Raw genomic sequence first — 72,089 nt, forward strand, 5'->3', positions numbered from 1 at the left:
TAGCAACTTCTTACTAGATATGTCTTCTGAGGCAAGGGAAACAAACAAAAATAAACTATTGGGACTTCATCAAAATAAAAAAGCTTCTGCACAGTGAAGAAAACAATCAACAAAAGTAAAAGGCAACCTACAGAATGGGAGAAGATATTTGCAAATGATGTATCTGACAAAGGGTCAGCATCCAAAATATATGAAGAACTTTTAAACTCAACACCCAAAAAACAAATAATCCAGTTAAAAAAATGTGTAGAAGACACAAATATACATTTTTCCCTACAGATGGCCAACAGACACATGAAAAGATGCTCAACATCACTCATCATCAGGGAAATACAAATAAAAACTACAATGAGATATCATCTCACACCAGTCAGGATGGCTAAAATTAACAATACAGAGAACAAAAGGTGTTGACAAGGATGCAGAGAAAGGGAAACAAGCTTACACTGTTGGTGGGAATGCAAACTGGTACAGCCACTCAAAAACAGTATGGAGGTTCCTCAAAAAGTTGAAAATAGAACTATCATATGACCAGCAACTAGGTATTTACTACTAAATATTTACTCAAAGGATAAAAAAAATACTGATTTGAAGGGATACATGCACCCCAATGTTTATAGCAACATTATCAGCAATAGCCAAATTATAAAAAGAGCCCGAAAATCCATTGAATGATGAATGGAGGCACCTGGGTGGCTCAGTTGGTTAAGCATCTGCCTTTGGCTCAGGTCATGATCCCAGGGTCCTGGGATTGAGTCTCACATCAGGGCATCCTGCTCCATGGGAAGTCTGCTTTTCCCTCTACCCTTCCTCTCTGCTTGTGAACTTCCTCTCTCTTAAATAAATGAATAAATAAATAAATAAATAAATAAATAAATAAATAAACAAATAAAATCTTTAGAAAAAATAGTGAATGGATAAAGAAGTTGTGGGGTGTGTGTATGTATACATGGGAATATTACTCAGCCATAAAAAAGAATGAAATCTTACTGTTTGCAATGATGTGGATGGAGCTAGAGAATATTATGCTAAGCAAAATAAGTCAGTCAAAGACAAATACCATATGATTTCACTCATATGTGGAGTTTTAGAAACAAATGAACATAGGGGGGAAAAAGGAGGCAAACCAAGAAACAGACTCTTAACTCTGAAAAACAAACTGATGTTTACCAGAAGGGAGGTCAGTGGAGGGGAATGGGTTAAACAGGTGATGAGTATTAAGGGGTGCACTTGTGATGAGCCCTGTATGTGAGTGATGAATTACTAAATCTACACCTAAAACTAATATTATACTGTATGTTCATTAAAAGAAATTTAAATAAAAACTTGGAGCCAAAAAAAAAAAAAAAAAACAAAAACCCAAAACAACTGGAAGGACTTGTTTCTGGCCATCAAGGATTTACTCATCTATCTTAAATAGACCAAACGTTCCTGTTTTCCTTCTTCTTGGCATTTCTAATAGTTTCTTATTGTATGCTGGATACTCGAATTTTAGATTGTCAAGTGACTGGATTTCACTGTCTTTCTTTAAAAAGTGTTTGGCTTTGCTCAGGTCATGATTTCAGGGTTATAGGATTGAGCCCTACCTTGGGCTCTCTGATCAGTGTGGAGTCCGCTGGAGGTTCTCTCCTTCTCTTTCTCCCTCCTCCACTGCTCCTCTTCCCACTGGCACTTATGCTCTCTCAAATAAATAAATAAATAAATAAATAAATAAATAAATAAATAAATAAATAAATAAAATCTTTTTAAAAAAGAGGTATACTGCAATAAGAGAAAGATGCATATCCTCAACTTTAGAGCAAACCCTAAAAAATATAAACAAAAAAGTATAAGATATAAGCCTTTAGTTTAGATAAAATAAAATCTTCAAAAAAGACTCAATTAATCCCAAGGAAGGCAAAAAAAAAGGAATAAAGAATGGATTAGGTAAATAGAAAACAAATAGCAAGATAGTAGTTATAAATCCAATCTATTGATAACTACACATTAATGCAAATGATCTAAATACTCCAATAAAAGGAAATAATTATCAAGCATGATAAAAGAGCCACATCCAAATATATGCTTTCTGCAGGTAGCAGACATTAAATATGAAAACATAGGTTAAAAGTGAAATGATACACCATGAAAAAAACGATTGCTAAGAAAGCTTGAGCAATATCAGGCAAAGCAGACTTCAGAACAAAGGTATGGTGTTATAAAAGCATAGCAAACTGCATAACTAATGGTATTTAGGTACAAATAGGGTCACTTGCTTTTGCTCTGGTGGGTACTAATAAGATTACTTATTTCTGCCTCTCAACTACTTTTGTGATTCCCTCTCTTTTCTAGAAGCTTGGAAAATTACAAGGTGTCTCATTGCATTCACAGGGATCCTCTCTCACTGGATCACAGTATTACCCAGTTCATACAGCCTGTGCATAGTGCCTGTGTCATGCACACTTAGGCTGTGGGTCATTCCCCTGATTTTACCGGCACCAGGCCTGCTTTATGCTTCCTAGGGCTGCTGCCTGTGCTGCCTGCTTCCTGCTGCTCTGCTCTGGGAAGTCTGTCAGCTATCCCAGCTGGTCACAACAGAACCTTGCCACCAATGCTCAGGGCATACACTCACCATTTTACTCAAAGATGAATGGACTGAGAAATGACTTCAACTTGAAGTTAGGTTCTATTAGAGGGGTGTTATAGCAGGGTAGGTTGGTGCCACAGCTCTTTCAGGGTTATACACTTCCTTCAGGGTAGGGTGCTGAGTAGAGAGGTAGGTTCAAGTAACAACTGTCCTGCTATACCTGAAAACCATTTCTTCTCTCTCAGCTCAAATCCTGTTGCCAAGTCCAACATACAAAGCCAGTCTTTTTTCTTATGGTGGATTTTCTCCTGGGGGCTCCACAATTCTCTTCCCCTTCTGTGATTTGGCTCTGTGGGTCCCTCACATTCATCATCCTACTTACCATCCATGCCCACATATGCCTAAATTCTATTAATTGACATTGATGGACTTTGTTTCCTGGGAGCCCCATTTAATTCAGTTGATGCAAGTTACACACTCAGTTTTCATTTAGGTTCCCCCAGAATCTCTGGTTATAGAAATATGAACTAACGAAGCACATGCCCATGTGCTGTGGCATGAGACCATCTAGACATGAATTCTGAATGGCTCAAAAGATTGGTCTCTATTTTAAAATTCCCTGAAGTAATTCACGAATGTTAAAGGTGAACAATTGGTTAACATGCTTCTTATTGGTTATATACCCCAAATAGATGGTCAGAAGGTAAAATGCAGGCTATTAGCTTGAGTCTCTTCCAAAATATGGTTATGAAAACCATTAATGACCAATTTTATTCTTGGATGATACCAAACAAGACTTTGGCTGGTCTGCCTATCTGATCTTTTTTTTTTTTTTTTTAAGATTTTATTTATTTATTCATAGAGACAGAGAGAGGCAGAGACACAGGCAGAGGGAGAAGCAGGCTCCATGCAGACAGCCTGACATGGGACTCAATCCAGGGTCTCCAGGATCACACCCTGGGCTGCAGGCAGTGCTAAACCGCTGCACCACCGGGGCTGCCCTGCCTATCTGATCTTTTAGGTGAAGTGCAACAGGCCACTGGATGGTAATACCCCTTGATCATTTAATCTGGACAACCTTAGAATAGGGACATGGGGGCACTATCTGGTATTGTGAAGTAAGATGTGTGTCCTAAGGAAAATTACTCAAGGCCTATGGTTTCCTTTTCCCATACATCAACCCCATTGACAGTTGAATTATGTAAGCCATGATCTTTTACCTAATCTGAATCTCAAACATATGGTCAAGAACTTATTTTTTATAAAATAATTCTGCTCTTCAATTTGGGATTTGGTATGTTTTCAAGTCATCATGATAAATCCTTGGCATGAGGATGAATGTGAGCTTTACCTGCAAAATGGAGTTATGGTAATTCCTGCTCATAGAGTTGTTATAAGGATTAAATGAGTAATATAGACATGAGTTAATATATATATGCTCCTTGCTCAAAGCCTTCAAAGGCATGTTATTGCCCACAGTAGAAAGTTCAAGCTTCTTAATGCAGCTTTCAAAGATACTTTGTGATCTGATTTTACTCCTGCTTTCTTCTCTCACCTTAACTGAACTACTTAATACAAACACATACATTTCTCCACCTCTGTGCCTTTATTCCCTTTGGTCCCTCTGCCTGAAATATTCTTATTCCCATCTTTGACAAGTCCTATCCTTTCTTCATGACCTGATTCATACACTTCAGAAAGGCTCTTCCCATCATGTTAGCTGACGGGAGCTATTTCTCTCCATACACTCAGATCATTCTACCTGGATCAGTTTTACAGCAACCTCCACTTTACACTTTTTAGTTTAACCATTTTATGTACATATCTCATCTCCATGAGATTCTAAAGGGAAGGATCTGAACGTATTTCATTTTGAATATCCAGTCATACCTGGCCCTTGATCCTGCCCAGAACAGGGATTAAATAAATATTTTATGAATGGATGGGTTAAAGAGCATTTGTACTTACTGTGGTGGTGCCTGAAGTTTGAGTGTTCATGGGAATCAGCATATGTGTTTATTTCCAATGTTCAGGATTGTTTTTCTTTGTGTAATCGACTAAGGAATGGGAGATTACTCTCCTTATCAAAGATATTTGATCTGAAATTGGATCAGAATACCTCATAGGTCCCATCTAACTTTAGGAAACTATGAGTCTATTGTCTGGAGAGATGCCTAGATGACAGCCTTGACTCATCCTTGTAGGTATTCAAGGATAGGAGTCTACATGAATGTGGGTGGAACTAAATCATTGCACCTGATAGATTAATTTGTACCACTCCAGAATTAACAATCTAGTGGACAGAATCCTTAGATCTTTCTTTACCCAACTTTTCAATATGTATTTGAGTTTCTGGATAATAGAATAACAGAATCTGCATTGGAACGAAACTCCCTTAGCACTGTGGCCATCCTCCCACATAAAGCATGCTGCCTTTAGCATCTCTGACACATTTTCCAGGCTTTGCCTGAGCATGTTCTATGAGCAAACTCTCACTAGTTTTCCAGTCCATTGCTGAATAACCTAGCTGTTAGGGCAGCCTGGGCGGCTCAGCTGTTTAGTGCTGCCTTTGGCCCAGGGTGTGATCCTGGGGACCCGGGTCCAAGTCCCATGTCGGGCTCCCTGCATGGAACCTGCTTCTCCCTTTGCCTGTGTCTCTGCCTCTCTCTCTCTCTCTCTCTCTCTGTGTCTCTTGTGACTAAATAAATAAAATCTTAAAAAAAACAAACAAACACCTAGCTATTAGAAAGGTTTCTCTTATACTAAACCAAAATTTGTTCTATTTCAGCTTTGGAGCTACAGAAAAGTCTATTCTTTCTTCCATATGTAAACTTAATATATTTTTTAAAAATGTATCTTGTGCATTCTCTGTCTTCCCAGGCCAAACTCCTTTAGCTCTTTAGGCAGCATGTGGAACAATCTTCTTGTCCTCTCTTAAATTTCCTATTTGGCAATGACCCTACTAAAATGTAGTGAGTGGAATATACTACTTTCACACTTAATTATATCTATGATTTACCAGTCAGTCACCTTACTATAGGTGCTTTACTTCTGTGTTTCATCTCATTTAACTGCCCTTTCAGTGGTCCCATGTAGACAGTTTTTATGACAGTTATTTTATAGATAAAGGGTCTGTGGCTCCAATAAGTCATTAGTGGACTCAGAATTAAGAGCAGTAGACAGCAGAGCTGAATGTGATGTCTTCTAAATTCTTGTCCTCCAACACTATGATTATTTTTACTACCCAACAAGCTGGTTATAATAAGCAGAAATCTAATTCCTTTCTTTCTACTATGGAGTGTACATAGCCCCTGCTTTTTTTTTTTTTTTTAAAGATTTTATTTATTTACTCATGAAGGACACACACACACACAGAGAAAGAGAGAGAGAGAGGCAGAGAGAGACACAGGCGGAGGGAGAAGCAGGCTCCATGCAGGGAGCCCGACGTGGGACTCGACCCCAGGCATCCAGGATCAGGCCCTGGGCTGAAGGTGGCGCTAAACCGCTGAGCCACTTGGGCTGCCCCATAGTCCCTGTTTTTTAAGTTAAATGTGATCCAGCAAGTCTGATGGCTGATAGGTAACTGGCAGTATCCTGGTTGGAGGGCCTAGCAGTGTGTTCTGGACAAATGAATACTCGGTCATTCCCCAGCACTGCCGGAGTTCCTTGTTGGTATGCTGTAAGTATTCTGCTACTCATGTGTTAAATATTTTTATAAGTGCTTACTTGGAGCAAGGAACTATCAGGAATGGGGGAACTATGGGCAGGTGCTTTGGGGGAATCGACAGTGAACCAGATCCAGATTGCCCTAGTAGTTTATTATTTAAAAAAAGATGACACATGTTAAACAGAAATAAATGAAGCAGAGGGTGGTGATGTTATTATGGTGCCTCAAATTATAGAGAAGGGAGGGATGACTTTCAAGAGTGTGGGGAATCTGGCAAACTTTTGTGTGGAAGGTTGTATTTGAGCAAATTTCTTACTTCCTCTGCTTTAGTTTCATACTCTAAAGATGATATTAAAATTGGTTCCTAACTCATATGGCTGTTATGAGGATCAAATAAAATAATTCAAGGGAGTGCTCAGCATACCTCATGTCATTCAGTAAGTCATCAATAAAGTTAACTATTTTTATTTGAGAAACATTTTTAGATTGGAATCAAAGGCATGGGTTTTGAGGTCATCCAGGTCTGGGTCAAGTCCAACATGGTGTGACTTTGGGCACTTAATTTCGGCTGAGCCTCAGACTCCTTATCTATAAAATGGGGTGAATGATAGCCCTACTTCATAGGTAGGTGGATTACATGAGCTAATGCTTGGTAACAGGACCTGAAAAGGAGTAAGTTCTCAGAGACTATTAGCTCTAACTACTTATTATCTTTTGAGCTGGGCCTTGGAGGATGGGTAGGACATGGGTGACAGCAAGATCATTCCTGAAAGAGTCTACCAGGTGCAAGGTACATTATGATTGGTAAGGAGGTCACTTCATCTGGGCCATAGGGAAAGTACATGAAGAGAAGAAAGGGGTTCAGTGACCAGGGCTGGGTGGTCTTGGAAGCCAGAATAAGGAGTCTGGGGTCTACTGTCTAGTCAATGAGGCCATGTAGGCCACATACACTATTTTTAACCACCAGTTAAAAATCTTTCTGGACTTTCATTGTTTCTTAGTTCCTCCTACTTTTGTGCCATAATCTCTGTAGCCAATATCAATTTATTCCATCATGGCCCATCATTTGCCATCTTCATGACTGCAATTGCAGTCTCCTAACAAGCCTCCTTGCTTCTACTCTTGCACTTCTTCCCATCCGTTCTCTACACAGCAATGGTTAGAGTGATTTTTTTTTTTTTAATGCAAACTTGATCACCTACCTCATCTGCTTAAATCCTCTCAATGACTTCCCATGGCACTTAGGGTAAAACCTAAAGCCCTTATCATAATTAAAAACCTTTTGTGTGATCGAGCCTCTCATTTGCCCTTTCTACCAATCAGCATTCTGGAAGGAAGATAGCATAAATCAAAATGGGTAATTTGAAGAGTGTCTAATTTACATTGATGTGTGGAGGCCGGGGGAGGGATTTGAAGAAACTAAGAGTGAAGTCTTGGGGACAATAACTCTGGGAATTGTTCCCCACCTGTAGGTCCGAAGGACAAGGAAATGCAGACACTATAGAGCCAAAGGAATAGATTCATGGAGAGCATCACCTGACAGAAATCATGGCTGTAGGTAGAGAGTTAAAGCCAACCAACCATAGCCACCTGTCAGGGTAGAAGCTGGGGGAATAAATACTTTGATTCATTCTCCTCCCACCCTCTACTTTCCTGCTAGTGCCTCTTGTTGACCAAACCCAACCAAAAGTCAAAGGACAGAAGCCTGCTGGTGTAGTCCATGTAGGTGAGCTTTCCCAGGCAAAATGTAGGTTGCAAGAATGTGGCCAAGTGCATCTGAAAGGCCCTTGTATTTTTTTTAAGGTACCCTGTACCTTATATGCTATTTCTTTCTGTCTTTTTATGCCTGCCTTTCACCTAGCCAATGCCTGCTCTTCCCTTTGCTCTCAGCCTGAGTATCAGTACCCAGGCAAGAATCTTCCCTTGACTTATCCCAGGTTAGGTCATTTCCCTTTATCACATACTTTCATAGTACCCTCCAATTATCTTCTGATATGCATATTAAATTGCATAATAATCATACAAGTATATAATTAATAAGAGTCTTTCTGTTAGACTGAGAATATAGGACCTAGGTGGTCTTTTTTTCTTATACTTCAGTCCTGAGTGCAGTGAGCTCTATAGAAGCCCAATAAATATTTGTTGAATATATTTTTTATAGATTTATTTATTTATTCATGAGAGACACAGAGAGAGAGAGACAGAGACACAGGCAGAGGGAGAAGCAGGCTCTTCGCAGGAGCCCGATGTGGGACTCGATCCCGGATCCCAGGATCACAACCTAAGCGAAAGGCAGCTGCCCACCCGCTGAGCCATCCAGGCGTCCCTATTGAATAATTGATAGCCACATTGTTTGGTCTTCGAATTTTTCTTTGCATGTGACCCAACTTTGACTAAAATAGATTTTGTTGACTTTAGGTGAACCTGACACCTTAATGAGCCAATAAAACTACAGGATATTTCAACAGTATCTTTGGAGTGTCCACATGTTTCAGGCATTGATAAGTGCAAGGTATACAGGGATGGGTTACATTTGGTACCTGCCCTCAGGAGTTCATAGTCTACCAGGAGAACCAGTAATGTAAACAAATAAATAATAGTGTTACAAAAGCTATTCTCACTGTCTAAACAAATTTGTCTCTGGAATACAGAGAAGAGAACAAGGAATTCTGTTTTTGTCTCTAGGGTTAGGGAAGGCTTAACGCTGGACATTTTACCTGAACCTTGAAGGATGGATAAAGTTTGGTCAGGTAAACGGCTTCTGGGCAGAGGAAACAGCAAAAACAAACATAGAATGTAGCACATTAAGGGAGAGACTTATGTGACCTGTGTACTTTCCACAGTTAGGGGAGTACAAGAGTCAGCAGAATTTTTCCAGGAGGTTTTAAAATCAATGGTAATTTTATATAAGTGATATAGTGAGGGACAAATCCAGGACACACTAGGAGGCAAAGGAGGAAAGAGACGTTTGAAACTCCATGAAGAACAAGGTAGGCTGGACAACAGCCAGAAATAGCAAGAGAATCAAAGGATGATAAATGGTTCTAAAGATATTAAAATAATTCCTGATGAGTTACTGCCTTAAGAAACTCAAGTGTAGATCTGTCCTGGTCCTGGTACCTGACTTGTGATCTGAAAACAAATCTGCCCTGACCCAGGACAATGGGTGCTTTTGCTGAGGCTCCTGAGTCTGGGACATTGATTGGGTGGTTTGGTTGGCACTGCTCTGTGGTACTTTTGAAATAACTTTTCCCTCTGAGTGCCAACTTAATGGCACACCATCTCCATTTAGTAATTTTGACAGCACTCCTTTCTAGACTGTGAAAGCATCTTCTGAAAGAAAATTCACATTCTTGACAGCTGCTAATTCACCAAATTCACATTGTTTCAATGTTATCTTATTTTTTCTGTTTGTGGAGGATTTTGAAGCCAGCAACAATTTTTCTTAATTAACAAATCCAATTTACTCAATGGGCATGTGTTGTTAGTGCCAGGTGCCAAGAGCTGGAGATACACAAATGAGTAAGAAGACGTTGTCCTTGCCCTCTAGAGGCTTACAGTCTAGCAGAGGAGATAAATGCAAAACAGATTTTTATATTACCAAGACACTAGATTTTAGTTGTTTTGACCACAAGAATAAAATGACAATTATGTAATGTGAGGTGATGTGGTAGCTAATGTTATTGTGGTAGTCACATTGCAATATACAAATTTATCAAATTAAAACACTGTATACCTCTGATATCAGAGAGGGTGACAAAACATGAGAAACTCCTAACTCTGGGAAACGAACAAGGGGTAATGGAAAGGGAGGTGGGCAGGGGGATGGGGTGACTGGGTGACAGGCACTGAGGGGGGCACTGGATGGGATGAGCTCTGGGTGTTATAGTATATGTTGGCAAATCGAACTCCAATAAAAAATATACAAAAAAACACTATACCTTAAACTTACACAATTGACACTTATATGTCAATTATATCTCAATACAAATAAATATAGAAAGAAGGAAATTAATTACAAGCAAAATAAAAAAGAAAAGAAAAACAGCTGTTTCAAATATTTTGCTATAGGGTTCGAAATTTCTTATCTTTTAAAATCTCTTCTAAGCAAATATTCCTCTTTTTTTAAACAAATAATTGTGAGATCTGGAACTTTTTTCCTTCTCAAAATAGCCATCAGAGTGCCCATTAGATAATTCTTCCTTAGTCTTAGTCTTCTATAGACTTATTTGTGATAGGCAACATTTATCATCCTTAGATGAATAAAACAAAATGAGAAATGTTACTCCACTACATTTTTTAAAAGAATGAAATCTATTTTCTCTCTTCAATTTTTACATAATAGGCAACTCTTAATATTCTAAGGATAAAAATCATTCCTTAAAAATTAAAACATTGTCAAATAATGAAGACAATTTATAGATCTCTTTCCATAGAATGTTGCAGAACAAAAACAAAAACAACTATACAAATAGATTTTTATAAAAGAAGATAGTATGTGAAATGATGAAGATAATTCCAGGGCCCTAAAAAAACACAGAGGAAGTTCTATGAAGCAGGCTGGAGAGAAGGTTATGGAAGGTACTTTTGGGAAATGACATCTGAGCTGAACCTCAAAAGAGGAATAGACATTTGTCAAGTAAAGGTGAATAGAAGGAGAGCTCTCCACACAAAGGGACAGTGTTAGAGTACATACAGGGTTAGGGAATGACAAATGGGGTCTGTGAATGTTAGTAGTTTATTTATTTTGGTAGATTTAAATTATAGGCAGCCATTGCAGGATTTTGTGATTAGAGGTACATTTGATACATTTCTCACATTTGGATGTGAGCAAGATGCATCTAAGTGACACAGTATAGGGTGCTAAAGGCAGGTTAGAAGGCTAATTTTGACAATCCAGGTGAGAGATTGGTGAGTGGAGAAAGAGTAGAGAAGATATGGATTTTGAGACATACTGAGATGGTAAAAGCAGGCAGGACTTGGTGAATGATAAAATATGAGAGGAAGAGAGGAGTATCCAACAGAGTACTCAAATTTGGATCCTAACTGAATGAACAAACCAGCTAATTACTCAGATGAGGTGTTGGCATGTGAGGTTAAATCTTGGCATCAAAGCCTAAATCCATCACTTAATAGTTTCAAACCCTGATATAGTCATTCAGCCTCAGTGAGTCTCAGTTTCCATCTGTAAGATGGAATAATGAGAGAGGCTTCACAGAGTTTTAATGAGAATTAAATGAAAAGATAAGAGGCATTTGTAAAGTTAAAGGACTAATCACAGGGGCAGCACTTGAGCAATAAGGTTTACATTATTTATCCAGTCCAGTTTATTGCTCAAGTGCTGCCCCTGTGATCTTTTCCAATCAAATCCTGCATTTCTGTTTGTGGTTTGCAAAATAAGAACCTCTTTCAATATCAACCACGGAAAAGCATAATTCCATAAATAGCATCAAAACTTTGGTTTTTGAGGTGAGTCAGGATAGAAGACAAGAGAAAATGATAATCATTGTTTGTCTTATATTAAGCAGTAGCCCTCTGTTCTTTTTAACTTAATAGCACTTGATTTAAAAGAAGCATTATAACAATTTTGTGGCCAGTGATTGTCATAAAATATGGGAAACAACTTAATAGTGCCAGATACATGGTTTGTTCTCATAATATTATTTCTTCAATCCTTCCTTTGGAAAGAAAAAAACCTCTTCTAATCACCAATGGAGCTTCAAAACTCTAAAACAATGAAAACTCAACCTATACAGGAAATCAAGGCCTAATGCTTTTTTATTCGATGTTATCATTTTCCAATGTTTTCCTTTTTCCAAAACATGAGGGTTTTTTTGATAGGAAAAGTGAAGGAATTTTGAACTATTTTCTCTTCCCATTGACAATCTCAAATAACTGCCAACTTTACCATGTATGATGACTTAAAAGTTGTTCATCTAAAACAATTTATTTATTTTTTTAAATTTTATTTATTTATTTATGATAGAGAGAGAGAGGCAGAGACATAGGCAGAGGGAGAAGCAGGCTCCATGTACCGGGAGCCCGACGTGGGATTCGATCCCGGGTCTCCAGGATCGCGCCCTGGGCCAAAGGCAGGCGCCAAACCCCTGTGCCACCCAGGGATCCCCATCTAAAACAATTTAATACTTTACTAAGAGAGTAAACAAGGTTTGGAGAAAGTAGGCTTTGAAATGTGGTTTTAAGCACTGTGGCTGACATTCTAGAGGATTTACTATATTTCAGACAAAATATTAAAGCCCTAGTGAGAACAACTGACTCAGTAGGATGTGGGAAATTGCTCACTCTCTCCAATTCCTCCTTCTTCCCCAGTTAGAACTTTTCACTACTTCCTAGGCATATAGCAGCTAAACAAAAATAATTCCCTGATTTATTCCCTGACACAAAGCCATAGCTTGGGCCAGATCTACTTTGACTCCACATGGGTAATGGAGATGCTACAATTTTCAAAAGGGTATAAAGAGTTTTGAACACCTATTGGAGCCAGTAGTTACTAAGAGTCATGTCCAGAGGGGAGGGGGTGGAGTGGGGTGCGGTGCTGTGATGTGTTTGTGTTGGGAAGTGGATGGCAAGAGGAGCTATTTTATTTTGTTACATTAAGAAAGGAAGTATTGTGCTATCTTTTAAATCGGGGATCTGTCTTCAGGTTGGATTCCTTCCATCAAAGGCACTCTAAAACTTCAATGACCACAGTTCATAGCTAAATCCAGACACTAGATGACAGAGCAGGAAAATATCTGTCCCTAGACAAAATGAGCCTGGGAGTAAAGTGGTTAGATAGCTCCTGTATCTCATAGGTTTTCTGAATTTGCAAGCAAAGAATTAGAATGCAAAGTCACGATGATTCAGAATGCTAAGATTTTGCAAAATATGGGTCTGAAACGAGGTTGCACACCCAGCCAGAGAAGGCAATGAGAACATGCTGAGAGCATCAGACTCACCCAGCACAGATGAAGTAAGCTGGGCCCATGCAGGGACTCCTTCAGCTTTTTAGAGAGGAAGGACTGGAGAGAGGGAAGACTAGGAGTATACATTGTATCAATTTCCTCTTACTCAGTGGATTCAGCCCTCACCCCAGTGCTTTCCTGTATGCCCCCCAAGCTAAAAAGAAAATTCTCCAAGTCCCAAAAATGACAGTGCCCAGAGTAGGCTGAACCAGGCCAGTAGTCTGCTTGCAGAATTCCCTTTGGAGCTGCCTTAGTTGTGCATGTTGCTGTGTTGTCAAAGCACTTCAGTCCTCCTCCATAGAGGTATGAAATAAAAACAATTTCTTGTATACATCCATCTAACTGGTGCCCCAAATGGGCAGCCAGCTGCCCATTTATTGAATAATCAATTCCTCTCCCTTTATTAGATATGCCCACCTGTATCAAATATTAAATCCTCATATGTAAGTAGGACTACTTATGGACTCTTTAATCTCACTAATCTGATTCTTTTCTTTCCATGTACCAAATGATCATTTATTTTTAGTTTTTTTATTTAAGTATAATTGACATATAACATTATTGTTTCAAGTATATGACATAATGATTTGATATTTGTATATATTGTAAAGTGATCACAGTAAGTCTAGTTAACATCCATCACCATGCATAGATACAAGTATTTTTTTCTTCTGATGAGAACTTTTAAGATTCATTCTCTGATATACTTTCAAATATACAATACAGTATTACTAACTATAGTTACCATGTGTACATTACATGCCCATGACTTAATTTTTATAACTGGAAGTTTGTACCTTTTGACCACCTTCACCTATTTCTCTCATCCCCCACTCCTCATCTTTCGTAACCACAAATTTGTTCTTTGTATCTATGAGCTCCACTTTTTTCCCCTTTTTTGATTCCACATAAAAGCAAGATCATCCTGTATTTGTCTTACTCTAACTTACTTATTTCACTTAACATTAACATCCTCAGAGTCCATCCATGTTGTCACAAAGGACAGGATTTCATTCTTTTTTTATGGCTGAATAATACTGTAGTATGTGTGTGTGTGTGCATGTGTGTATGTGTACAACAACTTACATATCTTTATTCATTTGCATTTGGGTTGTTCCCTTATCCGGGCTATTATAAATAGTGCTGCAAAGAACATGGGGGTGCAGATATCTTTTCAAGTTAGTGTTTTCATTTTCCTCAGATAAATACTCTGAAACAGAATTGCCGGATTATATGGTAGTTCTACTTTTAATTTTTTGAGGAACTTCCACACTGTTTTCTACCAATTTATATTCCCATCAACAATGCACAAACGTTCCCTTTTCTTCCTATCCTCACCAGCATGTATGAGCTGGTATCTCAATGTGCTTTGGATTTGCACTTCCCTGATGATTAGTGATAGGGAGCACCTTTCCATGCACCTTTTGGCCATTTTGTATAATGTATATGTATATATGTGTATATATATATATACACACACATATATATGTATAATAATGTATACATATACACATTTGCAAAATATATATGCAAAATATACAAATTTGCATAATTTGTCCTCTTTGCAAAATGTCTATTCAGATCCTCAGGCCATTTTTTAGAGTGTTTTTTTTTTTGTCGTTGTTTTAGTTTTTACTATTGAGTTGTATGAGTTCTATAGGTATTTTGGATATTAATCCCTTCTATAGATCATATTTGCAAATATTTTCTCTCATTTAGTAGGTTGTCTTTTCATTGTGTTCATTTCCTCTGCTGTGCAGAAGCTTTTTAGTTTGGTGTAATCTCATTTGTTCATTTTTCCTTTTGTTGTCTTTGCTTTCAGTATCAAATCCAGTCTCATTTCTTTTTTTTTTTTTTTTAATTTTTTTTTATTTATTTATGATAGTCACAGAGAGAGAGAGAGAGAGGCAGAGACATAGGCAGAGGGAGAAGCAGGCTCCATGCACCGGCAGCCCGACGTGGGATTCGATCCCGGGTCTCCAGGATCGCGCCCTGGGCCAAAGGCAGGCGCCAAACCACTGCGCCACCCAGGGATCCCTCCAGTCTCATTTCTAAGACTGGTTTAGGAGCCTTACAATGATTTCTTTTAGTTTTATAGTTTCAGGTCTTACATTCAAGGCTTTAATCTATTTTGTGTTAATTTTTGTACATGGTGTCAGGTAATGATCCAATTCTTTTACATGGAGCTGTCCAGTTTTCCCAAAACCATTTATTGTAGACACTGTCCTTTTCCCATTGTGTATTCTTGCTTCTTTGTCATAAATTAATTGACCATATATATCTGCATTTATTTTTTGTCCCTCTGTTCTGTTCTGTTGACCATGTGTCTGTTTTTATGCTAGTACCATACTGTTTTGATGACTATATTGTAATTTAGTTTGAAATCAGTGACTGTGATGCCTCCAGCTTCGTTCTTTCTCCAGATTACTTTGGCTGTTTGCTTTTTTTTTTTTTTTTCTGTGATTCAATACTAATTTAGGATTATCCTATTTCTGTGAGAAATGCCATTGGAATTTTGATAGCGGTTGTATTGAATCTGTAGGTTGTTTTGGGTAGTATGAACATTTTAACAAAATTAATTCTTCCAAGCCATGAGCACAGAATATCTTTCCATTTTTTTGGTGTCTTCTTCAATTTCTTTCATCAATGTCTTAAGAGTTTTCACTGAACAGGTCTTTTCATTCCTCTAATTAAAGTTATTCTCAGATATTTTATTCTTTTTGATATAATTATAAATAGGATTGCTTTCTTAATTTCTCTTTCTGATAGTCTGTTATTAATGTATAGAAATTCAGTAGATTTTTCCATATTGATTTTGTGCCCTATAACTTTACTGAACTCATTTATTAGTTCTAGCAGTGTTTTGATGGGGTGTTTAAGGCTTTCTACATATAATATCATGTTACTGCAAATAGTGACAATTTATCTCTTCCTTTTTGATTTGGATACTCTTTATTTTGATTTGATTCTTTATTCATGCATAAATACCAATTTTAAAAACACCGTAAATTAGTAATAAATTTTTAGCTGATAGTATGTCATTATTATTTTTTTCAGAATATTACTACTTTTCATGTTGATGTTTCCTACTTAGTACGTTTTGGCTAGTTCCTATCCATCCCCTGTACAACTTATCCCCTCTCCCATCTTCCATAATATTCATATTAAAGCCTTTTAAAATGCTCTTCAGTGGTGGCTTAGAGTTTTTTCCTCCATAGGTCCTTTCTAACATGTTTTCCTTCACCCTAATCCTTCAATGACTACGCAGAACCTGAAGCAACCTGGAGATGTAACTACACAAGAGAATGATCTCTCCTTTACAGTCAGATTGCTATTTCACTCTTCACTCATTTCCTTGTTTTGCACTCAGATCTCTATTTTTTTTCAAGACAGTTCAGGGGATTTTCTTTTTCTTTTAACAGTTAAAGTTCTCCTTTAACCCTTCTCCCAATACCCTTCTCCTTCCCTTTCTGCAGCTAGAATCCTCACTTCTAGCCACATTAATCTCCCTGCAGTCACCCTACATGTTCTAGTCCTCTTTGGCTAGCCAGAGGCCTCTCCTTTTTCTCAAGTCCTGATGGACATATAGCAAACGGGTATAATGTTCATATGACCTATTTTCCACTTAGCCATACCTGGTATGGGTACTGGTTTTCTTACCTCTACATTTTTGTTCCCAATAGATTATTAGAGAGGCCAAGTATTTTATCTTTTATTTGTTCCCCTCTTCTCTGTCACCCCACCTGAGATACCACACAGGTCTGAGGTGGTATTCTACACTTTCCTTAACAATTTTAACCACTGTTTCTTTAATCTCTGGTACTGTTGGCAACAACAATTGCACCTTCACACCTGCACCCAAATTGTTCTCTTACAGGGATGTTTTAAAAGTGGGGTGTGAGTGGACCCAGTTTAGAGGGTTATTGAGTGTTGACTCCTCTTTGGAGAGAGCCTGTTTTCCTGATTTCAAGGCACCAGTCAGCACCAGGGGGCAGGAGAGAAAGCAGCATGAATGGAAACAAGTACAAACTCGAAAGAACTGTGAGTAAGCAGCATAGAACTATGTGAAAGCCTCCCACACAGTTCTTGGTACCTAGTAGGTAGGCTGCATGTAGTTGAATCTGAAAGTTTTAAAACCCTTTAAAAATGATTTCTTAGTAGTTCCTGTTCATTGTAGAAAAATGAAAATATACAAAGAAGTGAAATGAAAAATTTTTAATTACTCATAATCTCGCCATCCAAAAATAAGCACTGTTAACACTTTGATAGAACATATTCTACTTTCTATGCATGCACATTCTTCCTCTATTTTTAAAAAAAGATTTTTATTTATTTATTCATGAGAGACAGAGAGAGAGAGAGAGAGAGAGAGAGAGGCAAAACATAGGCAGAGGGAGGAGAAGCAGGTTCCGTGTAAGGAGTCCGATATGGGACTCGATCCCAGGAGTCCAGGATCACACACTGAGCCGAAGGCAGACACTCCACTGCTGAGCCACCCAGGAGTCTCCACATTCTTCCTCCAAAACGAGATCACAATACAGTCTTATTACTTTATGTTTCTCTATAACTTTAATTGGTAATATCCCCTTTTTTAGTTTAACATGTGATCATGAGTAGAATAAAATCTCTACGTACTGTTCCAATTTTGGCTCTGACCTAACCAGTCCCTGGTAAACAGCTCAGTCTGAGTTTTAGATTTATCATCTGTGGGAAAAAAAAAAAAAAAAGACTTAGAACCAGTGATAATGTCAGGCACCTTCCACCATCTATCATGCTAATTGTCAATGGGTAATTAAAGGAAGACCATGTGGGCAGCCCCGGTGGCGGCGTGGCGCAGCGGTTTAGGTTTAGCGCCGCCTTCAGCCCAGGGCGTGATCCTGGAGACCCTTGATTGAGTCCCCTCAGGCTCTCTGCATGGAGCCTGCTTCTCCCTCTGCCTGTGTCTCTGCCTCTCATTCTCTCTCTCTGTCTCTATGAATAAATAAATAAAATCTTTAAAAAAAAATAAAGGAAGACAATATGGTACAATGGCTCTTGTTCTGACATCAGCCAGCTTCTAATCCCCAGATCCACTTTGGGTAGATTTTTTGACCTCGCAGTGCCCTCGTTTCCTTATCTCTAAAAGTGGAATTAATAATAGTATACACCGTCTAGAGTTGTTCTGAGATAAAAATAGGTAAGACACATACTGTGGGACCCAGGAAATTTAACAAAAATCCCCTACCCCTGGACAAGCAGAGCAGGACTAACTCCATTTTGTGCTACACCCGCCACCTCCTGTATGACCGCCACATGACCTGCTTATTGCTTAAGGCACTGCCCCACCCTAGTCAAGCCGCTGGGCACACCCTAATCGGAAATCGGCTCATAACAATGTAACCCTGCCTTGTGCCCGCCAAAACTGCTCCCGATTCTGACCAAAGTAATAGGCCAGCTCAAGTGGATACTATACGGGAAGATGTAATTCAATCGGCCACCTGCGTGTGGACCGACACGACTGTGCAACTTGCTGCGTATCCCATTGGCCACTGGCCCCTATAAAGCTGCTACGCCTCTTAGTCTCGGGGTCCAAGTCCCTGCTCCGCTGTGTTGGGTGCACTTGGACCCAAGCTCGAGCTTGTAAATAAACCCTCGTGTGATTGCATCGGTGTTGGCTCCTTGGCGGTTTCTCGGGGGTTTCTCGGATTCGGGATCTTGGGCACAATAATACAACACTTAAAACAGTATTTGGACATAGTAAAGGCCCAATAAACAGTAGCTATCTATCAATATAATAGCTCAGGCACTGGCCATCTGTAGTAATGGAATAATAACTAAAACTGAGGAGTACTGATATGAGAACTACCAGGAGTTGAACACATGCACTGGACACTGTTTTCTCAGCAGCAGAGTTTTATGTAATCTTTGGAGCAATTTCACTATCTCCACTTTGTGAGGAAGTTGAGGCTAAAACTTGCTTAGATTCATGTAGCTTGTATGTCAAACCCAGGGACTGTGTCACCTACAGCTAGTTTTGGTTGGGCTGGGGGGCTAGAAGATCTGCTACTAGTTGGATGTTTCCTTCCAAAAACGAAACTCAAGCATTAAGTACCATCCCTGGTGATACTCAGCATGGGTGTCTTTCTTTTTATTTTAGAAACTCTATTTTAAAAATTCCAGAGATGCCTGGGTAGCTCAGCCGTTGAGGGTCTGCCTTCGGCTCAGGCCGAGCTTCTGGAGTCCAGTGATAGAGTTCCGCATCAGACTCCCTGTGGGGAGCCTGCTTCTCCCTCTGCCTGTGTCTCTGCCTCTCTCTGTGGCTCTCATGAATAAATAAATGAAATGTTAAAAAAAATTCCAGTGTTTGACAGTAATGTAAAAGACACAGGGATTTTTAAAAACATTTTACATTTTGCACACTTTATTACTTTTTTAAGATTTTATTTATTTATTCATGAGAGGCGCACACACACATACACAGAGGCAGAGACACAGGCAGAGGGAGAAGCAGGCTCCATGCAGGGAGTCCCATGTGGGACTCGATCCCAATACCCAAGGATCACGCCCTGAGCAGAAGGCAGACGCTTAACCGCTGAGCCACCCAGGCGTCCCTGCACACTTTAATTGGCTCATGGATATGGAAGTTAATAGAGGAAAGCTAGGACATGGGTTTTTAGAAAAACAATTTATACTCGACTTAGATATTTAATTTTATGGTTGTAATTGATGGTCTAAAACTCCCCAAACTAAACAAAGTAACGAAACCTCAGCAAAAGTAACTGGCTTGGGAGAGTCCTGATACTTACAGGGAGATATTTTGACATTTTGGTTTCCACCTCACTGCCAAAGGACATCAGAACGGAGTTGAGAGACTTGGATTGACCACTGTGAGCAAAAAAGGCCATTTCATTCTGGCTTCAGTTTTCTCTTCCAAGGAGAAAAACTGAAGAACAGATTGGAATACAAAGTGCCTTTTAATTAAATGCCACGTCCTTGTTCTACGGGTCTAGCATGCTTTATTAGCAACACTTGTAGAGAGGTTGATAATAATTCTTAGCAGCCTTGGTCCACTCTGTGGTGGATTTTTGGATTTCACCCTAATTTAAAAATGCACCCAACCTCTGAATGCTTAGGCTAAGGTGAGGGAGAAGACGAGAAGATGTACCAACCAGTGAAAAAGATAAACATTTCGAATATGACAGACATTTGCTAGAAGCCACAACTCTCCCTGCTTAGGTTTAACTGTGCACAAACGCTCCAGGACGCAGAAGGCGTCCGCTGCCCCCAGGGCCGCACTGAGCCGGCGCCCAGGGGGCGAGGTTTGCTGCTCCCCGGCCCGCGGCCCGCCCGCTACGTGCTGCTCGCCGCCGCCTCCACGCCCCCCTCGCCCAGGGTTCGCGTTACCGAGCGCGCTGCAGCTGCGGGCCGGGCCGGGTCCCCCGCGCTCCCCCGCGGACCACGGCGATCACGTTCCCGGCGCGAGGGCTCGCGCCCTAGCCGGGCGCTGATAGGTCGTGCCGCGGGGCCAGCCGCTCGGGGATTGGTGCGAAGGACGGGCTCACGTGGTCCGGGGCAGATAAGCGGCCTCTCCCCGCCGCACCCTCCATCCGCCCGAGCTCCTGCCGAACGGAGGTGGCCGCGAGCTGGGCGCGAACTTGCGCGGGTCCGCCGCCGCCCGGTGGCCCAATGAGCTGCACCAGGTAGGTTCGCCGCAGACGCCCCGCACCAGAGCGGAGGGGAGCGCACAGCTGCAGGGCGGTTGGGCTGCGTGGTCCTTCGGGCATCGCTGAAAATGGAGACGCCAGAGGAGGGCTAGCTGGCTGACTGCTGAGCTGAATCTGGCCCCAGGGAAGCCTCGGCTGGTGGAGATTTGCTCAGTGCTTCTCAGCCAAAGCTTATTTTGGTAATTAGCATCCCAAACCAGAAACTCTTTTTTTTTTTTTTTTTTTAACCAGAAACTCTTAACTGTGAGTCAGCTTTAGCTCTAGTATCCGTTATCTTTTGATCTTTTGATCCCCCACAAATGCCCCAAGGACTGGGGCAGCTTGTGGGAACAGCACCTTGACGTTACGGATTGTGTTGTTTAGCCTGGGGGAAACTGCAGTGTGTCTGCATTCTGTCGCCCTCCTCCACGCTTCTTATCACGGTTTGCCATAGTAAACTTAGCCGGGGAGTTTGAGCAAATGATGATTTTCTAACTTTTGGCCAGGAACTCACCAAATCCTAAAACTGTCTTTCTATAACAGCAAAAAGTAAAAAATGCAAAACAAAACCACAAAACAATAAAAATCCTCCATAAAACTACTTTAAATAGCTTACCCAGACATAACTTACTTAGCAGAACACTTCTCTAAAAATCCTGCCTGTTAACTAATATTAGGCTCACAAATATAGCTTTAGCTTTCATTTGTTTGTTCTAAGTGTGTAGGCCTTCCAGAAAAATCTCAGGACTAATAAATTCTGTGAATGTTCTTACATTATCCATTTTGTGTTAATGACCATTTGCCTATGTGCTTAGAGCTGCTGTGAAAAATTACTGAAGCCAGATTGAGAAATGTCATTATAGTATACATATACCTCCTATCTGTAAGGAGAGGACAGGGAAAAAAGAATCCATAAGCTAGGCAATACGTATGAAGGGCTAAAGGCCAGGAAAAACTTCATGGAACTTCTTAATTTAACATTGCTGAGCATAGTTATGTTTAAACTTTTAAATAGCTTTATTATCTTGCTAGTTATTAATATCCATTGCCAAACATTAGAAAATACCAAAAAAAGTACAAAGATAAAAATAGGTCATCACTGCCCAGAGATACGTAACTTTTTGGTGTATTTCATTAATTCATATATACAACATACATTGAAAACAGTCCAATTTTAAAGTAATTAGCTTTTGTCACCTAAATGTGGGTTTGTCATGGATATCTTTCTAGATGAAATATAGATTGTGTGAAGTTTTTCTTTAAGTGTATGAAGTGCTGATCTGCATTTCAGTTGGTTATTTGTGAAAATGAGGAAGAACATGATAAAATGCAAAGCTAATCCTCTGGCTTCATTCTTTCCAGCCTTCTCTCAAAACTGTTCCATAAGAATTTTATTGCTATTTATTTTTCTTTTTAAGTGGATTACTTTTCCAGAGAAGGGTAGTCAATTTAACAGCAAGATCATCAGAGCAGCTAGAGGGAGCAGAGTCTGGAATCATGGTTCTGGAACTTGTCTGGTCACCAGTATTACCTGGGAAGCTGTAAGAGCATCTCTACTACCCCTGTCCCCACTCACAGAGGGTTTGCCTCAGCAGCTCTAAGTCCTAGGAATTGGCATTAAAAAGAAAGAAAGAAAACAAACTCTCTAGGCCATTGCGATTAGACAGGTTTGAGAACCACTGGCTTTGAACAAAGCAAATGGTTCTTAGAGCTATATTAGAGATTATCACATGCAGCCCTTTCATTTTTCAGACCCCCACATGTTTTAAGCAGTTAACCCACGGCCTTGTAGTCTGCCAGGGCATAGCCAAATATAGGATGCAAATCTGATCATCTAATACTGTTTTATTTTACTACATCTGATAGCACATCCCTGATGCTTACTGTGCTGGTTACAGTTTAGAAAATACAAAAATAGTATATATATATTTGGAGCCAGGGGAAGAGCATTCCAGATTCAGGTGATAACCCCTCTTCTTTTTGTATTCCAGAATGATCCAGGTTTTAGATCCGCGACCTTTGACAAATTCAGTCATGCCAGTGGATGTGGCCATGAGGCTCTGCTTGGCTCATTCGCCACCTCTGAAGAGTTTCCTGGGCCCTTATGATGATCTCCAACGAAGAAATTTTGTGAACAAGTTAAAGCCCTTGAAATCATGTCTCAATATAAAACAGGAAGCCAAATCACAGAATGAGTGGAAGCAGTCACATGACCAAGCCAAGAAGCGGGTTGTGTTTGCTGACTCCAAGGGGCTCTCTCTCACCGCCATCCACGTCTTCTCAGACCTCCCAGAAGAACCAGCGTGGGATCTCCAGTTTGATCTCTTGGACCTTAACGATATCTCCTCTGGCTTAAAACTCCACGAGGAGAAAAACTTGATTTTAGATTTTCCCCAGCCTTCAACTGATTACTTAAGTTTTCGGAACCACTTTCAGAAGAATTTTGTCTGTCTGGAGAACTGCTCTTTGCAAGAGCGAACAGTGACTGGAACTGTGAAAGTGAAAAACATGAGCTTTGAGAAAAAGGTTCAGATTCGTATCACTTTTGATACCTGGAAGAGTTATACTGATGTTGACTGTAACTACATGAAAAATGTGTATGGTGCCTCAGATAGTGACACCTTCTCATTTGCCGTTGACTTACCCTCTGTCATTCCAACTGAGGAGAAAATTGAGTTCTGCATTTCTTACCATGCTAATGGGCAGGTCTTCTGGGACAACAACGAGGGTCAGAATTACAGAATTGTCCATGTGCAATGGAAACCTGATGGAGTGCAGACACAGATGGCATCTCAGGACTGTGTATTCCACCAGGTGCCCCCCAAGACTGAGTCAGAGACCTCCATCTTTGGCAGTCCAAGGCTGGCCAGTGGGCTCTTCCCAGAATGGCAGAGCTGGGGGAGAATGGAGAACTTGGCTTCTTATCGATGATTAAGTAACCTAGTGACTGGTTTTGACCTGGCATATTTCCCATGTAATTCTCGGTCTGTATTGCTCAATATTAGGAAGTCTTTGCTACTTTCCTTCAGTAGGTTTAGTTTTGAGCTTTTGAGACCTGGCTATAAAAAGATAGCCACTTGAGAATTTAGTGTCGAGGTATATACTGCCTAGTATTGCTTTGGAGGATCAAGTAACAGCCTGGAACCCTATTTTTGTAAAAGCAATACTGTTCCAATGCCCTTTCTCCTTCCATCTAAATTCACTAGCTTTCATGGTGGGCAAGGAATGGTTGAGAAAGGACAGTTGGTGGTGATAGAAAGCTGTTTTAATGGTATGAGGAATGTCTGAGAAGTGCGCACAAAGGGCTCTGCAGCTCAAGTCTGTGTAGGAGCGGTTTGATACTTCGCTATTGGTGAGAAAATGTAAGGTTACTTTGTGCTTTTAAGTTGGTTTTACACTTCTCTCCTAAGGAAATAATTTGTGTTGGGGGAGGGAAGATTCTATTTTCTATATTCTTGTGGAGAAAAACCAAACAAACTTTAGGGGTGTTGAGTGGTATTGGGGAAAGGTGAATAATAACTCTGGAGAGTCAAGATTTTAAATGAAGCTTTTCTTTTCAAACGATTTATGAAAAAGCATGATTTGGGGAAAGTTTAAGCAAATCTTGCTTTGCAGTCCTTATGTTATAAGTGATTTTGTTTGCGATCAAGGCATCATGCTTAGGTAGTCAGTCCAGAATGCTACCTAACCAAAAAAACCATACCATCATCAGTGGTTAACAACCATGGGGATTCTGTTATGTCAAAGATTGCTCTTTGCAAGTGCCTTGATTAAGCCAGAATATTATGTTATTCCTAAATATCTGAAGGGTCATCTGATAATTCATGAGTGACTTTATAAGAAGGTCCATTCTGTATACTGGCATCCTGTTTGTGATACTGTTACATCTCTGAGAGTGTTGCCAGTGTACACAATTCGAATCCTTCATATTGAAGGTGACTCATTTTTCTGCCACACTTTTTCGACATGATGTTGGAAGTGAGGACTGACACTGATTCTCAATTCAAGAATCCAGTATGTTGCACATAAAAGCAATCTATTTCTTGCCTATATTTGTGTTAAGTCTTTCTACCAATTTCTTTAAGTAAAAATATTTTTTTAAATGGATATGAATTGTTTGGATGTATTGTAATATAATTGTTTTGGGGTGTGTATATATCCATTCTATAAGATCATAAGAATAGGAGTCCTTGAATGTTTGCTTCTATCACTGTGCACATCCATTGAGAAGTGTTCAGAGAATGCAGTTGAATTTAACATGTGTGATCTGCCATGCTGGAAAAGTACTATTGGAATAACTCTGCTATGACAGTATTTGAGGTTTGGCTAGCACCCACAATTTTTCTACTGTAAATGTTTCACTCTCCTATAGCTGTCCTTTGTGAACTTCTCACTTTAAAGAATAAAAGTGTTTGATACAAGACCTGAGTACGTTTTCTTTCTCAAAGCCACAGCTAGTCAAATAAACCATCAACTGAGATTCTCCTGTTTTGTTTAAGAACTGAGCAAAGAGGGGATCCCTGGGTGGCTCAGCAGTATAGCGCCTGCCTTTGGCCCAGGGCGCGATCCTGGAGTCCTGGGATCAAGTCCCACGTCCGGCTTCCGGCATGGAGCCTGCTTCTCCCTCCTTCTGTGTCTCTGCCTCTCTCTCTCTCTCTCTCTCTCTCTCTCTCTCACTCTCTGTCTATCATGAAAAATAAATAAATAAATCTTAAAAAAAAAAAAAACTGAGCAAAGATAGTTTGGTTGGACTGGGAATTGGATTCACTTAAGGTTATTCACACAGTTCCAGTCTCAATAGTGAGGACACTTCCTACTGCCTGATCACTAGGGGTAGAGTCCAGGGATAGTTACTTGAGCTGCTGCAACTGTTCCCCTTTTTGTCCTCATTAGTACTTACTGTTCATCACACATACTCTGCTGGGTCAGGGTTCTCTTGGGGGCTGCTCCTCAGCTTTTAAAATGGGGGAAGAGACTATGTGGGAAGAGCTGGAGTGGGCTTCCCCCTCTTCAACTCCACCTTCCCAAAGGGGGCACAGGCTGGAGCTGCACAGAGGACATAGGGAGGGGGCAATGGGCACCAGTCCTGGACTGAAAGGAGAGGATCAGCTCCCTGCAGTGAGAGACAGTACTTCTATGAAACAGTAGATCCAGTTCTCATGTAAAATTCCAGAAAGGGCTTCTGCATGGGTTATCTTAAACTTAAGGTGAAACAAATGACCAGCCTACTGAAAAGGCCCAATTTTGAAAAACAGATTTTGTATTATAACATCCTTTTTATCAAAAGTTGTAAACTATAGCCCTGCAGGCTGTATCTGGCTGTGGGTGTATTTTGTTTTTCACAGTGTCTACAACAAGGATCTCAGTTACCTTTGCCTTCTGGAAGAATTTTAGAGGTTCCAGTACCTAAAGAAGTACATTATAGCACACCCAAAATTATACCCCATACAGCCTGATCAAGATGAATATGCCTTGAAAATGTAAAAATTAAAGTCTGTATTACTCCCCCCAAAATTCCTCCAGGACAAAACACCTGAAAATGCTAGATAAAATATTTCTAAATTATATTTTAATATAATAATAATGTAATGTTTTAAAAGCAATGCTGAACTGTTAGGAAGGATGGCCTTGATGGCCTACTCTGCCTCCTAAATAAAAAGCCAAAGCAGGACCCCAGAGAATAAATGTTTACTGAAGCTGGCAGCTGTCCTGAAGTCACTTGTTAATCCCCTGGTGACCAACATCAGTCTTTAACATCTATGGCTGCTAAGGGGACAGAAGTGAAAGTTAGTGTCCATTAAGCTGGGAGGTAGTCACAGTGAATGTCTAGCATAGCTAGAACCAAGAAAGGATACGGCCACATTAAGAAAATAATATAACCCTCTTACAAAGAAATTCAACTAGGAAAGATACCTGTACCTCTGGGTAGAGGGAAACAACAAACTCCTCTTAAAATTCATAACCATAATCTGGGCCTCACATGAATTTGTAATCTGAAATCACATTCCTTGTATTCTGAAAAACCTCAAACCAAAAATTTATTAAAAATGATCCCTGGTTCCAGTACCCACAGATGCTCAGTAAAAGCAAATGCAAGAACTCTCTGTAAAAGTGTGCCTTTAACCTAAGCCACAAAGAATTTTCATCCAACATGGATTCATAAACAAATCAATAAAAAGACAAGTCTGACAAGATGCATGAAGAAAAAGTAAGAAAATGAAAAAAATATTTAAAAAAGTCATAGGTAATGGATAAATAAGTATTAGAGCATTATGGAGAACTCCATGATGATAACTCTGTAAATTTAGATAAAGTGGAGAATTTCTAGACAAATGTGTTGTATTAAAATGGTTTCAAGAAGAAACAGAAAACTAGTCAGGTTTTAAACTAGTAATAAACTAGTAATTTAAAATTTAAGATTAATAATTTAAAATTGGTAGCTTAAAATCCACTCACAAACAAAATGCCTGGTCCAGATATTTTTACAGGTGAGTTGTATCAAATATTCAAGGATCAAATATTTCTTTTTTAAAAAAGATTTATTTATTGGGGGGGGGGAGAGAGAGAGAGAGAGAGAGCAAGAGTGAGCATGGTGGGGGAGGGGCAGAGGACGAGAGCAAGGAGAGAGAACCTCAAGCAGATTCCCTGCTGAGCATGGAGTCATAGGTTGGGCTTGAGCTCATGACCCTGAGATCATGACCTGAACCGAAATCAAGAGTCAGATGCTCAACTGACTGAGCCACTGAGGCACCCCTAGAATCAAATATTTTATTTATTTATTTGAGAGAGAGAGAGAGAGAGAGAGCAAGCACAAGTAGGGGGAGGGGTAGAGGGACCAACAGACTCCTAGCTGAGTGCAGAGCCCAATGAGGGGTTCAATTCCAGGACCCTGAGATTATGACCTGAGCCAAAGGTAGATGCTTAAGCAACTGAGCCACCCATATGGCCCAGGATCAAATATTTCTTTCTCTTCTCTTCTTCTCTCTCTCTCTTTTTAAAAATAGATTTTATTTATTTGAGAGAGAGCACACACAAGGTGGGGGGCAGAGGGAGAAGGAGAAATAGACTCCCCACTAGTAGGGAACCCAACATGGGGCTTGATCCCAGGACCCTGGGATGATGACCTGAAATGAAAGCAGACGCTTTACCGATTGAGCCACTCAGGCACCCAGGATCAAATATTTCTAATCTTATATAAACTATTCCAGAATATATAAAAAAGAGGGAACATTCCTCAACTTATTAATGAGTTAGCTTGACCTTGATACTGAAACCTACTGGGGACAAATGTAAGCCAATCTCACTTATTAACAGATACAAAGATTTACAAACAATAAATTATTAAAATATAAAAAAATAATGTATTATGATCAAGTTGACTATTCTGAATGGAGTTCGGTTTAATATTAGAACATCAATGATTATAATCTGACATATAAATATATTAAGGGAATAAAAATGTTAGCTCAACAGATGTCAAAAAAAGTTTATAAAATTTCCCTTAATGGAAAAAAAGCCCTGAAACTAGTAATAAAAGGAAATTTGGGAAAGGATATCTATTCAAAATAAAAACAAAACCTACAAACACCATACTATGGTAAATGTTGAAACTCCTTTTAAGATAAGTTCCTCTACTGCCACCTCTCTTAAACGTTGTGCTGTAAATCTGAGCCAGTGAAGTAAAGCAAGAAAGAAATAAATATAGGATTGGTAGGAAATAAAGAAAATTATCATTATTTACAGATATGTTTACCTGCATAGAAAATCCAAAAGAATCTACTACTATTATTATTAGAATAAATATGAGAAATAGCAAGGTTGTTGGATATAAATTGCGACAGCTTACAAAATGGTCCTAATGGTGCTGACCTGAGATTCATCGGGTAGTTTCCTCCCATGATGTGCCAGAGTTGCTCTGTGTAACCAATAGAATACAGTAGAAATTATGACACATCACCTCCAAGATTAGGCTATAAAAGACACTGTGGCTTTCATCTTAGTTGCTTTCTCTCTCTCTCTCTGATTTGCTTGCACTAGGGGAAGTCAGTTATCTTGTTGTGAGCAGCTCTACTGGGGTTGCCCATGTGGAGAGGAACTGAGGTCTCTTAAAGAGCCATGTGAGTAAGCTTGTAAATGGATCCTTCAGTCCCACTCACTCTTGGCTGACATCTTGATTACAGCCTAATGAGAGACCCTGACCAAAATTTCCAGCTAAGTTGCTTCTGAATTTTTGACTTAAAGAAACTATGAGATAATAAATGTTTGTGGGTTTTTAAAAAAAAAAATTTAATTGAGAGAGAGAGAGAGCAAGAGAGAGAGAGAGCATGTGCACATAAGCAGGGGGAAGGCCAGAGGGAGAGGGAGAAGCAGACTCTCAGCTGAGCAGGGAGCCTGATTCCGGAACCCTGGGATCATGACCTGAACCAGAGGCAGATACTTAACCTATTTAACCTACTGAACCTCCCAGGTGCCCCTAAATGTTTGTGGTTTTAAGCCACTAAGTTTGGGGTAATTCATTACTCAGCAATAGATGACTAATACAAGGACCACCATCCAAAAGTGAACTGAATATCAATCTATATGCATGCAATAAATAGAAAAGGTAATTTTTGGAAAAAGGGCATATTTTACAATAGCAGTAATGATATAAAAAGTCTCTGGAATAAATATAACAAAAGTTTAACAAAATATGGAGAAAATTATAAGTACATATTGAAAGACAATAAAGAAATTTACAAACAAAAACTATTCCATATTTATGGTTAGGAACACTTAATATCATGAAGATGTCTACTATTTTACACAATGCCAATAAAAAACAAGATATCAATAGGGTTTTTTTTTTAAGATTTTATTTATTCATGAGAGAACAGAGAGAGAGGCAGAGACATAGGCAGAGGGAGAAGCAGGCTCCCTGTGGGGACCCTGATGCAGAACTCAATCCCGGGACCCTGGGATCATGCCTTGAGCCAAAGGCAGATGCTCAACCACTGAGCCACCCAGGTATGTCGCTTAAAGAACTTGACAAATTGCTTCTAAAATGTGTGTGGAAGTAGAAAGAGCCCCAAGAAGAATCAAGGATTTCCTGAAGAAGTGGGGGAGAGGGGAGGACTTGGTATAGCAAATACCAAGATGTCTTATAAAATTACACTATTACAATTGGGTCTAAGGGCAGGGCTAGAAAATTTCCAGTGGAACAAATCAGAGTGCCCAGAAATTGACCCACATATCAATGAAGGCTTGGCTGGCAAAAGAGCTGGGAATGGTACTATGTAGGAAGAGAACGGACTTCACAATAACTGACATGGGAACAAATGGTTTTCCACATGTAAAAGCATAAAATCAGGACCCTCTCACATGTCTTGCTCTAAAAGCAGTTCCAGAGGCTTGAATAATTAAAGAGGGAAAGGGAAAGCTTTTAAAACTTCTTGAAGAAAATATAGAATGCTTTTGGGACTTTGGAATTGGAAAGGATTTCTAAGGTAAAGGAATACAAACCAAAAGGAGACAACTGATAAATTTAATCACATTAAAATTTAAAAAATTTTTAAAAATCAAAGACAACATAAAGAAAGTGAAAAGATTAGCTACAAACAAGGAGAAGCTGTAATTGACAAAAGGATTAGTATTCAGAATATGTTAAGAACTTTGATAACAAGAAAAAGTCTACAGAAAAACAGGCAAAAAGACTTGAATAGATATTTCATTTAAGAGGACACAGGAGGGGCAATAAACATAAAAAAGATTCTCCATTTCATTAATAAGATAGGGAAATGTGAATTAAAAGTATGAGATACTATTTCATATCCATCTGAACGGCAAAAGTTAAAACATCTGTAAACAAATGTTAGTGAGCTTGTAGACAGTGGGTATCATACCCTGCTGGTGAGTGTATAAACTGGTATGACCTTTTTGGAGACAATTTAGCATTGCAAAGTTGAAAATGCATAGCAATTCCAGTTCTATATGTGTATCCTACAGAGAAACTCCAGGGGGTATATATTAGGAAATATATGTTTGTAACAGTGTTATTTGTAAAACCAAAAACTGAAACCAACACAAAATGTCCACTGATGGTAAATTGGATAGATAAACCCTATTATTTCAACAGAATACAAAGTATAAGTGAAAATGAATGGCAGCTAATCCTGCCAACACAAATGAATCTTACAAACATAAAGCTGAGCAAAAAAGCAGGTTACGGAAAATACATACAGAAAATACAAATCTGTCTAGAGCTATAACTATAATAAGAGAAAACAAAGGAATAATAAGTAGGATGTGGCACGGTGGTCACTCCTAGGGAGGAAGATGGAAAGAATTAGGGATATTTAAATATTTAAAAATACTGCTACCATTTTCTATCTTAAGCAAAATTTTCACACATACATTATACATATTTCACCTATAAATGATACTTTACAATAAAAATTTAAGACAGGTTTTACTGATACCTGTAAGCACAGTAGAAACTTTCTCATTCACATCCTATATAGAATTTTTATTTTCTTTTCAATATTGGGGGTGGGTGGGATGATCTCTTTCCTATGCAACCCAAAATAATAAATTGTGTTGGAATATCTGGGTTTTGAAACCATTGTCTGCCAGCTTTTAGGATATGGTTTGAATTAATCACAATGAACCATTTTTATGTTTTTCTTAATCTTTCAAGGTGCCAGATTACATCAAGTTGAGTAGAAGTTCTCATTGCTGCTGCAGAAATGAAAACAGAAGCTATATTCTAGGGCACATGGGTGGCTCAATTGGTTAGGTGTCTGACTCATGATTTCAGTTCAGGTCATGATCTCAGGGCCATGAAATCAAGCCCTGAGTCAGTCTCTGCACTGGGCCTGGAGCCTGCGTGAGATTCTCTTTCTCTCTCTCTTGCCCCTCCCCCTCTTTAAAAAAAAAAACACAGAAGCTATATTCTTAGGTATTTCTACTCAGGACCAGCTATTCTCTAGCTTCTGGTGCTTACACCTGGGGTTCTAGATGACAGAAACGGCAATCCTGTCTAACATGGCAACCACCCTCTGTTAACATTCTAAATGGAGTGAAAGCCCTTTGCTGGTCTTACTGGTAACCTACAACTATACATCATCCTGCCTTTCTAAATCTGAGCACCATCTTTCAGCCCTTATTTATCTACACTAAGGGTGGGTCAAATTTGGGTAGAGAGAGGAATCCTCACGGGTTCTTCACAGGGGTTGGATAAGTTCCAACTACATTATATCATCATCTACTTTCATTGTGCTTGGAAACAATGATCAAGCCACACCTGCGCCCCAAACTTGCCATTATAGCAACAAAAGAAATAGATGCTACATATCACAAAAGGATATAGTCATAAAGATAGTTAGTGGGGGCTCCTGGCTATTTGCTAGTACAAGTTCATACAGTCCCTTTGCCCTACTCATGCTCTCTGTTAATGGATCTAGGTATTAACAGCTCATGACACAGATGGGTACACTGAGTCAGAGGAGCTGGTGAGTCACATGCTTATACTAGTCCTCCAGCAAATATTTTATACCAGCAATTTATAATGCTGACCAGATTCATAGTAACTAAAAACGACTATAACCAGAGACACACACAAATTCAAATGTCCAGTAATGTACACTGTTGGGTGAAACAACTTTCAAAATTAATCTTTGGATATATCCTAGTTAATAGTCTATAAGTTACTTGTTCATATATCCCTTCTTCCTTGTGGAAGCTAACTCCAGCTCTGGCTGTTTAGGTCAAGTGGACTCAATCCTAACATCTAGCCAGAATCTTGATTTAGTTGGTATCAAAGTCCTTGGCTGGAAACAAACAAACAAACAAAAAAAAGGAAACAAATCCCGAAAGTAGCCACCCTGGTAGTAAACAACATATAATATATAAGTTCACTTAAACTATCTTCATGACAACTGTCAGTGTCATAAAGTTGTTTTAGGATCTTAGAACTTTATGTTGGAAGTATTTACTTGAAATGGCATTTGATCTGTCATGCTTTTAAGGCTGTGGCAGCCACTGGATGCCTGTGACTTAAAATATGATAGAAGGTAGATTCTCTTATTTCTCAAAGGTGGAGACAGCCTTGAAATGTTCCTTTTGTTTTTCCAATTTCCAAAGTCTGGTCTCTCATGACAAACAGGTTTGTGATATATATGCATCTATCTACTTTAATATATGTTAATATGTTTAATATAAAATTTAATATAAATTAAAAAAAATTTAAAGACACATTAATTCAGCATCATGATCAGACTATTACATTTAGCAATCAACAGCATGGGTACAAAAAAAAATCTACATTAAAAACCTTTGTTGGAATGCTTTACACTTTCCACAGAACAGAAATGAAAATCACTTGTTATACAATTAGTCACAAATACAGTCCTTGAATTTTTTGCCCATACACATGAGTATTGTCTAAAACATGTCTTCTTTGTAGCAGCTAGGCCCTGCCACCACTGTGCTTGGCTGAGTTCACAAATCTGTTGTAACCTGTAGCTTCCCTGTCATTTCTCTGGCTCTCTTCTCCTGCTAAGCTTTGTTTCCTGGCAGTAATTAAAACTTTCTGCCACTGCCATAGCTGCTGCTGCTGCTGGAACTGCCATAGCCACCTTGGTTTCGTGGCTTGGTGAAGTACTGGCCTCCACCACCATAGGGGCCAGAGCTTCTGCCTCCAAAATTTCCTCCTTTCATGGGTCCAAAATTTGAGGATTGATTGTTGTAATAGCCAAAATCATTATAGCTCCCGCCACCTCCAAAGTTGCTTCCGTCATTACCAAATCCATTATAGCCATCCCCACTGTCACTGTATCTACCACCACCTCGACTGCCATCGAAGCTACCTTGACCACTGAAGTTCCCTCCAAGACCAAAGTTGTCATTCCCACCAAAACCACCTCCACGACCACCACCAAAGTTTCCAGAATCACTTCGGCCTCTGGCTGGATGAAGCACTAGCCATCTCCTGCTTTATAGGGCTTTCCTTACTTCACAGTTGTGGCCATTCACAGTATGGTATTTTTGAATGAAATCTCGTCTACAGAGTCATGGTCATCAAATATCACAAAAGCAAAACCTCTCTTTTTGCCACTGCCTCAGTCAGTCATGATCTCAATCACTTCAATTTTCCCATACTGTTCAAAATAATCTCTTAGATGATGTTCTTCAGTGTCTTCTTTAATGCCACTAACAAAAATCTTTTTCACAGTTAAGTGGGCACCAGGTCTTTGAGAATCTTCTTGTGAGACAGCCCTCTTTGGTTCCACAACTCTTCCATCCACCTTGTGTGGCCTTGCGTTCACGGCTGCATCCACCTCCTCCACAGTGGCGTAGGTGTGGAACCCAAAGCCTCTGGAGTGCTTGGGGGTCTCTCATTACCACACAGTCCGTAGGCGTTCCCCATTGCTCAAAATGGCTCCTCAGACTCTCATCGGTTATTTCGAAGCTCAAACCTCCGATGAAGAGCTTCCGCAGCTGCTCAGGCTCTTTGGGAGACTCTGACTTAGACATGACAGCGTTGGGAGGGGAGACTTAAACGATGCTTATTCGGTGGCATCCAGGGGTAGAAAGTAAATTTAAAATTAATATGATACTAAAATAAAAATTAAAACATATTTAATATTAATATACTTTATTATATATATAATATATATACACACACATTTCATGAAATGAAATTTTATATATTCATGAAATTTATTTTATATATATAAAAATACATATATTATATACATATATACACACACACACATTTCATGAAATTTTAGCTAAGGTAGCTCAGACAGAGATAAACTGGGTTTTGGGGAAAGTGTAGAGGGCAGAGTAGAAGATGATGCCACTGTTTTAACTTGGGACATAGGAAAATGATGTCCCACCACCTGAAGCCCATACATGTATCTCCTCCTAGACTATGTTCATGGTATCCCTGGACCCCTGTTACCCAGCTAAGTCCACCTCCAGGGCCCATGCCCACCTCTGCTCTGAGTGTGTTCTCCTGAGGGTTGACTCTACCAGCAGCAGCTGCACCCAAGGTCCTGAGAGGTAGCTATTTGGAGGATGGGGTGGGAGAGTTCACATGTCCACTGAACAGGAGTGATGGGTGCAGGATGAGGTCAGGGTGGGGGACAGAAGGGGACCAGCCAGGCTGGGGCCTTTCCTGGCATTCTTGCTCTGGGCCCCATTAATCTTGGAAGGCTTTACTCTGCTTCCTCTTTTACATTTCAGCCATTTAGTTCCTTGAGGACTGTCAGCATCCTTCTGTTGGTATTTCTTCACTATTCTTTGTGTGCTTGCCAGCTGCGGAGAAAATTCTTAGCTGGTGTGCTCTGTGCCTGGGCAAACCTGGCCATGCCTTTCCCACTTGTCTTTGCTCCCACACTTTTCCTCACCCTGCTTCTTTGTCTAGCTGTCACTCCTCCAATTCATCTCTTAGAAGATGGGCAGAGGCAGGATGCTGTCAGTTATAGGGGACCATAGAGAGGTTATGGGCAGTGGTTTGAGGCCAATCTCTGTAGAGTTTTATGGGTTTGCCTTGGCGGGGGGTGGTGGGGGGCGGCAGGGTGGGGAGCAGGGACCCTGTCTTGGGTGGTATTACAGAAAAAGTGAAGAGCTTTGGTCTGAGTCTTTTGTAGACAAGCAATGTGTCCTGGAGAAGCCAGGGGCTTCCAGAAGACCCCTGACCAGCCCACCAGCAGCGAAAATGCTATCAGAGCTGCTGTGATAGGGACAAGAGGCACTTGGAGGACCTTCGCTCTTAGGAGTTAGAACGTTTAATCTCAAGAAAATAAGCATCTGATAACTGTATTTACATATCATATTAAAATGTCCAGGGGATCCCTGGGTGGCGCAGTGGTTTGACGCCTACCTTTGGCCCAGGGCGCGATCCTGGAGACCCGGGATCGAGTCCCACATCGGGCTCCCCGTGCATGGAGCCTGCTTCTCCCTCTGCCTGTGTCTCTGCCCCTTTCTCTCTCTCTCTGTGACTATCATAAATAAATAAAAATTTAAAAAAATTTAAAATGTCCAAGGCACATTTTCTAGGTCTATTATGTAATGTGACACAAGTACAGTCTGCCTAAATTGGACTTGGAAGAAATTTTATCATCAGGAGGATACTGTAACTAATTCCATTGTTCCTTTGCCTTCCCTTTGCTCTTTGGCTGACGTCCCCCTCATCCTTCATCTTAAAGCTTTAGTGTCAGCTCTCAGAGTGGTCTTCTCTGACTACCCAATCTCAAATAGGTAGTCCCAGATACTCTCCTTTATTTACTATGTCATCAAATTTTGTTGAGTGCCTTGAAGTGCCTGGAGTCCTCAATTCATGTCCTTATGGAACTAAGATTTATTGAGCATTTATTAATGTATCAGGTAGCATGTTAAGAATATTACTTACATTTTCTTATCTAATCTTATGAGGTGGGTACTGTTATCATCACCATTTTACATGTAAGAAAGTTGAGGCACAGAGAGGTTAAGTAACCTACCCAAGGGCAAACAGTAAGGGGTAGAGCTGGTATTTGAACCCAAGAAATTTGATTCCAGTGCATGGATATCTCCTCTCATAGTACCCTACTCTTCTTCATTATATTCCTTGAATTACAGTTTTATTTGAAACAAGATGTTGAGTGAGATCTTTTCTATTATCTTGAAATGGCTGCCAAGGTCCAAAGGTGACATGACCAGTGCTAATCACTCCATGTTTCTAAGAGAGCTCCCACAATTGAATTTGCAGGACCGGCTCTGATACCTCACCCCTAGCCCCAGCCTAGGTGTGCATGGAGAAGGCTGAGCTGGAGAAGGGGGCAGGGTTTGCTCCTCAGAATTAACTTGGAGGAGAAGCAGAACTCTTGGCAAGGGACAGGGGTACATCCTCCCTCCTCCAAGCCAAGAACTGGAGGTGCGCTTTGGGAATGACTAGTGTTATATTTCCTGGCTGAACATCTGCTTGGGCAGTAGTACTACTGTCTGCACTCTATTTTTGTCCTGGGGAAAACTTTGAAGAGAGAAGGCAGGGCTAAAAGAAAGGATGGCATGGGGCAGGGTCTCTCCTATGGCTTGGCAGGAAGCCTAAACTTTCCATCAGTCTAAAGGGCACTAAGGAAGGTACTGGACCCACCCAAGATAGCCACCCTCTGGATGAGGGGGTTTCCAGCAACAAGGGTCTGTGAGGTGGGCTACAGGTGGCAAAGGCTAGAGGATGGGGAGAAAGAGCTCAAGGACCCCTCGGCAGCAAAGTCCTCTGGGAGGGCAGAGGGTTTTGGATCAGGTATGAGATGAGAGTTTAAATTGGTCTAGACTAAATTCCAATAACAGGAAAGTGACAGGAAGTAATGGAATCTGAGATATTTTAAGGGGAACAAATAGGAAGGGAGATAATTTGACATAGTATAGTTGAGAATAGTGTTTGGAAAAAATTAAAACTACGTCATGTTTACTCTCTGTTGATTTGGAACTTCTTGGTGAACTGGTATATGTATTTAATTGTATGTTCATTTATAGACCTTCTCTCCTAACTAGTCTGTAAACTCCTTCATCCCCCCATGAAGGTGGGACCTGTCTATTTTACTGCTCTTTTCATAATACCAGTAGAGAGTCCAGCAAAATAAACATTCACTGAAGTAGAAGATGTCATTGCAGGCATGGGGAAGTTTAATTAGATATTAATCTTGGCATTCCAGATGTTTGACTAGACTGCTCAGTAGATGCTCTGGAACTGCAAATGCCGAAGGCTTCCTTCTCAGTAAGAGGACGGCCCGGAAGCGGTTGAGAACATTTGTGGGACAGTCATACACGGTAGCATTCAAAAACTCAGTATCCATACTCTCCCCTTAGGATTGCAGTCATGTAACAACATCAGAGCTTGGGCAGCAGTACTTCCCTCATTTACAAAATGCCTCTATCATATCGATAACTCAGGATTGTTGTGGAATTCAACTGAGATCATATATGTAAGGCACGTAGCACAGTACCTGGAACAGAGTAAATGTTTACTAGATGGAAGCTCTGATAATAATAGGAATGCAAAAATAAATGTTTTAAGAAATATGTGGCCTGTACCATAAGTGATTTTGAGCAGCAGGACCTGAAGCTTATAGTTTTAAGGCTAAGAACTTTGAGAGTGTGGGTGTGGGGTGCTTATGATTCTGTGTATGGGACTGGTGAGGAGGAGCTTACAGGACCCTTAAGGTGTGGGAGGTAGAATCAAATGAAGAGATTAAATATTGGGAAAGGCTTTGCAGACCATGAAGTGAGGAGCAGTGTGAGGATTTATATACATACAGCCAGAACACTGCAAGAGTTAATAATGGGCCACTGGCAGGCTCAAGACTCATTGTTTATTTATAGAAATGCCTTAGGAGAGGAGAAGGGGAGGGAAAGGGAAGAACGTGTTTCTGTACAGAAGTGTGTGTGTGTATAAGAGAGACATAGGCAGGCTGACAGAGACTGGGCAGAGGATGGGGGTTTGAGGGCAGAAATTTCCAGGTTCCATTTTTCCCTAGACTTCCACTTAACACATACACACTACCTTCTCCCTTCTCCCCTTTTCCATTCCCTTATCTCCCAGCGGCCTTAATGCCATCTTCTCTGGCTGGTCCTGTCTAGACACCTTGTCTGACCTTGAACTATCACTCAATCCTTCTGGGTGTTGCCTCAGCCAGAGAGAGCTGAGTCCTGGCAAAGGCCATGCTGAAAATAATTCAGTATGAAAGCTGGGCTTGTTCTCTTCAAAGAGTGAAGCAAGCTAACAAGAAATGATGAGAGAGTTCCCCTACCCCACCTCCACTCCCTCCAAGTCCTTCTTGAAAACTACCCTTCCCCTTCTGTGGATGACCTCCATCCTTAACGAAATGAGAGAAACAGAACATCAAGAGTAGTTTCCTTTTCAAATGAAAAGACTGGCTATATTGAAGTGCATTTTAAATGCTGTCTGGCAGGAGTGGGTGGTTGGGGGAGGAGAGGAGGCTGACCTGCCCTTTCTTTGCTAGTTAGTTATCTGGAAACCTAGCCCACCCACACTTTTTCCATAAAACCGGAAGGGCGATGTATTATTGTGGGAGAAATACTGCAGTTTCTTCAAATAGAAACCTAGCTTTTCTTAGGGCTAGTTCTTCATTTACAAGGTCAGCTGTGTTCTTTGAACAGGTTAGTATTTAGAGGGATTGAAACTGGTCAGGAGCCACCAAAGAAGTTTTGGGTAAGAACCTTTTGCTCTACTCCAGGGCCTGTGTCCAGGATAGTTGGAAAAGAAAAGGAAGGCTTAAAACTTTAGGAGATGTTAGGAGTTGGATGGAAGGAGTAACCATGGAGGAGCAAAGTAATTGACAATGGCTTCTTGAGGAGAAATACAAATGGGTGGATTTGGACAGACAAAGGGGAAGAGATGGTATACTAGAGGGGCACAAGAGCAAGGGCAAAGACAGGAAGTGGCTATGACTATAGTGTGTAGGAAAGCAAAGAGATACATGTGCTTGGCTAAAACACTGGGGGCTGTAGTAAGGTAAGGTGCAAGAGAATTAAAGAACGTATACTTTTTTTTTTCTCTAGCTAATATGGAGACAGATCAGAATTTGTCTTTACCTAGAAGCAATCCAATAGAACAGAGGGTTAGAAAGTCTGACCAAGATGGCTCAGGGAGTGAGAGATAAGAAGCAAAAATTCAGTGGGGTGCTCACTTCAGGTGAGAAGGGACAAATACTTAGGCTGAGCTGGGCAGTGGGCCTGACAGGATGTGAGGGGAGCAAGGCAGCTCCAGACCCTCTGAGTGAGCTGCTCTTGTGGCCTGAGTGCAGAATGAGAAGAGGTTTTTGACTGGGCCAGTTTGGCCATAGTTAAGGAAAACTGGCTTGCTGCTAAACATGAATGACTCATACTACAGTGTTAGGTGCACAGATGCTCTTGATGCCTCCTACTCAACCCAAGGAAAAGTACAACATCTGTGTCTATTGGTTTCTAGTTGTTTGGTTTGTAGTTGGCAGTGATGGCCAAGAATTGAAGGTCAGTGAGCATGCTTTTTATTTGGCTTAGTGAGGGAGCTTTGGGTTCTTCATGGGAAATCCAATTCTCAGAATTTCAATTGCTGACTCTTCCATTAGACAGAAGTCATGTACTTATCAGTCTTTTTTTTTAAGAGCCTATAATTGAACAATGTAGCTATCTGAACAGTCAAAATTGTTAATGAAGAACTTGCACTAAAGTTCATTATATAAAGTTCACTATTATAAAGAGGCATCTTCCTTAAGAACTTCCTAACTCAGAGCCTATATACTACTCCTTTGTATATAATTCTAATTAAATAACCTTCTAATTTCCTAGCCCACAGAACAGACAAGGGTTAGGAAGGTTTTGTGTGTGCAAGAGAGATACGTGTATGTGTGTGTATGTGCGTGTGTGTGTGTGTGTGTGAGAGAGAGAGAGAGAGAGAGAGAAAGGAAGGAAGGTGGCAGTGGTGGTAGTCACACTGGCAACAATGAAATGAAGTGGTTAAAAATAAGATAGGAAGGACAACACAAAAGTTTTTAAAAACTCAAGAAGTATAGCAGCCTGGGATTACTGAGTGTCCAAAACCTACATGATCCATGAGGGCATTCCCACCTGGTATAATCACTGAGTTTCAAAATGATAACTGTGAATTATTAAGAGAAGAGTAAGTTATATTCCACGTATTCTGTTTAAGGAAACTGGGGAGGACATAACACTCTTCAGAAAAATTTCCATTTTTATAAGGGGTCATACATTCAAATGCCTTCAAGAGCCAGTAGGTAGTGTAAATAAGTGAAATGGATGAGGTGCACACAGTTGAAGGTGTGGTCCATTCAAAGATATGGAAATTCAATAAAAAGCCAAAATACTGTTAGTGCCAATGAAAACACATATGCCAGCTGAGTGAGCCAGGAGTCTGTCCGTTTGAGATGCCTGGTTGGAGCGGTTCAATCTGTTTTAGTGCGTTCAGGTTTTCAGAAAGTGCTGAATGAGGAAGAGTTTACTTCCCAGATGTAGATATATGAGTTGCTATTTTATGTCTATGTCAAATGCTTTTGCACTTTCCCCTAAATTCAGGTGGCATGTTTAATGACAGCGACAAAATTAAGTCTGCTTCTGAAGTAAGACTGGCAGACTATAACAGGTGTAACTGCCTTTGAGAATTTTTCCTTTACATAATTAATGAGATGTTATAAGTTTTAAGAACTATAAAACTGGCTGAATTTTGTATAAGAACCCTTGAAGGACTGTAGAACATTCAAAAACAATGAGATCCAAAAGACCGAGACCAAAGTGAAACTTAATGATGAAGACAGGCCACTGAAGGAAAAAAATGATTGAAAACAAGAGGATCAAAATATTGTCAGATGATTCAATGAGAAATACAGGATATGAATAATCAAGTGCTAGGATGTGAGGTGGAAAAGCATGATGGGGGAGGTTCAAACTGCAACCCCATACACAGCCCTGGAACAGCACTCAGCACCATATGGGAATTCAACACATTTTTGTTGAATTAATGCCTCTCATCCTGTCTGTGCAAAGATATCTTTTAGCCTCAAAAGAAAACAGATCCTTACACCTTTTGTCTTTTTAATGACTATTAGTGCATCACAGGGATGGACTTTTGATAGAATTTGCTTATATTTCCCCAAAACTTACTGTCACTAATTACTTGTAAGAATCAAGAATTTGCTCATTTGGACTTACTGTATTGTATCTGAAAACAAAATGAATTGCTTTTATAATAAAGCAATATGTTAATAAATACATTAATATGTGAATAAATAGAATATGCCCATATCTTAACTTCTAAAAGCTGCTAAAAAAAAAAAAGTATATCATATGTAATTATTTTGTTATTTTGTTTCTCTTAAGTGGAAATTATTTCCTGTTTCTGTTTTTTAAAAAAAATTGCTTTTGGGTGAGAATAATGACATTGTCTTTGCTTTCCCTAAACTCCTTCCCCCAACCCCAAGGAATATGCGATTATAATATACTACAAACCTAGAAGTACCCAGCAGACAATGCAAGGACGGAAGTCCGAAGGTGAAAATGTACAGAAGTATATTTCAACCTATTTGCATGTTAGAATCATTCCAGGGGCTTTATAAATACAGATGTTGTGGCCTTTCTAACGGAGATTCTAAATCAATTGTGTTGAGGCCCAGGCACCAGCATTTTTAAAGCTTGACAAATGATTCTCATGGCCAGCCAGGGTCTACAGGAACCAGGGAAGGGTGGCAAAGGTTATTAAGATGCCCCAAAGGTGAGTGACTAAAGTGTAGGAAAGATCCAGAGTATTAAGAGAACCTAGAACCTATTTCTAGGCCTTGCTTTCTTAGGAAGGCAGGGCCTAGAAAAGAGGCAGCTTTCTATTCTCCCAGTATCTACTGCCCTTATTCTACTTCCCAGGGAGAATAAAAGCCCATGTCTGCTGGATATAATCTCCAGAAGTAGCTGGAAAGTATGAGTGGAGAATGGAGAAAGCATGGGACAGAATTTATTTATAACCTGCATTGAAGGACAGAAGGACCCTGAAGTACTAGGTAGGCTGAACTCTGACATGCATCATTTGGTTTATTAAGGACCCAGGTAGTGACTTCAGCTACATCTAATCTGGTATCATAGCTGTGCACTATAATTAATCTTATCATATCTTTTATTCTAAGTCCCTGCTAAATCTTTTTGTAATGAGTAAGATTTGAATAACTTTTTGAAAACTTGCATATGATTTGTATTTGAGGATTTCTTCATGTTAGAGTAGATTCAGCATCCAAACTGGGGACTAAGCTGTGGGGAGAGGCCAAACCAAGAGAGCTGCTGGAGAGCAGTGAAAGGGGAAGGCCAAGGCTTAGGAAGAGAAACTTGAATCTCTTAGGTTGACCATTCACTGACCACAAATAAATCCTGCAGATCCACTGACCGATAAAACTGAACAGGATTTCGCCATTTGGTTCAACCATCAATTTATAGGGGAGGAAAGCAAAAAGAAGGAGATTAAGAGAAAGGGCAAGGCCAACATAGCTTAGTGCCTTACCCCAAGTCTATCTGTGGTGAAGCTGAAAATCTACCCAGGTGCTTTAACCTGTGGCCATTCATGCTTCAGTGAGAAGACTTTCAACCAAAGATTCAGTTGCTTGTCTGTCATGTGTTTGGTTATATGAAAGAATGGAATCTTGTGGGGGTGGGTAAGGGTTGAGGGCAGGTCAATAGGAGGAAGTAGGTAATAGGTACACTAAGGTATTTGTGTAGGCAAACTTTTGTGACTTGCCCAGAAGAGCTTCAGATACTCAGAAAACTTCAGGAGGGCAATGGCCACCTACAGTATGTTCATGAGGCACTTATCTCAGAATTTGGCCCTCAATAATCCATATTTGGCCAGAACTTGTCTAGCAGAGATAAGTTGCCTTTCTGTTTTCCTTAATGCACGAGGCTAGAAAACAGAAGACGGAGCAGAGGCATAAACAAATCATTTCTCTTTAGAGGTCAGTAGGGAGATTGACAGTCAGAATTGAAGAAATTCTTTCTCTAGTTTCCTAAAATTTCTGTGTTCTTGTGAGTAAACTATAAACATGATCATTCCTTTTTTCTAGAGAAGTGTTTCCTTTTGAAATAAATTACTTCAATCCACATAATTGTGCTGGGCTCCTGGATATCTCTGCTCCAAACTATATTTGCTTTTTTTTTTTTTTTTTAATTTGTTTTTTTTTTAAATTTATTTTTTATTGGTGTTCAATTTACTAACATACAGAATAACCCCCAGTGCCCGTCACCCATTCACTCCCACCCCCCGCCCTCCTCCCCTTCTACCACCCCTAGTTCGTTTCCCAGAGTAACTATATTTGCTTTGGGCAAGCCAGAATTATAGGAGAATTGAATGTCTCTTAGCAGATTCTTTGCTGTGTTTGGAAAGTAAAAGAAACCTCTGCCAGTAGAGCTCACAACTATATTTATGATTTGTTTTCACTGTCACTGGTCCCAAAAGTTGGGCTACTTATTGGTTTTTAAGTGAGTTTATTTTCACAAACTCAAAATGTGTGTGATGGGGTCTGATAAGGCCTTCCTCCAACATTCTGAAGTCTGACCTGCCTTTTTTTTTTTTCTGACTTGCTTTTAGAAATCCTCAGCCCTTAATCAAAGTTGAGACATATTTATATTTGGGGGTAAAAAAGACCAACTAAGACTTGGTAAACAAGCAAATTAACATGGAACTGGGACCTAAGAAGAATTGCAGCTCTGATAAATGGCAACCAGATTTTAAAAAGACATGCCTTAAAAAAAAAAAAAAAAAAAGACATGCCTTTATTTAAACACCATCATAGCCACGTGGCCTGGGATGAGGGCTTTGCAATAGTTTCCCAAGCAGACCATATGGAGCAGGGCTCTGAATTGCAATGAATCCTTTCATTTACCCCTAAATTAATCCCTTATCAAAACAATGCTGGCCTCTGAAAGAAGGTTTTCGTATTGAAAAGAGAATTTGCTTGTAAGAACTTGTTGAACCTCTTATATAATTCTGAAGAGTTTGCCCCTTTGCGTCAATGTTATTGGTGTTTGAATTAAGCTCACAGTACCTTAAATATAGAAGGAGTCAACTTAGTTGTATGCCTTTTTGATCTGGGTTTTTGGAGAAGCCATTGTATTGTTGAAACACGTTCCATGATTTATTTTCCATGCTTTGGAGATAATGGTACAACTTTGTACAAATAATTAGGATTCTAAGTACCTATTTGTGCTCATTGTGGCTCCAAAGTAGGAATGAGTCAAGATGGGTAAACCCAAAGTTTGCAGGTTTGATAGCCTTTTCATCTGTCATTTATTAATCAAGGGGAGGGTGGTTTCCTCCTGCAGCCCATTCTCCAACTTCCGTTTGGGGGAGGGGATGGGTGGCAATGAGTGAGAGCTGGATATGATCATCACATCTAACCATTACTGAATGCTGACCGTGTTGTAGGCATTGGAGGCCCTAGAGATTCACAAGTGAGCAGGACCAGGTACAGTTCTGTAGAGGTCCCAGGAATAAATCCACATGTATATGGTTAACCAATCTTTGACAAGGGAACCAGGAATACACAATGGAGAAAGGACAGTCACTTAAATAAATGGTGCTGGAAAAACTAGATAGCCGTATGTGAAAGAATGAAATTGTACCCTTATACTGTACACAAAAATTAACTCTAAATGGATTGTGAACTTAAATGCAAAATCTGAAACCATAAAACTCCTAGAATAAAATAGGAAAAAAGCTCCTTGACATTGGTTTTGGCAGTTTTTTGAATATGACACTAAAAACACAGGCAACAAAAGCAAAAATAAACAAATGGGATTACATCAAACTAAAAAGCTTCTGTATAGCAAAGGAAAGAGTCAACAACAAAATGAAAAGGCCATGGAATGGGATAAAATACTTGCAAACTATCTGACAAGGAGCTAATATCCCAAATATATAAGGAATTCTGGGACACCTGGGTGGCTCAGCAGTTAAGGATCTGCCTTCGGCTCAGGGTGTGATCCTGGAGTTTCCAGATCTAGTCCTACATCAGACTCCCTGCATGGAGCCTGCTTCTCCCTCTGCCTATGTCTCTGTCTCTCGCTGTGTGTGTGTGTCTCATGAATAAATAAACAAAATCTAAAAATATATATATATAAGGAATTAATATAACTCAATAGCAAAAAAAAAAACAAAAAAAAACAAAAAAAAACAAATAATCTGATTTCAAAATGGGTAGAGAACCTGAACAGAGGTTTTTCCAAAGGAGACCTACAAACTAACAACAGCTCTATGAAAAGATGTTTAACATCATGAATCATCAGGGAAATGCAAATCAGAGCAACAAAGTGATATTAACTCATACCTGTCAGGATGGCTGTCATCAAAAAGATAAGAAACAAGTGTCAGCAAGGATGTGGAGAAAAGAGAACCTTTGCACGCTGTTGGTAGGAATGTAAATTGGCATAGCCACTATGGAAAACAATATAGAGATTCCTAAAAAAATTAAACATAGAACTGTCATATGATCCAGGAATCCTATTTCTGGGTGTATAGCTAAAGGAAATGAAATCCTGTCTCGAATGGATTTCTGCACACCCATGTTTATTGCAGCATCATTCACAATAGCCAAAAAATGGAAACAACCTGTCTGTCAACAGATGAACAGATAAAGGAAACGATATATATATATATATATATATATATATATATATATATATATACACATCTGGATTTTTGGAGAAGCCATGGTATTGTTGAAACATGTTCCATGATTTATTTTCCGTGCTTTGGAGATAATGGCACAACTTTATACAAGTAATTAGGATTCTAAGTACCTATTTGTGCTCATTGTGGCTCCAAAGTAGGAATGAGTCAAGATGGGTAAACCCAAAGTTTGCAGGTATATATATATATATATATATATATATTCAGCCATAAAAAGAACGTCCTCCATTTGTGACAATGTAGATTAATCCAGAGGATATCCTACTTTAAAATTCCACAGAATCTTAAAAAGCTGATCTCATAGAACCAGAGTGGAATCGTGGTTGCCAGAGGCTGGGGGAGGGGGGAAGGATGGCAAGGGAAATGAAGAGATGTTGGTGGAAAGATACAAGCTTTCAGTTATAAGATGTAAGCACTGGGGATCTAAAGCACAGTATTGTGACTATAAGTTAATAACAGTCATTTTACTGTATACTTGAAATTTGCTAAGAGAACAGGTCTTAAGTATTTTCACTACACACACAAAAAAACATGCTAACTCTGTAAGGTAATAGATGTGTTAATTAACTTGATTGTGGTAATTATTTCACAATGTGTACATATGTCAAATCATGTTGCACATTCTAAAAAAGACTATGTATAGTCCTTGCCTTCAAAAGGCTCACAGAATCTCACATTGATCAGACATGCTTTCATGGTAACTGTTTAATTATAAGCTGGCATTAAGTGTCATGAGGGAAAAGCAGTTCTCGAGATTGGACAACTCATCTGAAACCACACAGCCAGTAGGATCCTAATGTCAGCACACCTCTCTTACCTACAATCACAAACTCCACATTCACAGAATTGGCAGTTGTGAATAGATGCTTGGCTGCTGAAATGTCTAATCAGATTCATCAGGGGAATAAAAGAGGAGAAGCAACCTGCCTTTTCTACATTAAGGCCTCTCTCTAACTTCATGAGATACTATCACATTCCTCAGAGGAATGAAGATTTTCTTCCCTCTAAATACCTCACCCTAGCCACATAGGCTATACCCTGGCCTTATTCAATCTTCATTTCACACCCAAGATAGCAGACAGAACAACTAAAGGGATGGAGAGTAACTGACATTAAAAACTAAAAAGTTAAAAGCATTCTGTATTATTTTCCAAGGGCTACCATAACAACATATCATAAACTGAGGGTGGGGCTTAGAACCATGGCCTTGCCCCCAGTTTCTGACTCAGTAGGTCAGGAATAGAGTCTGAAAATGCTCATTTCTAACAAGTTCCTGGGTAGTATCAGTGCTGTTGGTCCAGGGACTACACTGAGAACTGCTAACCCAGATTCTCTAAGGCTCTGTTTTCCCTTCAGTAAAGTGGGGTTCATGATATTCCTAAATTATGGAGTTCTTATGAAGATTAGGTGAGGTAATGGCTGTAAAGTGCTTAGCATATTGCCATGTGCAGAGCTTAGTATATTTTAGTGATCATCTGCTGTTACAAACACAAACTGAAGCCTTCTTCTGTGCTTAGCTTGCTAAGTCACTCAGATGTTTCAGAGGCAGGAAACACTTAAAGGTGATTCTAGATGGGGATGCAGAGAAACATCACCTCCCACTGGAGTTTTCAGAGAAGGAAATTATCCTCTTGAAACTAAGGGACAGTTAATGCCATGCTGAGGTTGCATCTTCCACCTGTGCCAGGGGTTAAGCCCTAGATAAGGCCTTTGGTAGAGGTGGGATTAGGAAAGGAGAAGGGGTGGGTCTCACCTTCAGGCTCACCAAACACAAAGCTCAGGAGTTTGGGAGCATCACACTGCCCAGGCCTGCAGCTGGCAGCCTCCGCTATTCTATGCAGGACACTGCTCATCCATTTGGAAAGCATTCCATGGTCTGCGCCCTTTCCCACACTCCCAGCTAAGCAGTGACTGTTTTGGTGTTCAAGCTTCAAGTGTTGGGGCCTTTCAGAAGCCACTGTATATGTTTGTCCTGCATCTCCTCCAGTCTGGGCTGAGCACAGAGAAATGGACTGTTAATGGGTTGGCCTTCCTAACTCAATATGACATGCTGGCACTGAGTCTTCTCATTAGCTTGGTTCTTGGGATTCTAGCTTCAGAAGCAAAAGAGTCTATGTCGATATAAATAATGCTTTGTCTGTGGGATTCTGGCTCCATCAGAGGACTGGGGGCTGTCTTTGGAAGCTGCTGGCTTGTTGCTAAGGTGCTTGGAGCATATCCAGGTTCACATTTCCTCGGATGGTGGAGAATAGTTAATGATTACAAAGCTCTGAAAATGTATATGCTGGTTTCATTCCAAAACCACTTAAAAACACTTAATTACCAAGAGCAGGATATTTCTGGTTTTGTTTGACTTTTGCAATAGTTGAACTTTGAGGGTAAAATTGGAATCCTTTTTTTCATGTGGGTATTGGTGAAAACTTCTTTCAATATAGTGAGCTCTTCTTGAGTACCTACCATGTGCAAAGTAGCAATGTAAGGAACATTAGGAAAAAGGTAAGATTCTTTCAGTTTAATTGGAGAGGATGTACCAGGTAAAGAAGCTATGATATAAAGGTACAGAGAAAGGTGGCTGACTTTGTAGTAGTATTTCTCTAAAGCTAAATTGTCTCTGAATTACTCTCCTCCTCTTCCCCCAATCCTAGTTTGGCTGCACATGCAGATTCACTGTAAGTTAATAGAAAAACTCATTTCTTTTCTTGTGTGCCTATGTGTGGTCTTTTCCTATCCAGTACTTCCCCCTGAACAGGTTTTAACTGAGTATCTATTTCTTGTCTCTTTCACTAGGATGTTTAACTTCAGTGGGTAGGGATCTTTTCAGACTAGTCTATCTTGGCAGCCAAACTGAAAGGGCCAAAATGAAATTATAGGGGTGATTTTATAGCATATTATTCGCCAAATCCAAGCATAATAGGACTTAAGTGTACACTGTGAAGCTAAACAATAGGTTTAGTATACATAAAAGCAGGGCCATTTTATAATTCTACACTATGAAGTCAACTCATAACTAATCATTCTCTTCCCTATTTCCTGAGATAATGCTAGCTAGAAATAGCTTTTTAAAAACCAGGCTTAATAAACCTAAACATGGTCTTTACCATGCAATCCAACAATCATGCTCCTAGGACCTCACCCAAATGAGCTGAAAACTTATGACCACACAAAAAGCTGCACACAAATATTTATAGTAGCTTTATTCATTAGAGCTCCAAATTAGAAGCAATCATGATGTCCTTCAATAAATGAGTAAACTGTGGTATATCCATACAATGGAAAATTTTTCACCATTAAAAAGAAATGCACTATCAAGGCACAAAAGACATTAAGGAAACTTAAGTACTTATTACTAGTGAAAGAAGCCATACGAAAAGGCTACACAGTGTCTAATTTCAACTATATGACATTCTGGAAAAGGCAAAAAATAGACAGTAAAAGATCAGTGGCTGCCAGCAGTTATCAGGGAAGGAAGGAGGGTTTTGAAAAGGTAGAGCACAGGGGCTTTTTAGGGTGGTGTAACTATTCTCTATAATATTGTAATAGTGGATACAAAACATGTTATTTGTCAAAACCCATAGGACCATACAAAACACACTATTGTAAACTATGGACTTTAATTAATAATTGATAATCATACATCAATATTGTATGACCAACTGTAACTAATGTGCCACACAATGCAAGATGTTAATAACAGAGGAAAGTGTGTATGTGCTAGGGGAGGGGAGGGAGTGTACAGGAACTCTGTACTGTCTATTCAAATTTTTCTGTAAACTCAAAACTGCTCTATGAAATACCCTATTAATTAAAAAACCCAGCTAATCAAAGTAATCAAATAATTTATTTGCTTATTTGTTTTACTATGACATTTATTGAGCACCTAGTATATGTCAGTTATGTTGGTCATTACATGGCCACACATGTGAGATCATCTAGTGGTACTCGTTCAGAGAGGAGTTCCAATGATATTATTTAAAGAAACTAAGTTCTCGAGAAGGTTGCGATAGATAATAGCAAGTGTTAGTAGAGTACTGAAGCATGTTATGAAAGAGGTCCCCACTTTTGAGGATGAAATCAAAGACCATGAGTTCTTTGTATAATCTATATCCCAAAGGATAATAATATCCAGAGCTCAGGAACTTTTGCGTGTGAAAAGTGTAAATGGAAAAACACTCTGCTAATGTTAGGTATTATTATTATTATTATTATTATTATTATTATTATTATTACAGTAATAATGATATTTAAGAAGAAAGTATGGAGTGGATCTCAGGCTTAAGAAACAATACATTCACTCATTTTTTTTAATTTTATTTTTTATTTTTTTATTATTTATGATAGTCACAGAGAGAGAGAGAGAGAGAGAGGCAGAGACACAGGCAGAGGGAGAAGCAGGCTCCATGCACCGGGAGCCCGACGTGGGATTCGATCCCGGGTCTCCAGGATCGCGCCCTGGGCCAAAGGCAGGCGCCAAACCGCTGCGCCACCCAGGGATCCCCATTCACTCATTTTTTAAAAATAATTTGAGCACCTTCTCTCCCACTCCTCAGGTAGAGGAGAGGAGAAATTCAACATCAGGCATTAGTTGGGCTCCTTACTTCCCCTCCACTGGATTGTATAAGATCCCTGGGTCTGGGAAAATGTGGGAGGCTCTGGGCTGTAACTCCTGGTAGCTCCATTGTTGCATGGCTCCTTCTACTTCCCTGTGCTGGTGTCTGGTGCTGTGATCTTCTGTTATCTGCCCAAGACTGCTTCTTGGAAGGCTTCCAACTGTCCTGGCCTTGCTCTCCCTTGTAAACCTTAAGCCTTCCTTTGACCACAGGCGTGGCCACAGGGACCCTCCTCACAGTTCAAGAACACTGTGCTTAGTGTCCAGCTTCCAGCGGCATCTGGCAATCATCCCCCATCTGAGGTTAGGCCTCTGTGGGACCTTACAAAGGAGCAGGGTCCATGTCCCTGCCTCTCAGATATTCCTTGCCCCTCTGCCCAAAGTTCTCTCCCTCCAAGAACTCTACCTGCCTTTGCATCTTGAATCAGCCTTTTCTATATCTCCACAGGGCTAAGCTTTCAAAAACAAAGGCTGCTAAACTCTCCACTGGTGCAAGAGAACCTCAGATCTCCTGGAGTACAGGGATGTGGCTGGTGGGGTTGGACGGGGTGGGGAGATAGTAGAGGGAGACAATAGGGGGAAAAAAAGCTGTCTTTTTTTCCTGAAGAGCCTCCATCATACATTTCCCAGTAGGTCTATCCTGCCATGCTATAATTGCTAGTGGTAAGGAATTTATTTTAAAAACAAAACCAGGGGATCCCTGGGTGGCCCAGCGGTTTGGCGCCTGCCTTTGGCCCAGGGCACGATCCTGGAGACCCGGGATCGAGTACCATGTCAGGCTCCCGGCATGGAGCCTGCTTCTCCCTCTGCCTGTGTCTCTGCTTCTCTCTCTCTCTCTGTCTATCATGAATAAATAAATAAATAAATCTTAAAAAAAAAAAAACTACTCATTGAATTCTACTTCTGAAACCAGTATTGCATTGTATGTTAACTAAAATTTAAATTAAAAAAATTAAAAACAAAACAAAAGCAAAAAAACAAAAAAACAAAAAACACTCTTCAGGGGCTCCTGGGTTGCTCAGTGGTTGAGCATCTGCCTTCAGCTCAGGTTATAATCCTGGGGTCCTGGGATCAAGTCCCACAGCAGGCTCCACACAGGCAGCCTGCTTCTCCCTCTACCTATGTCTCTGCCTCCATCTCCGTGTCTCTCATTAATAAATAAATAAAATCTTTAAAAAAAAAAAAAAAAGAACCAAACAACCACTTTTCATAACATCAGGTTAAGTCAAAACTCAGGCTCTGGGCCCTGGGCCTTCTGAAGATGATTCACCACATCAGGCATCTGTCAACAGTGAAGTCTCATTGCCCTGGGAATAATTCCACGGTCAGCACAAAAGGTTAAAAGCTTCATCCTAAAGTCAAAATTCCCCATGACTCTGCATTAGGAAAATAACACCCTACTGTCATTTGATGCTTTTGCTAAGAGACGCTTGAGGGGACCTATTCTTCCGTGGGACAGCAGATCTCCTACCTCACATTCACTCAGGGGTATGTGTTGATGGAGTACAATGACTAGTGTAGTCAATGTCATTGTCTCGATTCCTCTCTTTCTTCTTCCCTCTCTCTACTCTCTCTCTCTCTCCCCATCTGGACTCTCCCATGTGCATTTAGTTGGCTTGGGCTGTGAAAGGACTCCACTGTGTTAGAAATACCTGCTGGCTCTGTGCCAAGCCCTGGGCAGTCAAACAATCCTGTCAGTCTGCATCCTGGTCTCTCTAAATTTCCATTGGTATTCTTTGTAGCCTGCCATCGTGGATTGTTCCTTGGTGGCTTTTGCTGGTTTGTTGTTGTTTTTTTTTTTTTTTTTTTTTATCCCGAAACTTGACTATATACCTTTTACTCAATCTAGATTGGGTCTAGTCGGGGCACCTGAGTGGCTCAGTTGGTTAAGCCTTTGGCTCAATCATGATCTCAGGGTCCTGGGATCAAGCCCTGAATTGGGCTCTCTGCTCTGCCGGGAGAAGCTCTGCCTGTTCTCCCTTTCCCTCTGCCTGCTGCTTCCCCTGTTTGTTCTCTCTCTTATTTACCTAAATAAATAAAATCTAGATTAGTCTAGTGGTCAGTTAAGCCTTTGGATAACCTGACTTTAGTCCAGGCCCTATTTGGAACCAGGCTGTTTCCGGGCTGGTAATGGTAGCTGGAAGGGTCGGTCGGTCCCACCCTGCAGTAATATAACAGTTCTGTCTGTTCCAGTCTCCTGGGCCCATTCTCACTGGTCTTTTATAGAGGCTGAAACTTCTATATATTTCCTGCAAGTTTCTGCCTCAGCCCTTTGCCACTGAGCACAATTTCTGTAGTCCTTTCTCAGAGATTTTCCTGGAGTCATAAGTAGTTAACCTCATAGTGTGATCCTCATTGTCTCTTTTAAATTGAGAGCAGTGGGGGCCGGGAGGGGGACCAAAAAAACCAAAAGAACCTTTGCATCAAGACAGAGTTAGGAAAAAAAAAAAAAAAAAGACAGAGTTAGATAGGCACCTGAGTGGCTCAGTGGTTGAGTGTCTGCCTTTGGCTCAGAGTGTGATCCCAGGGTTCTGGGATCAAGTCCCACATTGGGTTCCCTGAGGGGAGCCTGCTTCTCCCTCTGCCTACATCTCTGTGTCTCTCATTAATAAATAAATAAAATCTTTAAAAAAAAAAAAGAGTTAGAATATTGGCTCAGCCTCTGTGTGACCTAGCACAAATTCTTTAGCCTCTCTGAGCATCTCTTAAGCCCCACTGTAAAATGGAGTTGCATTCCGTACCCTGTTGCCACGGGATTGTATTACTTCACTAAAGGTTATTGTGAGGAATAGAGTCACGCCAAAGCGCATTATACACGCAGATGGTTAACAACTGTTCGCTCTTACTATTACCTCATTCAATGGGGGCAGGGATGGATGAGGGGCTCTGTGCGCTGGTTTCTTCTACTCAGAATGGTTGAAGCAATTTCTTCTCTTCCTTTATATAGCTAATCCTGTTTTGCTTTAGACTGAGGTAAAGTACACATCTGGGTTCACAGTCCCACACTGATGCTCACTTGGTGTGAGACTTAGGTGTCTGGTTTCTCTCAGCCCCAGTTTTCTCACTTACAAAATGAAGGTAATAATAACTATCCCTTAGGGTTACTGGGAGAAGACGAAGGAAAGGAGATAAGACAAAGTGGTCAGTGCAGTGCCTGGCTCAAATTTCTCATCTGATATTGGTACACACCTCTCAGATCATAAAGACCTTATAAGGCAGGCCCACATCAGTCACTCCCGGGCCTGTGCTGGCATGAAGAGGGGCCTCATCAGCCAGTGACAGAAAAACAAATAATTCTTCTGTCCTTGCTTCTCATGAGACCTAGTTTGAAGGCTGTACCATTTAGGTCCCACAGCAATTTAAAAGATAAACAACTCCAGAATAGGTTCCTACAGTATTAAATAGGGCAACTTTCAAATCGGCCATGATGGAAAAAACAAAAAATCAACTGTGTTATATAAAGGCAGGCTCATAGAACTTGATTCACATAGGAAAAAAAATCTGGAAAATTGTACCAGGGATTTCAAACTGAAGGCAAATACATCTGTGGTAAAAATATTACACATGATTTGTTAAAAACAATTTTTAAACAAAAGAGTTTTATTTTATTTTAAAGATTTATTTGAGAGAGAGAGAGAGAGAGAGAGAGAACAAGGGTGAGCATGGTGCAGAGGGGCAGAAAGAAAGGGGGAAAGAGTTTTAAATAGATTCTACACTGAGCACAGAGCCCGACTCGGGGCTTGATCTCAGGTCCCTGAGATCATGACCTGAGCCGAAACCAAGATTTGGATGCTTACCCAACTGTGCCACCCAGGTGCCCCTAAACAAAAGGTGTTTTAAATAGAAACATTGTGATCTAGCGTCCCTATAAATGTCACTCTGAGTCTCAGTTTCCCTTTTCCAATGTTTGAGGCCTGGATTAGATTCATGGGGCCTCACAGCTTTTGATTAAGACATTTGATTTTTTCCAAAATACAGGAAGAAGCTATTTGATATTTTAAGTAGGAGTAGGCCATAATCTGATTTACATTTTTTAAAGCCCAGACTTTCACTCTTCCTGTTACCCTCCAGCCATTCTCCATCCTGTCTTTTGTGCTTTATCTCATGTCAATTTCTCTTTCTACAACAGTATCTCCTCCTGCTCTACCCCACAGGAATCACTCCTTCTGAGCTCACAGCATTTGCTGGGATCTTAATCACACTCTGCCCCATGATATGGCATGCTATTATTATCTTCTGCATGTTAATTAATTCAACAAGCATGTATTGAACAGCTGCTGCGTGTCAGGCACTGTGCTAAGTCTTAGAGACACAGAGATGATTAGAACAGGTTCTCTGCTCCCAAGCAGCCTGGAGTCTGGGGGGTGGGAACAACTATATAATCAAATTGCTAGAGGCCTTGTGGTAAGCCCAGTGATAAGCAAGGGAGGGTTTTATTGAGATCCAAGATAAGGGGTCCCTAACCAATGGGAAGGGGAGACTGGCTGGTGGCCAGTTCAACAATACAGTGTGATAAATACAAGGTACTGTGGGAGCCCTTAGGAAAGAGCCGTGACCCAGCCTCAGGGCCCAGGGAAGGCTTCCTAGAGGCAGTGTCCTTTGGTCAGTTGGGTTTCATGGGACTGAAGGGGTAGGGTGTGGGACAGGTATGTGCAGAAAGGGATTGCCGTGGCCCCCCTTTCCCCTGAGCTCCCCAGCCTTCTAGGCCCAAGAGACCCAACGTACAGGCCCAGACTGGAGCAAGGGGATGGAAAGTGGGCTGAAGAAACCTGCAGAGAAATCCTGGCTGTTCTGTGGTCTTCCAGTCATCTCCTGGAACATGGGCCTGTTTTGCAAACATAGCAAGTTAGGCCAAATATGTGGGGTTTAGCCCTGGCTCGGCCAACCCAGCTCATTACACAAATAGCAAGAGATTTTTTTCCTTTTCCTTTCTAAATGAGATCTTCTCTGGGTACATAATTTATACAACTCCAGCGAACTGAAGTTTGGCTTTCTTCCCAAGAAAGAAAAACATCTCCTCAGATTTTCCACACAGCCTCCCCATCCTACTGGCCAAATGCCAAGACTTCCCAGCAAGGCGGGGGGAAGGGCTGCTGCTGCTCTGGAGAAGGGCAGGGATGTACCACCATTGCAGGGGCCATAGGAGCAGCACTTCCAGGGGTACCTGCAGCGGTGGTGCCAGTAGCTGCTCCATACAGGATTGGGAAATGGGTGGTGGGCAGGGGTGGGCAGGAAGCTGTGCAGACAGCAGTGCTGCTGGAAACTACACTGGGACCAGCAGGCCTAGGAATAGCTCGTCCGTGTTTACAAATCACCTTCTCATTTTGTTTGAGTCTCCCAACAAGTATGTGAGGAGAGTAGCACACACATACTTACTATTCCCATGTAACTGATGAATTGCTAAAAGAATGGGACAACTTAAAATTAGCCTGACCCAAATTAGAATCCCACCTCTGCCACTGAGTGTCCTCAGGCAGGTTGCAAAACTTCTTGCAGCCTCATCTATTAGGGATAAAGCTAGCACTTTCCCCAAGGGGTTGTGTGGAGGATTAAATGAGATCCCATTCGAGAGGAGCCCACTCCATGCCTGGCCCCCAGCAGATGCTCCCTTGTTTCCGTATTAATGGCTGGAGAGATTTCCTGACTCATGTGGGCACTGCTGGGCCTGGACCCAGGTGTTCTGACTCCCAGCACAGCCCTTTAGGTAGCCTCAGTCACCCATGAACCCATCAGGTCAATCTGTCCCCACACAGAGGCTGCACGCTCTGTGAGGCTGCCCGTGCATCCCTGGCTCTGAGATCTTGGCTGATAGCTGTTTGGTCTTGAGTCCAAATGCCTGCCATGCTCTGTGGGAGCAAGCAGCTCTAGAAACTGAATAGCTGGTGAAACTTAAGCTTCAGAACATGAACCCTAGCCCACAATCTGCCTGTTTCCTCTTATAGTCAAGGGCAAACATCCAAATCCCCTGTCATTTATCATTGTCGCTGCTGCTCAGAAAGGTCAGTATGCATTCTTCTTGGTTCCCTCCAGTCCTTTGGCTTGGAGCAGTGATTCCAACTTGGAGGCACTGAGCCTTGCACACAGTAGGCACTTATAAATGTTTGCTCCTAGAGGGGTCGTTAGGTCATGTCCCATCTATAGACTGGCTGGAGTCCATGCCATCACAGCCCATGTGAAAGCAGCATCTCCTCTTCTGAGCTAGCTCAGTGCCTCCTGTGTTATACACCCAGATTGTTTCCTCAATGAACACTCCGCAACTTTTATAACCATCCCCCCTGCTTGGCACCCTCTTCCTCCTTGGCTGGTTCCTTCTCACTCAATTCTTAGCCTAACTGTGGCTTCCTCAGGGGCCTTGTCTGACTATCCCAATGAAAGCACCTTACCCCCACCCCACCCAAGGCACTGTCTATCTCATAATTGTTCATTATTTTCATCACAGTACTCTTCATTGTCTGAAGTTATTTGGTGATTGCCTTTATGACTAGAATAGAAGGTCCATGAGGGCAGGACTTAGTCTGTCTTGGTCTTGTGGCATTCCAAGTACTTGGCATACAGCAGGAGCTCAATAGTTACTTGTTTTGTTTTTTAAGATTTTATTTATTTATTTGAGAGAGAGAGCATGACCCATGGAGTGGGTGGGGAGAAGCAGAGGGAGAGGGACAAACAGTATCCCTGTTGAGCAGGGAGCCTGATGCAGGTCTCGATCCCAGGACCCCGAGATCATGACCTGAGCGGAAGGCAGACACTTAACTGACTGAGCCACCCAGGCACCCCTCAATAGTTACTTGTTTAATGGGTAAATGAAGCAAGCTTAAGGTCATGGGCCCAATGTCTTCATCTTGCAGAAGAGAAAACTGAGGCCCAGTAGGGTTAAGATGCCCCAATGTCAATTCAGTTGCGCCAAACACCACTGCCATGAGCTTTTTCTCCAGTAGCTTCTTCCTTAATTCTCAAGGGTCTTTGGAAGTAACATATGGAAATGGTCTGCCTTTCTATTTAGGAAGAAGGACTATTTCCTGTTTCTGAAGAGTTATAGCACCAAAAATATGTGATGTGCACTCTCATGAGCTAAAGTGAGTTTGCTCACTTGGGCTGAAAATGGAAAATACACAGATGCACATATAAACACCCTGAAAAGAAAATAAAATAGGCTAACACGTGGGTAAGGAATGATCATATAAAATGATATCATCCTGTTGGGTGTCAGCTATCCAGAGAGACACTATAACTGGGACATATCTATTGATTTCAGAGGAGAAATCCTCCCCTCTAAATTCTGAAGGAAGAATAAGGGGGCCCAGGAAGAGTCAGTGTGGAGTCGTGGACTGGGTCTGAAGAGACGTGTGAAGGGTCCAATACAGTATTTGCTCTGTTAGGGGTAGTTCTATCACCATCCGCAAAGATGGATTATTCTAGCTGAGGACTCACTTCTGTGTTTCACTGACTCCCACTGGTTTTCTCATATTTATCCCATGAGATAGGACAGGAGATGACTCATACTAAGTAGCAAAATGAACCAGTGTGCTAGCTCTGGTAAAAGGTTATGCAGAGCGGTAAGGAGCTAATAATAATTTTTATAACAGCTACTATCTCACTCATTTTACATGTTCCATGTCCCAGGCCATGTGCTAAGGGCTTAGATGTATTACCTCATTCAATTGTATAAGGTTGGAATTATTTTTGTTCTGCTTAACACATAAGGAAGCAACCACTTGATCCTATGAGGAAGAACTATTTTTATTCCTATTTTACAAATGACAAAAAGAAATTTGAAGAGGTCAAGTGACTTGTCCAAGGTTGCTGAGATGGCAAAGGAATACAGCTAGAATTTCAGCTGTGGCATATGGTCTGAATGCAAATGTGATAAAAAAGTCAAGTGCCAAAAGTGATAAAATAATCCAGGATGCTGGATGGATAAAATAAATTAGAGCTGGTAGGTTTTTGGTGACTGGCAGTTGTTCACATTGTCTTTAGCTCTTTGCTTTTGATAACTGACTGTAACAAATACGTATTAATAATTAACAGAGTGTATTTGTATTAATTAAAGGGAGTGGGCTTTAAGAGAAGACACTTGGAAAAAAAAAAAGAGAAGACACTTGGGAAAGTGCAAATTACTGTCATGGCCATGATGATCCTATAAAGTGAAGTTCCAAGCACTGAGTATTCTGTGCTCTCTGCACACTGTCTTGCATCTAAAAGACAGGGACTGCATTGTTTCTATTTCATTAAATGAAAAAGTATATATAAAAAGATTGTGGTTTAGGCTATGCCCAGTGCCTGGCACAAAGTAGGCACTTAATTACAAAATACTCCCTTATGTACCTTTATTTCCCTAATACCTCCCCCAGTTCTTGGCATATAGATGTTAAACACATACTGGCTATTTGTTATTTTTTAACTAGTAAGCACTTATTACTTAATAAAAGCTAGTATTTATTGGGGCTCCATGCTAAGCATTTCCAGTCAATATCGCTTCTACCCATTACACTTACCTAGTGAAGTATATAGTTAACATCTCCATTTAAGAATGGGCATTCCTTTAACCGAAGAGAAAACAGATCCAGAGGTTAAATACTTCCCCCAACAACACTAAGCTATCAAGCAGTTAAGTGCCAGAGCCAGGGGTTTGAATAAATGGGTTCTCAGAATCTCTTTCCCCAGTTTCCTATCCAACCAAGGAGGATGGTATCTGTCACTCCCCAAGTGATCTGTAGGCCACGACTTAAAGCTTGACACTTCTTAGAAATCTAATTTCTTTAAAAACCTTATACCATCTTTGCTTTCTAACATGTCCACGGTTATTTCAATCTAAGAGAATATTTTTAAACCACCGACTAGTTTTCATTACTTAACTCACTCTCTCCCCTAATCTTCACATCACCTGGTGCTTCAGAAAGATGCATCATAATTTATTGTGTGACTTCTCATTCTCCTGGAAGACCACACATGCCTCCAGGATTATACAGGCTCCAGGCTGAGCAGGAAGCTGGTAAGCTTCCTGGGGGAAGTGAGTTGTGAACTAGAATTTAACTGACTGGCAGAGGGAAAACAAGGGCCTGGATTGTATAGCTCTTCTTCCATCTGTCCCCAACCCCTACCCCTAAGTCTTTTCTCATTTTATCCCCTAGTAGAGCAGAGTGGAGATCAGACACAGAATCGAGAATACAGCAGATCCTCAGTGGCAAACAAATGAATGAGTGACTGGGCAGATGGATGAGGTCAGTTAGTGATGGGCATGAGCATCCTTTGGAAAGGCCAATGGCCTGAGAGAAGACTAAGGAGGGCTTTTATATTATAAAGGGGCTCCCTGGAGAAGGAGGCTACAGCCAAGGACACCACAGCCTTAACACTTCCATGAGTCCTTTCTAGACTTTCTTAGGCTATTATTGATGCTGCTGTGATTCCTAAATGTCAATCAGTTTGGGAGTATCTTCTGCCACTAGCAATAGGCACTCATAATCAACTGGGAAGATAAGTGGGAGGCCCTAGAGATAGTCTAGTCATTCTTCCCATTTTACAGATAAGGAAACTGAGGCACAGAGAGGGAAAATGAATGACCCAAGGTCACATGGTTTGATGGAGCTGTTGTTCACTGCATATCCAACATATCTATTTCCTGTTCCTTGTTCCTTCAAAGCAGAGCTCCAGTTTTGTTTGATATTGGGTGGCCATGGTGTAAGAGAATACCCTACCTACCCTCCTCTGTCCCAAGAGAATGAGTCTTGATTAGTTTCAGCCAACCACAATTCTACCCTTTCTGCCAGTGACTGGTTTGGGGATGAGCCCTGATATGACACTAACTGATATAACCTGAAGGGAAACTTGTTGGTAGGGGCTTTGGGGAAGGTTTTCTTTCATCTTAAGGAGCCATGATAGGGAAGGTTATAATCTTAAGATTCTGTGGTTTTGGAGTTTGTTGGATGAGGGCAGAATGCTTGGAGTAATTGCAGCCAAAAAGGGTCATGTTGAAGACAAATGCCAATACACTATGGATGGCACAGCGGATGGTGTAAAGAGCTCAAGCCCATGATGGCATTGCTGAGTCAGTGGATTAGCCAGCCCTGAAACTCCTTTACCTCTGGACTTTTCATCAACTGAGGTAACAAAATGTCCTTACTGTTTAAAATAGTTTACTTGGGTTTTCTGTTATCTGTCTCCCAAAGCATCCACACAGCCAGGTAAGATCAGATTCCCAAAGCAGTGTTTACATGACTTCTTGGAATGGCTGGAGTGATCCCTGTGACTACCAGAAAGTAATAGGGAAATAAAGAAGTGTTTGGGATCGTCAATGTAGTAGCAGCTGGATCGAGCTCCTATACAAACTGGGGACTCCAAGGAAGATCTCACAGGTGGGCCTGAGATTTGGACTTGAACCCTGCAATCAGTAAGATTAAGGCTTCATATGACAGGAAACAAAATGATAGTTTCCACCTCCAAGGTGCTATTCTTTCCATAATACTTGTTAACAGTGGCAGTTCCATGAAGTCCTCAGGGATTCAAACTCCTTCCACATCTCTGATCCATCATTACTAGGGTGTAGCTCTCACTTGTATGTCAAAATTGGATGTTAGCCATCATCACATCTAAATCTCAGGCAGACAAACAGAGCAGGAAGAAGTGTTATTCTCCTTCCTTTAAAGGATGAAACAGGATTTTGCTGTTTTTTGTACTGCTCCTCCTCATCATTCCTCCTGTCTTTTTTCTTTTTCTTTCCAAACAACCAATACAGAGGCTCAAAGTAGATTTTAGGCCCGACTATATTTCAAATTTAGTCTTTTGATATACAAATGCTCAAAAAATGTTTGTTTTTGATGATAATGGGAATATATGACTCCCTTTGCTGCTTAGCTTTTAGGGCAAGGGTCACCACTCCCAATGTCCTACAGGGACAGGGAAGAAATAATGGGGATGGATAAAGTAGTTTGATGTAAAGAAAATGAATGGTAACAATTATCATAAACTGGAGAACACAACCCCCTTGAAAGGAGGCTTTGTGATCCAGTTCTGGCTAATTGTTGACAGGTGGGAATACAAGTTTCATGTTGCCAATGCTTCCATTATTTAATAGAGCTGGGGGGAAAACTCTGTCTTTTAATGTTAAATATGATTTTAAAATATTAGGTCAATTGTGTTTTTGTTGGGTTTGAGAGCACCTTGAGGTCAAATTTTGTAGATGATTAATTCAGCAGAATATGGAATATAATGGGAACTCAGTATTTGTTGAATAGATAAGTTCAAAATTTTCCACTTACTTACTTCTTCCTAAAAGACTGAATAGAACATCTAGTTTTTTAACATACTTGCTTTTGTCATGTATATGTTAATTGTTCCAGTTTTATTTCTCTCTCAAAACAGAATCTAATAATCTCTAAGGCAGAGACTATCTCCATCACACCAGCTTCTTCCTCTTAAAGGAGAGTTCACATAACACTTTCACATATATCTCATTGGACAGAACATAGTTATCTTGCTGGGAATGTAGGAAGTCTTATAGCTAAGTGAAATTGCTTGATTAAAAACTAGAGTTCCTTTACCAATGAAGAAAGGGGAAAGAATATTGGGAAGTTACCAGCAGTCCCTTCCGCACAACACTGAAGAGAAAACTCTCTTCAGGGGCAAAGCAATTAATAGTCACTGAATTCTATGCTACAGTAAATATTATTTATTATAGGATTACAGGATGTATTATATGTATTATATGATCTCCGAGCTAGAAATGGTCATAAAGCGTTCTTGTACAACTCATTCATTTTATAGGTAGAACATCTGAGGACAAAACTAGGGAAAGAATACACCCAGGGTCATATGATAAAAGCAGCAGTCCTGATACTGTCTTATACCGAAGGTCTCCACCAACCCTTATTAATGTCCAAAGCCCAGTATTCAGCCGTCATTGATTTCTCCTTGCCATAGAAATGCACCCAGGCTCCTTCACTTTACCACCACTCTCAGAACTCAGTATTACCTCACCATCTTTCCTAGTCAAGTCTCCTCTACTGTCTTTCTCAGTTCCTCCAGCCCAGAATGGCTTGTAGTTTTCATCATAGGGAGGAATAGTATTGGTTTGTAGAGGCTTCTGGAGGTAATCTCCCAGGGATAATTTTGAGGGCTCAGTGAGAAATATTACTGGGATTAATGAGGCGATAGTGGTTGCTGCTCAAGAAATGGAGACTCTTGGGATGCTCAGGTGGCTCAGCAGTTAAGCGTCTGCCTTTGGCTCAGGGCGTGATCCCAGGATCCAGGATCAAGTTCCACATCGGGCTCCTTGCAGGGAGCCTACTTCTCCCTCTGCCTGTGTCTCTGCCTGTGTGTGTGTGTGTGTCTCATGAATATATAAATAAAATCTTTAAAAAAAAAGAAAAAGAAGACTCTTGGGGCAAAAGTTTGTTATGAGACCTGGTTTCTTATCCCTTAGGGGTGAGGAAAAAGCCTTCTTCATGGACATATGAATAAAGTGTATGGTATTCACATGTGACAGCTCTATTCCTACAAGCTAGGTTAACCTTCTATCACACTGTAGCCACCTGGGAGGAAAGTGGGCAGTGTGTGACTTCTCACATTTCAGAAGTTCAAGGCCATCCATCACCCCATGCAGACTGCAATTGGCCACCAGGGCAGGCCCATCTGATCCTATCTTGCATCAGAAAGATAACTCTTATCACCACTCCACAATGTGAGCTTGTAAAAATAGGCAGGATTAGGTTGTGACCAGTGCCCTGAAGTTACCAAGGCAGTGAGGTTCCAGTGACAGTTCTGTCACAGGTCAGACACTAAATATATCTTCCCCACAATGACAAGGAGTGTCAGGGAGCACACTAGCCATATGATCCCTCTCAATCACAAGGGAGAAACCCCAGTCACTTTCCTCTCAGAGTCTATTCCTGAACCAGTCTCTGGCCCAGACTAAAAATAGATTCTGTGTCCTGGCCAACTGTCCTACTTGTGGTCTCCAGATAGGACACCACGTGTCAAGCGTGTGGGCAGCCGTGGAGCAGATGGCAGGACTCCTGGGTACTCCTGTAAGAATTCTTTGGGTCAGAGAGTGAACACATCTTCTACCTGCCTCATAGGTGGTGGGAAAGGGAGGAAGCCCAAGGCTGGAGGGGAAGGGGGCTGGGAGCGCTCCCTCTAACCCCTGCAAATCCATTGAAGGTGCCAATCTGACTCTCTCCTCAGCAAATCTATCAGTGATGTGTATTTGCTCAGATGTGCCCATTCTTTCCCTAACACTTCATTTCTTTGAATAGAGTACATCTGCTAGCCAGCTCAGTTAAATTTCTAATTATGCAAATATTGCATTAATACACTTCTGTTGCAAAAACCTTCAAACAATACAGAAGTTGGTTGAGAAAAATGTGAAAAATTCCCTTTTCCCTTATCTCTTTCCAATTCTATCTCTGTCTCCAAAAGTAATTGTAATCAACAGTTTGATATGTATCTTCTAAACTTTTTCCATGCACACATCACACATCATACCAAAACACATGCAACGTGCATGCACACACATATACACACAGAATATAGTATAAGAGGTTAATCACTCTAAGATTGTCTGGGCTCGAATAGCTATATATCCTTGGGCAAAATACTTTGCTTCTCTATGCCTTGGTTTCTCCTCTATAAAATAAGGATAATATTGTTCTCTATTTCATAGGGTTGTTGTGAAGATTAAATGTTGGTGCTTTTAAAACAGTGACTAATGCAGAGTAAGGGCTTGAGTCTTATTACATATGCAAATAAGGAGGTCATATCAGTTATTCATTGTTGCTTAACAACTCACACCAAAATGTAGTGGCTTATACACCAAACATGTATTATCTGTGGGTCACGAATCCAGAAGCAGCTTAGCTGGGTGGTTTTTTAAAAATATTTATTTATTATTTATGATAGTCACACACAGAGAGAGAGAGAGGCAGAGATATATAGGCAGAGGGAGAAGCAGGCTCCATGCACCGGGAGCCCAACGTAGGATTCGATCCCGGGTCTCCAGGATTGCGCCCCGGGCCAAAGGCAGGCGCCAAACCGCTGCGCCACCCAGGGATCCCTAGCTGGGTGGTTCTAATGGCCTCTCATATGATTAGATGTTGGCAGGGGCTACAACCATCCAAGACTTGACTGGATGTGTTAGAGCTGGCTAACAGAGGTACACTATTCCAAGATGGCTCACTCATATGGCTGTCAGCAGGAGGCTTAATATCTTGCCACATGGATACTGCCACAGACTGCTTAAGTGTCCTTGTGACACAGCAACTAACCACCAGAGTGAGCAATCTAAGAGAGAGTGAGGAAGAAATCAAAGCATTTTTATGACTTTGTCTGAAACTGCATACGACTACTTCTGCTTCATTCTATTTATTAGAAGTGAATCACTACATATGGCCCACATTCCAGGAAGAGGAATTGAAGGAAATTGTAATAGAATTTATGGACATGTTTTACAATCACCACAAAGCTTATCCTAGACATATGTGGGTGGTATCATGCTCAATGTGCTGTCTTGCAACTTGCTTGTTATCATTCAACACCTTAGAGATAGATCTTTCCCTATCAGCAGATATAGAACTACATCAATCTCTCTAATTGCCGAATGGTATTTCATTGTAAATATATACCATACTTTTCACTGTAAATATGTACCATACCAAACCATTCTCAGTTTGGTGGGCATTTAGGTGTATTTTTCTTTCTTTGCAGAAAGCAAGAGCCTAAGTATGGAAGGGGAAATTCTTAGAGATCCATAGTCCACAGAGAAGTTTAGGGGTGCCTGGGTGGCTCAGTCGGTTAAGCGGCCAACTGGATTTCAGCTCAGATCATGATTTCAACATTGTGAGCCAGAGCCTTGCCTCAGGCTTCGTATGGTGCATGGAGCCTGCTTAAGATACTCCTCTCTCTGCAATAACCCCTCCTCCCCCCACCCCCCCGCCACAAAAAAAAACCCAAGAGAAGTTTATAAGTACCTAATCCAACAAGTTAACAGTGGGAGAGGGAGCAAAGAGACCTCTAGATTCCAAGTGACTCGACAGATTACAATCTGAGGACACATATCAACATTTGGCTCACATAAGAATATTAACATACACCATTGTCACCACTGATTCCAGAGCAGCTGTTGCTGCCTCTGGCGTTGACTCTTTTTTTTTTTTTGCTGACTTCTTTTTTTTTTTTAAGATTTTATTTATTTATTCATGAGAGACAGAGAGAGAGAAAGAGGCAGAGACATAGGCAGAGGGAGAAGCAGGCTCCATGAAGAGAGCCTGACATGGGACTCGATCCTGGGTCTCCAGGATCACGTCCTGGGCTGAAGGGGGCGCTAAACCGCTGAGCCACCTGGGCTGCCCTCTGGTGTTGGTTCTACTTTCCCTCCTAAGTGAGGCATGCCTGGAATCACAAGGTATGTCTTCAGCCTGATGTGCAGCTGATATGGCCAAGTGTTCATACCATTAGACATTAAACTCCACTGGTGTCTTATACTGGTTTGAACCTAACTCACTGTGACAGACAATTTTAGCCAGTTATCTGCCATCCCTCCCTTCACCCTACAATACCATGATTTTGTTTAGCTCTTCTGATTACCCTGGTTATGTTTAGGATGGCAATGGCCTAGTTTCAGAGATTGAATCTGATGAGTCAAAGTGATTCACTGTAATTTCATTTACCAGATACTTATATTTCCAGCCTCCCTTACAGTGAGGGCTGGTTCATGTAACCATTTTGGCCAATGGAATCTAAGAAAAAATCGGTTGAGGAACTTCTTTTTTTTTTTTTTTTTTTAATTTTTTTTTAATTTTTATTTATTTATGATAGTCACAGAGAGAGAGAGAGAGAGAGGCAGAGACACAGGCAGAGGGAGAAGCAGGCTCCATGCACCGGGAGCCCGATGTGGGATTCGATCCCGGGTCTCCAGGATCGCGCCCTGGGCCAAAGGCAGGCGCTAAACCGTTGCGCCACCCAGGGATCCCAGGTTGAGGAACTTCTTAGAAAGACTTTGCATTTTGAATGAAATAATCAGACATGGCTAGCAACACTCTACACTCTCTTTTTGCCTTAAACATAGATATAATATCCGGAGCTGTGGCTGCCATTTTGAGACATGTGACAGGCAAAATTGAAAAGCCACCATGCTGAAGATTTGGAGTAGAAAACAGGAGACATATAGAGATTTTGATGATATTGTTGAGCTGCTGAAACAACTTTGGATTGCCTACCTACAGACTTTTTGTTATGGAGAAAAATAATTCTACTTTTTTAAAAAGGTATTCCTTGCTGGTTTTCTGTTACTTGCATCTGAAAATATTCCTGATGCATTTCCTGCTTCTCTCTAATCTCTGTAAGTACAAAGACTCTGTCTAACATGCTTCCATTGACTCACCAGTGCCTTTGGGAGACACATCTTTTCTGATACCCAGACAATTCCTACATTTCTGGCTTAGCAGAAGGCTGCCTGGTGGTTCCCCAAACAGGCAGATGGTTTCATGATACCTAGACCACTGCAGAAATGTCTCCCTGTTATATACTATCAGTCACTGGGAAAAGTAAGACATCAAATCACTCTGTAAAAGCTGAGAAATAAAATTTTATCTTTTTCTAACTAAATACTCTTGGGTAAGGTCAGAATGCACCAGTCTTATGTGAAATTCTGCTCATCAGCAAATAGTGTTATAGCAGGGCAGAGACTAGGGAAAGCCTCCCACTAGTGATAGCCAAACTAGGGAATGTTGGCTGGTACATTATCCAGGAGAAAGAATACTATCTTCTAGAAAGTGAAGTGGTTCTTTAGTAAAGTGGAGAGGAAAATATTTTAAGCATCTCATAACTGTTGACATAAGAAGAGACTGAACTTCAAAAAAAGGCATCTTGAGCCTGTTGAATATAATATGACTCCTGTAGACAATTCCAGAACCAACTTCAGGCCATGTATGGGGGTAAAACAAAGGCTGAATTAGCCTATAATCATCAGGCTTATGATAAATATAACTGGGACTGGTAGCATCTTAATTTTCTAGTGTGTTACTGTAGAAAGAAAGATTTTTGGAGTTCACAAACTTAATTGAAATCCAGCTTCCAGCTCCTACTAACTCTGTGACTCTGGGCCAGTTACTTTCTCTGAGCTTTGATTTCCTCCTTCATAATACTCCCGACCTCAAAGGGTTTTTATGAAGATTTAAATAAAATCAAATGGGCAAATAGCTAGCATATATTATTACTACTGTTACCACTTCCTCTACTATCACTACCAGTATTACTACTAACTACCATCACCTTCACCATCACTAATATTTACTATGGAAAAGACAAAGCAAGTTTTGCATCAGGATTAGTTCTGTTCTAGATGGAGCTTTTATTTTATTTTATTTTTTAAGGATTCTATTTATTTGAGAGAGAACACGAGCGGGGGAAATGGCAGAGGGAGAGGGAGAAGCAGACTGCCCACTGAGTGCAGAGCCGGCCCAAGGCCCAATGCTTCCCCTAATGCTGGTAGGAAAAGCCTACCCAGGGCCTGATGCAGGGCCCTGCCCTGGGGCTTGATCCGACGATGCTGGCATCATGACCTGAGCCAAAGTTAGACACTTAACAGACTAAGCCACCTAGGCGCCCCTAGACAGAGGTATGTTAAGTGAAGAAGACAAACGTACCTTTCAATGAATGAAGAGGGAAGATCATGGAATCAAATTCCTCTATCCTGTTGAAACAAATCATCTTCCTTTGGGTTTTAGAAGGACCATCTGGCAGGTGAATTGTCCTTGCTGCTTTTGGTCAAAGATTGGGGAGAACTGCTGGCTTTGAAGTAGTGCTTTGATAGCCTTTCAGGAAGCATGCCACCTACCTCTGCTGCCTTTTTGTTTACAGGGCTGTGAGTTTCCATTTCTGTCCTCCAGGAAGAATTTATGATTTACTCCCTAGCATTCCCTCTCCTCTAAGCCCCTGAATGCAAAAGATAGCTCTCCTCACCCCCCACCCCTCCAACCCTCCACCCCGTAGACGCTGCAGGGGTATTAATTGAAAGTCTGCTCTCTCCCAGCCAGAGGGAGCTTTCTCCACTGATGAACACCTTGATGATATAAACAGTGCTTCTATTTTGTTAGGAATGCTATCTCTTTCTTTCAAAACAACAAAACAAAACCTTTTTCCTTCTGAAAATTGTAATGCACTTGCACTATGGAAAGTACAGATAAGCAAAACAAGGAACATACAACTGCCCATAACCAGAACGTATCAGCATTCATAAATAATGTGCAGGCTTTTAGTCTTTTTCCTGTGCATTTTTATACACTTTATTTTCAAATTGGAATCTAATCACACTCCATACTATAGTCTTCAGTATATTTTCATTAATCAGTGAGAAATCAACAGCTTTCTACATCTTTCAATACCTGTTTTAAGCACTGTTTGCTTCCATTGAATTCAATTACGTGAGTACCATCATTTACTATTTTTACTGGTTCATGATTTAACCAATTCCTTGTTGGGCATTTAGGTTGTTTACAATTTTTCACTATTCTTAATAATGCTATAGTTATTAACAGCCGTCTCACTCATTCCTAATCTTCTACCTAGGGTCTAAGGCCTAGTGGAAGATCTGCTGGGAGGGCTATGCATATTTTAAAGGTTTTAAAAATTCATATCACCAAATGGCATTCCCCAAAAGGCTCTGTCAGTTTACAGTGTGTGTGGCAGCACCTCACATTTTTCAAGGTGCTTTCTCGGCAGTTCCTCATACAGGCCTGTATGACAGAGCAGATGTGACTGTACACATTTTAGAAGCTGAGAGAACCCAAGGACAAAGAGGTTACCAAAAAGTGTCCTCAGGTAAATGAATGGAGTTGCTAAAGAGAGATCTGTGTTTGATAGAACAAATTCTGAAGAACAGTTAACAAAACGACTATGGTAGTTGCTCTGAAGCTTTTCTTTTTTAAAGTAATTAGATCTTGGAGACAACTGTCTATTAAGTGTTGGGCCATAAAACCATGTCATCAGCATATAGGAGAGCACTTACCTTTCTGTTTTCTGTCCTCAGAGCAGGCACTTGGAGAGTCAGGAGTTCAGCTCAATCCAAGATTCCAGAATGGTTAAGTGACTTGGCAAAGGCCACTCAGTGAGTTAGTGGCCAAGTCAGGACTGGAAGCCAGGTCTCCCCATGACTGCTTTCTGAGACACATAATGTCCTTCTCTGTGACAGCTGGGCTGTCACCATTGACAATGCCACTCAATCTTTTATAGTTTTATAGACTAGAGCACTGACCTGGGGATCTTGTTAAAAAAGGCAAATTCTGGCCCAGTCTGAGATAGAGCCTAAAGTTCTGCATTTCTACCAAATTCCCAGGTGATGTCTAGGTTCCAGACCACTCTGAGTAGCAAGCAGCTAGAGAATGGCTCGGATAAAGACAAAGCAAATGACCTAGATAAAGACCAGGCTTATTGATGAATAGTATAGCATTTGAATGTCATTGACTGGAAAGGAGTTTCTGGTATTTATGAGTCTTAAAATAAAGGTCTTGTCCTTTTTCCATCGGAAACACTTTGACAGGAGACCAACTCAACAAGCCAAAGGAAGGCCTGGGGCCCTGGTGGCCAACTGATGTTCAGACACACCCAGTGGCAGCACAGTAAGTCCCTTTGTTGTGAGGAAGCAGGAGCAGCAAGACCAGCAGAATAAAAGCCACTTTGTTTAACATTCCAAAGGCGTTCCCAGTGTCTCCCAGAGTTCTCATTAACTACCTGGAGAATTACCAACTTCTCGAAGGAAATCTCGGATGGGATGCGCATCTCCTTCAACTGCCTTACAACAAAACTCATGACACCTGGATGATGGAAAAGCTGCACTTGAGAAGAGGAAACAGCCTGGGCACAGAAACAAGAGCTTTGGCTTGTGAGATTTCGAAATTACAGGCACAGCTTGCCCTCCCGCGAGTAGAGGCAAAAGATGTCAGCGTTATTAGCTGTCCTGGGCACGGAGCTTTGGGATTGCAATAATAACGGTTTTCAAAGCATGGGGGATAGGCAAGGGAGGGCCTTTTTGGTGCCTGGAAGGGTGAGGGGCTGGGTCCAGGCTGGGCCAATCACAGGGCCGGGGAACAAGGTCTCTGTGAATGCTGGCTGTTTATTTTTTCTTCCACATAAACTGCTCACTTATTAGCCTTGGGACTGCAACACAACAGTTTCCAGTAAATACACTGAACTGCATGAAGGTGACAGAACAAGGGGAGGCTCAGATGCGTGAGCGGAGGGTTCCTTCTTCCATGTGTTCTTGTCGTCGTCGTCCTGTATGGCCGAGAAGCCTTGGATCCGGCTGACCTTCATGTCGCGCATCCTCTGGGTCTGCCCGAGCCCCCGCGGCCCCTCCAAGGTGTGCGGGAGGGACGGCACACAGTGCGGCTCCCAGAGCGGGGGGAGCCACCGCCCCGGAGGAACATGGCGGCGCCCACGAGCCACCGTCTTGTGCTTGTGTGTGCTCCTGTTCACGTCAGCAAAGCTCTCACAGAGTTTAATGCGGCACGATGCGACATTTTCATCAAAAAGAGAGGCTGCTCAAAGGGGCCTCCTCCTTTTATTTCAAGGCCCTCTGGCTGGTAGAGAGGATCCTGACGTGGCCGCATCAGGCGAGGGATAGTCCGCGCTGGTCGACATAACTCGGAGAGCACGGGTTTCACTCCTCACGACACTTCCAGGTGCTCACACACACCCGGAGGTGGAATGGCTCGCTTGCCAGTTAGGCCAAATACTCCTCTGGTCACCAACATTCGTGCCGCTGCGATGGGAGCCGCCAGCCGAGCTCCTCTTCCTCGCCCCTTGTACGCAACCGCAACCGGAAGGGCGCTGGTTCTTTAGACTTGGAACCAGGAAGCGCTGCCATTAAAACTAGAGTAACAGGATCCCAGGGAAGAAGATTTTAAAAGTCGCGTTCCCTGGAGTTATTTCTGTGAGGTATAATGGAATGTGGGGCTGGTCCTCCTCCTCCCCCCATTTTAGCATCACTTTTGTGTCTATACACTGGGATTCTGATTCTGATTTATTTCTCTAAAGGGTTGTGTACTTAAAAATGGTTCCTTTTTAACTTCTTCACTTGACAGGAAAGGAAGATACCTCTCTGAGACTTAAAGCCAGTTCACGACATAACGCTATGGTGTTCACCACCACCCCTGCTCTCTCACTGTGGTGGTGCGGTGTTACTCCAAATCACATAGGACCCAGAATACCTGCCTGGATTCTTTTCTCTCAGAGAGGCCCATTTATTTTTTCCAGTTCTCCAGTTCCCAAAACCCAAACTAGTGCCCAGATTTATAATATTTCATGTACATCATGGTCTGGAAATAGGACTGACCTAAGTTGTGGTGAACAGGTTTGTCTGTGTCCCTATCCATTTAACTGGAATTCCCACCATGGGTTGGGCCAGCAATTTTCAAACAA

The 72,089-nt window shown here is 41.0% G+C and overlaps 1 protein-coding gene and 1 long non-coding RNA gene across 3 annotated transcripts; one reads left to right on the forward strand and one right to left on the reverse strand.

The window, feature by feature from the left end:
• Positions 1 to 17,506: 17,506 nt before the first annotated feature.
• Positions 17,507 to 20,992, reverse strand: LOC144301408 (uncharacterized). 2 transcript variants are annotated; one of them, XR_013368230.1, is made up of 4 exons: positions 20,582 to 20,992; positions 19,984 to 20,062; positions 17,834 to 17,902; positions 17,507 to 17,711 (listed from the first exon to the last, which is right to left on the reverse strand). It is a non-coding gene; the product is annotated as an uncharacterized LOC144301408 (long non-coding RNA). The 2 variants fall into 2 exon arrangements; XR_013368229.1 differs by having other exon boundaries at positions 17,507 to 17,715.
• Positions 20,721 to 25,301, forward strand: PPP1R3C (protein phosphatase 1 regulatory subunit 3C). The gene is made up of 2 exons (XM_077878418.1): positions 20,721 to 20,877; positions 22,872 to 25,301. The coding sequence occupies exons 1-2, from the start codon at positions 20,864 to 20,866 to the stop codon at positions 23,809 to 23,811; spliced, it is 954 nt and encodes a 317-aa protein (XP_077734544.1). The 5' UTR covers positions 20,721 to 20,863; the 3' UTR covers positions 23,812 to 25,301.
• The last annotated feature ends 46,788 nt before the right edge of the window (positions 25,302 to 72,089 follow it).

Source organism: Canis aureus, chromosome 29 (genome assembly GCF_053574225.1).
Source record: "Canis aureus isolate CA01 chromosome 29, VMU_Caureus_v.1.0, whole genome shotgun sequence".
Classification (NCBI taxonomy): Eukaryota; Metazoa; Chordata; class Mammalia; order Carnivora; family Canidae; genus Canis; species Canis aureus.